The sequence below is a fragment of the Chenopodium quinoa genome, unplaced genomic scaffold, assembly GCF_001683475.1.
Source record: "Chenopodium quinoa cultivar QQ74 unplaced genomic scaffold, ASM168347v1, whole genome shotgun sequence".
NCBI classification, from domain to species: Eukaryota; Viridiplantae; Streptophyta; class Magnoliopsida; order Caryophyllales; family Amaranthaceae; genus Chenopodium; species Chenopodium quinoa.
Window position 1 is genome coordinate 2,430,999 of NW_018743593.1, and position 72,089 is coordinate 2,503,087.

At 34.0% G+C, this 72,089-nt stretch overlaps 2 protein-coding genes across 5 annotated transcripts; both read left to right on the forward strand.

Annotated features, from left to right (window-relative positions):
* The first annotated feature begins 17,722 nt into the window (after positions 1 to 17,722).
* Positions 17,723 to 19,507, forward strand: LOC110682847 (ATP-dependent DNA helicase PIF1-like). The gene has a single exon (XM_021859192.1). It carries the CDS (start codon positions 17,723 to 17,725, stop codon positions 19,505 to 19,507), a length of 1,785 nt encoding a protein of 594 aa, XP_021714884.1.
* Positions 19,508 to 24,788: 5,281 nt separating this feature from the next.
* Positions 24,789 to 43,308, forward strand: LOC110682785 (phospholipase SGR2-like). 4 transcript variants are annotated; one of them, XM_021859125.1, is made up of 21 exons: positions 24,790 to 25,346; positions 26,047 to 26,147; positions 26,716 to 26,892; positions 27,981 to 28,136; positions 29,539 to 29,610; positions 29,686 to 29,838; positions 30,338 to 30,388; positions 31,308 to 31,478; positions 33,396 to 33,545; positions 34,256 to 34,321; positions 34,432 to 35,019; positions 35,124 to 35,199; positions 35,320 to 35,441; positions 35,547 to 35,619; positions 36,553 to 36,655; positions 38,301 to 38,394; positions 38,494 to 38,556; positions 41,741 to 41,786; positions 42,086 to 42,186; positions 42,554 to 42,600; positions 42,703 to 43,308. In XM_021859125.1, the coding sequence occupies exons 1-21, from the start codon at positions 25,127 to 25,129 to the stop codon at positions 42,929 to 42,931; spliced, it is 2,859 nt and encodes a 952-aa protein (XP_021714817.1). In that variant the 5' UTR covers positions 24,790 to 25,126; the 3' UTR covers positions 42,932 to 43,308. The 4 variants fall into 4 exon arrangements, 3 of the variants coding, with proteins under 3 accessions (XP_021714819.1, XP_021714817.1, XP_021714818.1); XM_021859126.1 differs by having other exon boundaries at positions 25,264 to 25,346; positions 26,036 to 26,147; XM_021859127.1 differs by lacking the exons at positions 42,554 to 42,600; positions 42,703 to 43,308 and having other exon boundaries at positions 24,789 to 25,346; positions 41,741 to 41,865.
* The last annotated feature ends 28,781 nt before the right edge of the window (positions 43,309 to 72,089 follow it).

Here is a 72,089-nt window from a genome sequence, read left to right on the forward strand (position 1 = left end):
AAAGGAAGAATTTAAGTCTTATATGCATGACGAGGTTAAGTTTGTGGGGTGTCTTATGCACTCGAGGTGTTTATACACCGAGGTAGTTAAGGGATTTAATAATAAATGTTGCTTGTCACTAATAAATCAATAATTGAAATTTGAAAGTTTTCTTTACTTGATTGAATTGATAATGGATTGATTGTGTTGTTTGCAAATGAGTCATCACCAAGTCTAAACTTGTAAATCACGTAAAGTGCAAGATGGATGAGCAATAAAACTCTAGATTTGTGCACATCTAGAGTAATGACAATCAGGGGTTGAGGTACACGGGGTATTAGCCGTGCATTTTTCTCGAGGTCGTCTGATCTACGAGTCTCTTATTTCAAATACTTTTCAAATCTAGGAGTTAGATGAGATCTCATACTAGCTACGGCTACGGAGTCGCACCCGTGGTCGTTGGATGTTTTATTGATGTTTCCGAAATGAGGCATGAGGTTTTTCTTTTATTGATATTCCAAATGGAGCATGGGTTGGACAACCTTTTCTATTGCTTAATCCAATGAATAAAAATGATGAGTTAACTACTTTTAGCTAGTGGAGTCTTAGTAAATTGATAATTGATTATTAGTAGCATGCTAGGGATTTCCTATTATGTTTCGCAGCTTGTATGTACTCAGCTTTGCTGATTGCGTTCTTTGTGTGTGTCTTTCTTGGTCATGGCCTTCGCCTTTCAATGACCCTATGACGATCCAATTTTTACACTTGTAATATTGGGGAGCAGATTAACCACGGGTTCTTACACATGCAGCATCCGCATCTAGGTGGTGGGATCTTGAGTGGAATGTTGGCTGCTTTTCTTATTTTTATTGTTACTAGTTGTGCCATCTCTCGCGATGCGCGCGATAACCCAATAAACTAATATTAAGTATCGGTAATATGGTAGCGTAAGTTAATGTGTAATAATACTTATTGTTTTAATTATCATCATGAGAAACGGTTGTTATTGTTTTGTTAGATTATAATATGATATTTGATGGAAAATGTAAGAATAATAAAGCATTTTGTAATTAAGTATAGCCATATTATTCATATAGTATATAAGTATATTAATATTGTATACCTTTTCAAAAAATATTAATATTGTATACAATTTCCTCACCTTGATAAAAATTACTCACCCCTAAAATATTTACTTATCCTTATAGAATTTATAACCCTAGAAATCATACAAAATTATCCACCTTTAAATAGTTTTCTCACCCCCTAAATGTCATATACAATTAACTCACTTAAAAATAAATTGCCCACCTCTAAAAATCATATACAAGTTACCTCACTCCTAAATAAATTTCTCACCCATACATTACCCTAAAATAATTTGTTCACCCCCAAAGAATTTTCTCACTCCTAAATATCATATTCAAATTACATTACCCTAAAATAGTTTGCTCACCTCAGTATAGTTTGCCCATGCCTAAATAATTTATTCACCCTTAAAAAATTGTATTCATCGTCAAAGGCTGCATCTTATACAACATATTCTTTGTGGAAATAAAAGCTACCTTTGATTAATTATAAAAAAACTATCCTCTATTACACATCACAATTCATGTTGCTTAATTGGTTTTGATTTTACAATTGAGATCGAGCGACATTCGTATGGTCGGTAGCCCATCAACCTGCAACATCAAATAAAATAAGCAAATAAACACCCCCACTTTCCTGCCAAACATATTGAAAATTTGAATTCAATGAAAACAAACTCATTACCACGTATGTATTTAGGGAGCTTGAGTATAAATTCAATGAAAATAAACTCTCACTTAATGACCTCCAACCATGACTTTGCATCAAAGAACAGTATTTAGAGACAATGGCTATGTAGCATACCTCTCTAGCAAGCTAATTTATGGGAAATATATTGTCCTAAAAAAAGGTAAAAAAAATATAACAAATTGCAATCTTGAAACTAAGTATTGCCCTTTTTAATTGTCTGATCAAGCATGTGACGAGTCAAACAATCCAAATAATTTTTCAGCATATTTTAAATAAACAACCTTTACTCAACAAAAGTAATCCTCTTATATACACAAGACTATATATAACATGCAAAATTTAAGTTATAGCATTCTTCATAGCCATGGGAAATCTTCTTATTTAAGAATTAAATATCGCTTACTAAAAAAAATCAAAATATAATTACTAAAATCTTTTAAACGTGCTCCTATGTTTTTACAATTTTATATATCTAACTACAACTTGACCCCCCTCTTCACTCATTCCCCTGTGTCTAAAGTTGATCTCCATTCCCTCTCTCTACTTCTCTACACGTCTATTTGTGATATTGCGTCATAGAAAATCGTTAACAAATTCTTTCTATCTATTTATTTTTCAATTACACTATATAAAAATAACTACATTACAGAGCATTACCAGGGGAGCATATTGCGTGCAAATGGAAGGATCTACTATATTGTAAATGGGAGGATCTACTAAGATAGAGTGCTGGACAACATTGTCCTTGTTATTTTAGATTAGAATCATCATATATTTTGTGTTTAAACCTTTGTTTCCTTCCTTTTGTTTTCAAAGTTTCTTCTACAATTATGTGATTCAAGATAATACCCTTGTCGAAGTGTTGAGTGTCCAACATGGATAAAGAAGACAAAATGAAAAGTCAAAAGTATATCTTTAGTTTACTTCAGTTTTCACTATCCATATCACCAAAGTGGGCTAAAAATGCTTTATAATAGCAACTTGGTTCTTCCCCACTGAGTCACTCTTCCCCGTCAAAATTAAAGGTCCTTTCCAACTATCCAACCACCCGAGTTTCAAATTATTAAAATCATTCAAGAGGAAAAACAAAGCTAAAAGAAATCTGCTTTAATGAAATGAAAAAAAATCAGTATAAAAAAGTATTATCCTACTAATGCTTTATAATCTCCAAAAACCGAGACTAAATCATAACAAGTTCATTGTCAGCTAATTAATTAACTCCTAGACATTACGCAAGCGTTTAGGATAACCAAAGTAAACCAGTGCATGTGCAATAAAAGGGATAAAGAAACACATTCTCAACAGGCATTTCAAAAGCAAACCTGGAAGAAGTAATGTAGGTAGAAGCTCCTTGCACAGGGAGAAATAAACAAATAATGTAGGCTAACACACTAATGTATGAGAAAAGGTCAAGAGAGTACCTCTTAAAAATTCAGCAACTGTTTCTGTAGACCAATTCAGTGAAGCCTTCTCAGGGAACCTAAAGGGAGCTTTTGGTTGGTTTAAAGATAGCCTATCCACAAAGCAATCAAGTTTAAAAGTTAAAACATATCCTGTTGGTACTCTCTACACCTTTTCAATAGGTTTAATTTCTACACCTACATTTATACCATGAGCAACAGATGGTTGTGCAACCTTAGCTTTCCTGTGCTAACCAAATCAACAAGAAGATATGTCTCAAGAGAATTCCAAAAAACACGAACAAGGATAACTACTTCTTATCAAAATATCTCCATTTACCTCATTTTCGACATATTTGTCCCTAATTAGACTAAGCCTTTCTTTTCAGGAGTTTGGCAATTTCACCAAGCATTTGGTGAGCAAGTACCTTAGCCGCCCTCGAATGTTGACCCAAACTTCTAGACTCGTGTGTGTCAAGGATGTACTCGGCTACTCTTGTACACGAAAATAACTATAGGACTCGATATTTAAATTAGAGGAACACATTTATTGGGCTCGATTCCTCTAAACAGGATCTCCGTTCCTCATTAATCAATTCCATTTCAAACTCACTCCAAGCAGTTGGATGCTTGCACTCTATCAATTTCTCATGGACATACTGAGAACAAAACCCACAATAGACAAGCAACATCAACATGGTAAAAATTCATCCACAAAAAATAAAATTAAAAAAAAAAAAAAAAAAAAGCAAAACACCCAATCAGTGTATAATTTTGTCCCAAGGAAAAGTGAGCAAATACTGAGATAACTTGTAAGAACGAACTCTTATACATCAATAAGAAGCAGAGAGTAGTAAAATGATCCTTTAAAATCTTACTCTTCTACATAATGTTCCCGAATTACACACGTTGAGATTTATCCAACAAAACAATGAAAGGATAAAGAAATTGAAGTTACATGATTTGTATACATATACTGGACTGATTTATGAATACTGCTATATATGCATCTAATAATCAAAATAGTGACTCACTTTAGCTAATCACATAATTGCAATGAGAGGAAGCCTATGGTCTCTTACAGACCAAGCACCCTCTTGTCCGTAAATATATTTCAAATCAGCGTTTGTTTGCTTTCTAGACTTAAGGTCCCAAAATGAATTCAAAAAGTCTTGGAAAGCAGGTGTTCGGAGTTCTTCGAAAGCAAGTTAGCTCATCCTCCTATTCAAACAGGAAAAATTAGGGATAGTCTATATATATACTGTTAACATACAGTTTAAAATGATCTTAAGACTTGTTCATAGTTTCAGCCAATCAGATGAGTATTTTTCATAGAAAGAAGCAGTGACTTGAGAATTTTAAATCCCTCGAAAGATACTAACTTTCAAGTTGGAAATAGCTACTCTAAAAATGTTGGACATGAAGTATAGTAAATCTATTCATGTTAACAATTACTATGCTAAGTTCACAACTTAAAAATTGTATCAATATAATATAATTTGGTTTACTGTAAATCAAGATCAAATCATTAAATAGAACAATGCTCTTTTTAGTAATGCTACAGAACATTTACATTGCTGCAGTCAATCCCATGACATGAACATCAAATAGCCACCACATTTCCTTTCTCAGCCTACCAGACATCTGCAACAACCACCTAGCAACAACAACCCTAAACTCAATCACTTCCCTCCTCTTCTCATGGTAGCCTTTTTAATCTCAATAAAGCTCCTCACATTCAAATTTCTCAAAACCAAACACATTTTCTCAATTTTAATCACAATTCAATTGAATCAAACTTCCCAATTTACCTAATCTTTTGGCTAATAAAAGCTAAATTTTCCTTTTAAACTCCCATATTTTATCCTATAATTTCTCACACCAGTCCCACAAACCAAAGTACTTAACATTAAACACCACTGCACCACTCTTCGGCTTTCCCTTCTCAGCTGCAAACATCAAGTCATCAATACATCCTATTTATGGGAGTCCTCTCCAATGTTTGACAATACCATGAGAAAAGAAGATAATACCTTTAGGGGAGGTGTAGAATATATGCAAGAAATAAAATATTCACCCAAACCAGAGTAGAAAAGTGTAGGAAATTTACGCCCTCCCTAAAGATAGAACTTATCAGTGAGAAGGATAATATGTGCTGAAATTGCAAGTTTTTCCATGTGTTCAATCCTTTGGCAATAGCAAGTCTAGCTAGAAGTGACATCCAAATTTGAGTAATGGCCTGAAAGAAATTAGAAAGTCATTAATAACAAAGGATATAATTAAGTAGTCATATGTTAGTAATCATAGTCATATGTAAATTAGGTCCCATATAAATAAAGATCATATATCAGACTTCATTAGAAAAAAAGAAAATGCCTCAAAAGCATATCCAAGATGATAAGTAGTAAAAAAAAATATAGATTTCCTATAGAAAAATTTAAGAAAAAGGCGCTAGCACAATGCGTAGCATGAAAATTTAGTGCAGAACATGGCTACGGTAAAATGGAGATAATAAATCAGAGAAAGATGAAATGACCATTTGTAAGTACACCAGATTTAACAGCTCCACAAACTACTCCCCAAATCGATAGAGGCCATGTAATAGGTTGTTGAACCTCCCATATGTTATGTAGCAATAGAACTTGATAATAGAATTGTGATAAGCATACATTAGACTAATAACAATTTTAATATTAATGCACTAATTATCCATAACATGCTTCTTATTGTCAATATAAACACTGATTGTTAATATATAATGAAATTTCACCATCCTCAATCATATGCAAATCACAATAAGCCTAACCTGAAGAGATGATAAGTCATACCATGTAATTTTGCTTAGAGTTGGTGACTGCAACTGCAAAGAGTCGATGTATTGGCCTGTCTAAATTCTAACATTTTCCACAATGACACAATGTAGGAATTGTTAAAATCATCAAAAATCCAAAAGAACTTTATATTTCACAAGCCATACATACAAATAACCAAAAAATCATTCTAACACACATCAAGTGTAAATATCATATACTCTGTAGGATCCTGCATCCTTATTTTAAAGCGAAAATTCATATCTTGACCATCCAAAGAATCTGCATGGGCCAGAACTCACGGAATAACAATGCTATACATCACAAAACAACAGGCACAACAACTCAAAGATAAATAAAAAAATAATAATAATAATAATAATAAAAATATAATAAAATTTAAGAATGATACTCTTAACAACGTAAGTTATCAAATATCAGATAAAGGCATTTAAATAAATAATAATAAACATATTGAAAAAGAACCTAGGCCACCAGTTGTCCAATTAGATATGAGTGCCGAACTCCCGATATCCGCCCACAAACTATGTGCATTCCTTCGAATTTGAATCCTTGCCGGAATTGGCTTCTCTTCGACATGAAACTATACCAAATTCTGGAAAACCATCACACTAATTGTCACCTAGGGTGCATCGAGCAAAAGGGGTGAGAAATTGAAGTAATTCTTCACAGTTTGCCAAATGTAGGAAGAATATAAAATATACTTCAATAGAGGAGAACCCTAAATTGAATATACAGTCAATTATATAGTTGTGAAATTTAACCAAACCCTAGATTGTCAAATTTATGTTCCACGATTATTAAAACAAGCTAAAGATCATACCTCAGCTTTAATGAAACACTTAGAATTCGCTTCAACGGAGAAGAAACTACCCTAATATGCTGAAAGTTTCTGTTTTTGGGTTTAGAGAATCTACAGAGACTGTAAAAATTGGAGGGAGGAGTGGTGAGCGGAGAGTGGAGAGTGAAGACCGGTTCAAAGGAGAGAGAAAGCAAATGGAATGGTGGAGCATGAAAAGGGGAAAAAGCAAGACTGAAAGACGACCAAGAACACAAAATGCTGAAATCAAACGGGGGCAATTTCAAAAATAAAAAATAGCTTGAGGGTAAAAGCGTCATTACACTATTAATTTCAAATAGTAACACGTGTTAGGGCTTTTGAAGGGTTGTAGATTTACTTTTGAAGTTATCTAAACTCAATTGTTCTTTCATACTACTTCTATTGGTTTAAGTTTTGAATAAGGGCCTTAATGGTTCCAAGTTGTAAGATTTAATTTGGTTTTGGTTATTGATTTTGAAACTTATTTATAACTGAGTTAGTTTTTCCACTGCTATTTTCTGATGAAGCCTTAACGTTTGAACACGTGGCGGTAGTACGCTAGTAATTCTCTTGAATATTGTTCAGGGTCCTCACAAGTTTAAAGAGAGAATTATTGGGGTGTTACAAGTGTTTTGTAGAGTTGACATTTATTTTGTAGGAATTTCCAAATTTGTCAGTTTTTCCTATGTTGTTCCGGCCAATACAGAATATTGGAGCTTGTTGCACATTATAACCATTGATCGTAGCCCAAGACCAATTTGTATCGGTGATTAAGGGCTTGGTTCGTGAAATTGGTCTGAGCAATGGACCAAGAAGAGGTGTTGGGCCTCGATTTTTAAAGCCCAAAATGATTTAGAAAAGGAACTCAAGGACAGCCAAGGCAAAGCCGGGCTCGATTGGGCAGCCATTGGTTCGATTGGGCGGCTACCCATAAAGCAGCATTCGAGGAAAAAGGCGAGCCCGATTGGGCGACCCTTCGCCCGATCGGGCGTGAGTAAATTTAGGCAGTTTAGGAGTTTGTTTTGGCTAATCTTTGAGCTTAGTTTTAATATACTCTTTTTGTAATCTTTCTTAGTACGCTTTTCATTATTCTCTTTTCTCGTACTCAAACTTTTAGAGAGCTTTTAGTTGGAGATTATTGTAAAACTCAAGTTCTTCCCTTTTTTAGTGTAATTCCATATTTTTCCTTCTTTCGATATTCCTTCTTCTCTCGTCCTTTATTGTTTATTTTCTTGTTTCAATCTTAATCATGTCTTTTTATATGCTTTGGTTTGTTTAGTATTATTATGTTTGAGTAGTTTAATTCTAAGGTTCTTGGGGACCATAATTAATATGAAGGGATATCTTGTTATTGTTGATTATTGATATTGCAATATAATTTCTTATTGAATTGTATAATTCTTTACAATTGGATTATGAATCGAGCAAATGTTATTTGATTGTAAAAGCATAGCAATATTAATTTGATAAATCAAGCAAATGTTAATTTGATATTAAAGGCTATTTTCAATAGAAACTTAGATCTAGTAAATTGTGAGAGCCTATTAGACCTATATTGATTAATAAATTGCGAGAGCCTGTTAATCATGTTATATGTGCAATGTTGATTGTTGATTGTCATGTTTTATCCCAGAATATTAATTATTGGTGAACATGTGACCCTAGGCTTCTTTATTATTGAATTCTCCCTACTCTTAATCTCCGTAGTTTAATTCCCCTTTCATGACAACAATTTTGGTTACTTAATAGTTTAGATTATATTAATTAATTAGGAATAAATTGACTTGTTTTCCTGTGGTTCGACCCTACTTTCCTATCTACTTAGTTAGAGGACTTAGGAATTACTTTTGATGAGATGATACGACTTAAGCCTATCACAATAGCATGTGGTTCCCAAAAATTTGAACCACATTCTTACATGAGGTGTTGCACCCAAATAGCAAGCGACTTCATACGATATCAAGAAACACACTTTCACCTGAAATACAGGTTCATAAATTCATCCCTAGCCTCCCCACCAACCCTCTCTGTTTCTAAACATGATAACAATGCTAAATCTAACAATTTTATAGCTTTGAAAAACCAACTAACCCCATATAATGCTGCAGGACAAGGAAAATCATCAAATGCACCAACACCCACGAACGACCAACACCCATGAAATAGCTACCCGCGAACCACCAACACCCACAAAATAGCCACCCATGAACCATCAACACTCACACACAAACCACAAAACCACCCACAAACAACAAAAACCAACAGATCTACCGAATAATCCACCTACAAACCACACCCCACAAACCACCAACAACCACCCACGAACCAAATGAGAGATGAGAAAGATAATCTAAAGAACAAATGAGGTCAAGGGATGAGAAATGAAGAAGGAGATGAAAGATAAAGAAGGAAGAAGATGATGATGTGAAAGGTGAGCGATGAAGATGGAAAAGAGAGATGGTATTGAGAGATGAATCGGATTCTTAGGGGGTTAAGCTTAGATAATTAAGTTACTATATTATTATATGTTAATAATTTTTAAATGAGAAAATTTTTGTCATTTTACCAGGAAAAAGTTACTATATTAGGCAAGAAATAGATTTGTTACAAGTAAGAGTTAGCACCCCTTTTTTTTAGTAAATGTTGCAAATAACTATTAACGGAGGTAGTATATATTTTTCTATCTATTAACCCTTTCTCAGATGTTCGCCTTTCTAAGTCAAGTAATAGGGACCCGCCGAAGACTTACTTTTGAACTGAGGGTCCGGTTCGGTCACCCGGTGCCCCAAAAGCGTGTAACTGGAATTGACCTTAAATTCAACATTTGGAATTTTTATAAACTGAAAAAAGCGGTGAGGGAAGCTCATTCTGGCAGGTACTCCTAGTTCTATTCGGAAGAAATCCTACAAGAACTCGATAGTGTGAAATTTCACATTTTTTGGACATAATTTACTATTAATCTGGTCGTGTGAAATATAATATAATATTTTGTTCAATTAATACGAAATAGAGTATTCTTTGTAGTATTTTGTCAATTTGTGCAAAATAGAGCATTGATATTTGCTCAAATTGTGTGAAATATAGTATAATATATTATTTTGTTCAATTGATGCGAAATAAAGTATAAGGAAAAAAAAGTAGACTTGATCAAAGTTGGTCCAACGTGAAAAAATGTCGGGTTTGGGGAGAAATTTAGCCCGGTCTATATTTTGTAAGGTTTTGGGCAGCCTGAAAGTATATTATGAGTTAAAAATTAGACCTGTTCGATTTTGCCAAAAAAATAAACACACTTTTTTTCGGCCCAAAAAAGTAGGTTAATACACAATTTCTTTTGGCACTAGCCCAAAATGAGCCATTGTGGCCAACTTGCTTGACTCGTGAATTTGTGATTTCCCAAAAAAGAGATTACATCAAATAAACTTAGGTTGCATCACCTTATCAATGTTCTAACTATTCTGTTTTTCCCTTTTTTTTAAGGGAAAGATAAAATTTCATTAATTGAAAGTCATACGATATCTACAATGAGCATTATAGAAAAGTAAAATACAATTTAAATTAATCAAGTAAAAATCCTCTTTAAAGTAACTATGATAATGAGAAACTAGATTTAACGGTGAAGCATAGTCCCCGATTGTTCGCTAAATTGTGAAGCCTACTATGACTCTGTGAGGGAGTCCATCTTCTTGACATTTAGATCACAATATCACATCCTCAATTCCAATTAACGCCAATTGTAAAATTGTATGACTAACCACCCATGAATCCAATCTTTCAGATAAAACCCTAAAAATAAATTCCAATCTTCCATAAGGGAAGAGAAGAAAGACACACACCAAACACTCACAAAAGAAGAGAAGAAACCCACAAATTGGGATGAAAACTCTCATAAAACTCTCTCAAAAGAAGTTAAGGCTCTAACTATCAATAAACCTATCAATTTTATTATTAAAACTCAAGTGCAAGGAGTTATAATCCGCCACGTGTCAGTTTTTCCCCCAAATTAAGTCAAGTCAGCGAAATTACCACATCAACTGCCACATCATCGAACCCTATCACCTTATTCACCCTATTAAAATAGTAATATTTATATTAATTCATCCTATCATTAAAATAGCAATTGATAAATCCCAAATATGTGACACATAGGGTTTAGATTATGAGTAGTTCTAGAGCTCTCAAAAAAAAAAAAAATCTATTAGAAGTACAGTATAATATTGTGAGACCAAATAAAATTCTTTTAGTTTCCTAAAAAAAAACAATTCTTTTAGAAGTATAGTATAATATTATGAGATCAAAAACAATTCTTTTAGTTTCCTCAAAAAAAGAAAAAAAAAACAATTCTTTTAGAAATACAGTATAATATTGTGAGATTAAATACAATTCTTTTAGTTTCCTAAAAAAAATAATTCTTGTAGAATAATGATACTATACGAGCTAATTTTTAAGTGAGTAAGCGTGCCACAGTTGTTAATAAATAGCAATTTCTTTCTTAAAAAATATTAAAAATAAAATAAAAATCAATGTTGTCTTCTTCCTCTATCATTCCTTTGATGGTAAATACTCATAATTTTTCACGAAACACAAAAAATCCAAATAAAGTCCCAAATCTTTAATTTTGGTATCAAAACAATATGAAATCATCATGGCTCTACCTAAAAAAGCTCCAACAAATATTAGGAACCATGGTTTCGGACAATGGTGGTCGGCATACTAAAAGACGGGAAGGTCATGTCCATCATGGTGGAGAATGGGTCGTCGGCTGCCGACGCCGTCAATGTTTTCAATTGGCGGTTTGCAACCCCTCAAAAAGAGGTAACCGATCTATGATTTTTAGAAGTATCCCGAGTGAAATTTGGGTTTTAATTGTCTAGATTGTGAAATAAAATCATTTAAATGCCTTGATTGTATAATCAATTTTATTAAATAGAATAATTTAGATGATTATAAATTAGTTGAATAAGTAATCGTTATGAAGATTGTGACTACAATATTATCAATTTTTGACTCACAAAAGTATTCAATCATTTAAAGAGTAGTAATTAGAATTGCCGAAAAAAAAGAAATTAGACTAAACTATTGAATTGCCTCATATTATAACAGTTTACAGTTAAATTTTTTCTAGCTAAATTTGTGGAATTAATGAGTGACATTAGTACTACCACCCAACCTTTCACTATAAAACTAACCATATTATGTCGCAAAGTTGTCACAACGTTCTAAAGGTTTACATACTCGTATTTCATTGAATTTTGTTTGTACTTATTGCGGTCGAGTGATCAAACAAAGGTGTTTTCCTTTGAAAGTATCCTCATTTTATTGATTTGTGGTAGTATCTATTGTCGTGGAGTGATTAAAAAACCACCTAATAGAATTTAGCACCTGAGAAGCGCCATCTTTCATAGCCACATGACCTTTCTCAGGGCATTTGATTAGTCAAGTTAGTATTGTGTTTTCAAGTGTCTAGAAATTGACTACCCGCAGCTGGTTGTTGAAGAATTGAAGTCTGCAAGTCTAATAAGAGCTATATTACTCTATTGTTATTACTCTTGATGACTTACATAATAGTCAAATTATTGATGTGATAAGTAGTTTCAAAATTATTGCATGTTAAACTTTGTATGAGGAATTTTTAGAGTTGTACTTAATGGACATAATAGTTAAATTATTGATTTGATAAGTAGTCAAATTATTGCATGTTAAACTTTGTTCTATCATTTTCATTGATTTCATTTTTTAATGTTCGAATTTGCAGGGTCGTTTGAGGCTAATTTCAGTAATCGACACTTGACACTTCATTCCAATAGCCTAAGGTACTTTCTTCTTATTATGCAAATCAATTTTTAAGAAATGTAATGCATAATTCCTTTTGGGTGTTTGTGTATTATGAACAAAGCTCTGTTTACTCTGTATAGTTGGCTAATCTCTCATAATATTGTCACTTTTGATCAAGTGAAATTCTAGCTCAATTATCACCCTTTCATGTATGTGATTACATCAATTTATTTTTATAAAATCAATTTCTGAGGACTTTATAGAAGAACTTAATAATTCTAGCTCATAAGTTACAACTACATAATTCTAGCTTAACATGCGTTGTTTATGAGGACTTTATAGAAGGACTTTCTAAAAATAATTTCATTGCCATGATGGTTGACTAACAATGAGAGGGGAAATTGATTACAACTTTTTAAAGCAAGTCAAATTCTGATTTGATGGTTTAGTTCTGTATCCTTTTTATTAAGGATGTTACATTTTGGGGGGGGCGAAGGAAAGCTATGGGCTTCAGACCCTCATGTTAGTGAATAATTTCAAAGTAATTTAACTATTTTAGCTTAGTACAGAGGCCTTAAACAATGCAGTTTTGTAATTTAGATAGTGTGTTACATTTATTTCCTTAAAAAAGGAATATTAGTCATGGTAATTAGTTGGCATGTAGTTCAGACATTGCTCATAAGTTACAACTACAGGCACCCGGAAAAAGAATACCATAAGTTAGCTACATATAGTCATGGTAATTAGTTGGCATATGTTAGCTACATATTGTTGAACTTTATAAAAAAATTTACCAACCTTTATAATTTTCAACATGTCACTGAAATTGAATATACCAGGATTTATCACTTACTGGGGGAAATTCTAATATCCTTCATGGAGAACCAAAAGAAAATCTTCAATATAAGTTTCACTGCCCTCTTATCAAACATCACCATGTATTATGGTCTCCCACAACCATTGTATAAACAATACCATAAGGACCTCCGTCAAAAGTTTGTAGTTAAAATCAATTTCACTATGAATAGAAAGGCGAGACCAATCAGTATACAGTGCACATCATCAAAGGACTTGCAAACTATAACTGAAAATGCAGCAAGAAAGGCCATTGCAAAGCTTAAAGAGCTATACATGTTTGACATAGCAGATTTCAACTTAGAGGCCATCCGCCTTGAGAGAAAGAGACGACAAATTGCAGACATTAAATGAGTTGAAAAAGAGATTGCATTAGAATCTATGAAGATCGAGTATATGGATGTTTGCAACAAAATGATAACCTTATAGAGATACTACGCAAGATCAAGAAGTTAGGCCACCCCATTAATTGGGCGAGCTTGCGGACATGGTGAAGAACCTAAACATATTTTGGCTATGACTAACATATAAAGCCTAGAAGTTACATTATCTTTTTATTATTTGCAATCCATTATATCTCTCTTTATGGTTTCCCATTTTATTTTGTTGGATTAAATATTTTACAAGAATAAGACAATTAATGAGAAATAAATTTATTTTATTGGGGATTTTCTGGGATTGCTATCATTATGTTGTACTTATTTTTAGTTGTGCACTACCTTTTTAAAAATTGTAGTTCTTTTATCATTTGCTAAAATCAATGTCAGTTAGCTAAGTTATCGTTCGTCCTATAACTATCAGAATAGATACTTTTGGGATGTTCCTTTTTTCAGCTCTATTATTATCTACTTGGCAAACAGAAGTCCAATTTGGTTAAATGGATCCCTTGAATATATATATAAGCATAGTATTATTAAACCTGCCACCCAGATGTTTATATATATATATATTTTAACAGGTTAAAAATGCTGATGCAGCGATGGTAGGCATAGAAAAGGCAAGACAAGGACGACTCTTACGCCAACACATTATTAGGCAAAGAAGGGCAAACCAAGTATGGACCAATACGAAATCAAGACAATAACATACAAACTCAACAAATAGTAAGGACCATATTGAGTGAAGGTAAACAGACGAAAAATCTCATTATTCAAAATTTTATAGCATAAGAATCACTTAATATGTTCACATTTCATGTTTTTTTGAGATAGACAAGGCAAGGCAAGCAAGACACGCACGACTGTTACGTCCATACATTTTAAGGCAAAGAGAAAACCGAGTAAGGGCCACACTAGCCAGCGACATACCATCTCAACAAAGTGTATCAAGTACATTAAGTGAAGGTATGTACACAAACTAACAATACCAAAAAAAAAATGAAACTGCACAAAGTTAATACACAATTAATGAGTTTGTATATATTGTGTTCTGACATCCAATATACCATCCTTGGTTCCAAAGGGTCCCCTCAAACTTATTGTCGAAAAAGGAGGATTGATAATGATGAATGTTCGAAATCATCACGCCAAAAACAAAGAGTGGAGTTAGAAGTAAATGAAATGCACGACCAGACCAATCAAATTGACACCCATTTAACAACAGGTATAATCATAATTGGCATAAATCATGTTGTGAAAAGATTATTAATAGGTATAAAAGAAATAAACCTTGAGTTTTAATATCATGCAGGTACAAAATCAATTGGATGTAGGAGCGAGACCAACATACATGCACACGTATCTGGAAGAAAAAAGCGACGAAGTAAGGCCATTATCTTTTAATGCTTTTACAACTATTTAGATGTACAATGTCGTATGTAACTATAATCAATATCATGACAGGGAAGTACAAAGAAACATGGAATTTTGGGCAACCAACAAAAAAATGTGTTGACTGCAGTGCAAGGGTTTGGATTGAAGAAAGAGTGAAGAGTGTTGGCTCAGTTAACAACCCTAAGCACAACATCTGTTGTCAAAAGGGGAAGATACAACTCCCAAAACTCAAGAATCCACCTTAATTCTTAAGAACCCTTTTAAATCCAGATGGAGGTACTCAAAATAAAAATTTCAAGGAGAACATCAGTCCGTATAACTCTATCTTCGCATTCACATCTATGGGAGGAAGGGTTGACTGAAGTGTTAATAGAGGTCCTGGGCCATATGTCTTCAGATTACACGGACAAAACTATCACAAGATAGGCTCATTACTCCCTCCTGTTGGTGAACAACCAAGATTCACCTAACTTTATATTTATGACACTCAAAATAAGGTAGCCAACAGAATCAAATCCCTCACAAGCAATGTCACCAGTGAGTTGGATCTCGAAATAGGTGTTGGTCTTGCAAACATGCTTAATGAAAACAACGAACTTGCTAAGGTGTTTAAAATGGCAAAGGAACGATTTGTTGTCACTGAAATGCCAAATGTTTGGGCACGCCTGATTTGTGTGCGGTCAAAAGATGGTAGGGAGTACAACCTACCAACTACAGAGGAGCTCGCAGCATTAATTGTTAGTACAGGTGATCCACAACAAAGTACTAGAGATGTCATCATAGAGGAAAGAAGCTATGGACTTTGAAGGATCTCAAAGAAGCACCCCAATTTTATGGCCTTACAATATCCATTGTTGTTTCCTTATGGAGAGGATGGTTACAAAATTGACATCCCCCATAAAGATGTTGAGACCACAACTAGAAAGGAAAAGAAAACAGTCACCATGAGAGAGTATTATGCTTATCAATTGTGCGAAGAAGCAATGACTTTCATATATTGTGGGAGGCTACGCCAACAATTCATAGTAGATGCACTGACATGCATTGAAGAAGTGAGGCTAGATTATGTATGGCTCAATCAATCCACAATAAGAAAGGAAATTTTGCGTGGGTTAACAAATGCAGTTTCTCGAGGGGATACAACACCCGCCTCAATAGGGCAACGTGTAGTATTACCTTCATCATTCACTAATAGCCCCAGATTTCGAGTCCAGAACTACCACGATGCAATGTCCACATGTAGATGGGCCGGGCCACCAGACTTATTCATCACATTCACATGTAATCCAACATGGAGTGAGATTAGAGAATTCTTAGCATTAAATCCGGGGCAGCGGCCTGAAGATCGCCCAGACATCGTGGCTCGTGTGTTTAAACTAAAGCTTGATAATCAGAGACTTAACAACAAATGAACATTTTGGGAGGGTTCTTGCAGGAATGAAGAGAAATTAACGAGTTTCAAAAACTTTGATATTAATAATAAAACCAGAAATTAATTTTGTTTTTTTTTTTTGCAGTTATATACACCATTGAGTTCCAAAAGAGAGGTTTGCCACATGCACACATACTTCTTTTTCTACATCCGGAGGATAAGATTAATAACCTTGAAGACATTGACAGCATAATCTCAGCGGAACTTCCAGACAAAGAAGTCGACCCATATGCATACGAATTAGCTGTCTAGCTAATGGTACATGGGCCTTGTAGGATTATAAATCGAAGCTCCTTGCATGCAACATGGGAAATGCTCCAAATACTATCCTAAGGATTTCAATTCCGGAACAACTGTAACTGATGAGGGTTTCCCAATATACAGACGACGTGATGATGGTCGAACATCTATAAAAAATGGCCACACAATAGATAACAGATTTATCATCCCCCACAATGTTGATTTGTTGGTCAAGTATGCAGCCCATATAAACGTAGAATGGTGTAATAGAGATAAGTCTTTAAAATACCTATTCAAATACATGAATAAAGGACCAGATATGGCTCTTGCAATGATTGAAGAAAGGTACACACCTACAATGGAGAATCAAGATAATGGGTCTAAACAAGTAGTTGATGAAATTGCTTCCTACCTAAACTGCAGGTATTATTCACAAATAGTTATTAGTAAATCAATAAACATCTTTTCCTATATATTTTAAAAATAAAATAACCACTTTAGTGGTGTTCATGAATTGTAGGTATGTCTCGGCCGCGGAAGCAAGCTGGCAAATATTTGGTTTTGAAATGCAATTCAAGGACCCCGCTGTTGAGAGGCTGACCTTCCATCTACAAGATGAACAAGAGTAGGGTTGAAAGAGTAGGGGCTCGAAAAACAAGCTTGATGGAATGGATGGAGACCAATAAGTTGTATCCAGATGCTCGAGAACTCACATATGCCGACTTCCCAACCGAGTGGGTGTGAAAAAAAGATCAAAAATATGGAAAAGGCGAGATAGGGGGTTTAAAATAGGAAGAATATATTTTGCTCATCCTAGCTCCAGTGAAAAATACTATTTGAGGATGCTACTCAACATTATCAAAGGTCCAACTTGCTTCCAAGACATCCGAACAGTCGATGGAATCATTTGTGCCACATACAAGGAAACATGTTATTTCCTAGGATTACTTGACGGGGACAATGAGTGGAATGAGGTTCTAAAAGAAGCTGCTACATGGTCAAATGCACCACAACTGCGTGAGCTATATGTAACAATTCTACTCTTCTGTGAGGTGTCAGAACCAAAAACTCTATGGGAGGAGCATTGGCAAAACCTTTCCGATGATATACAGTATAGACAACGACGTCGTCTCGGTATTGAAGGGTTGTGTCTAGCAGAAGATGAAATCCAAAATTACTCGCTCTATGAGTTTGAACAGATCTTAAAAAGAGGAAATAGAAGCCTAAAAGAGTTCCCTGGAATCCCATTTCCTGATATGACCCATCTTGAAGACATTGGAAATAGGATGATTATGGAGGAGCAAAATTATGACACATGCACATTGACTCAAGAATCAAATCACCTTCAAAGAGGTTTAAACGTTGAACAGAAACAAATTTACGACACTATAATCCAATCTGCTTATCGACAAGAAGGCGGGGTGTTCTTTGTCTATGGAAGTGGAGGCACAGGGAAAACTTATCTATGGAGAGCCTTAATATCAAAGTTAAGATCTGAAAATAGCATAGTCCTTGTGGTGGCATCATCGGGTATCGCATCATTACTTGTGCCAGGTGGACGAACAACACACTCGAGGTTTAAAATACCATTTGCACTAAATGAGTATTCCTGCTGCAACATTGACCAGGGATCTGATCTAGCCCATTTAATAAAAAAGGCAAGCCTCGTTATATGGGATGAGGCACTAATGGCACACATACATGCCTTTGAAGTAGTTGACCGTACATTCCGAGATATCATGCAACTACGTGACCCATCCTCTATGGAAAAAGTATTTGGTGGCAAGTTAGTTGTCTTAGGTGGAGATTTTAGACAGGTTCTTCCTGTTGTTAAAAAGGTTAATCAAGCAGATTTCATCGATGCGTCCATTAACAAATCCTCAGCAATATGGCCACATTGTATAGTCTTTAAATTAGAGACAAACATGAGATTATTGCAGAGTAGTAATGAAGAAGAGAAGAGACAACTAACTGAGTTCAGCAACTGGGTATTACATGTAGGAGATGGAAAATTACCAGCAATTGCAAAAGAAGGGGAGGATGAACCAATGTGGATCAACATACCTGATGACCTGTTGATAAAGGCCGGAGAAGTCTCAATTGAAGAAATGGTGGAATGTGTCTACCTAGACCTTCTTCAAGAATACACCAACCCAACATACCTACAACAACGTGCCATACTTGCATCGAAAAATGACTTGGTTGATAAGATCAATGATCAAATACTCAAAATGATACTAGGAGAGGAAAAAGTCTATAAGAGTGCAAATAGAGTATGCCCATTGACTAGGACGGGGGTGAATGTCGAAGCATTATACCCAACGGAATTCTTGAATACACTGCAGTTACCAGGAATACCAAATCATGAATTAAAACTTAAGGTGGGATGCCTTGTTATTTTGTTGCGGAACATTGACCACAGTCGTGGACTTTGCAATGGTACAAGACTAATTATTGTCACAAGATTAGAGAAACGAGTAATCCAAGCCAAAGTTATAACTGGAACACATGTGGGCAAGAAGGTACCAATCAGCAGGGTGGAAATGTCACCATCTGATACAGTGGCCATTCACCTTAAAGCGGAGGCAATTTCCTCTAAAACCATGTTTTGCAATGACAATAAATAATAGTCAAGGACAGACATTCGAGCAAGTAGGGGTATACTTACCCGAGCCCGTATTTAGTCATGGCCAACTTTATGTAGCGGTATCACGAGTGACTACCTGTAAAGGCCTCAAAATATGTATCCCCACACCTACATCAACTACAGTGGAGAGCAAGTTCACAATGAATGTAGTGTACAAGGAAATATTCTCTAATGTATAATTATCTTTGGTTCTAAATTTAATATAATAAAATCAGCCATAGTGTTAAACATAGACGTGTTAATCTCAATATTGATAAGGTTTTACAATGTCTTTGCAAATAAGCAGGTTTGTATGCACTTCAAAAATTTAATCCAAACATAGCTTAAAAATGAGTTTTTATTTTTTATTTTTTTTTAAAAGGTGAGATCTTAATGATTAGTTACCTTACTTCATAATTTTTAAAATACAAAATAAACAATTAGCTATCAATTTAATAGGAGCTCAACTGTGACATATTCATACTTTATGAAAATTAGTATATATATATAAAAAAGGTATGCAAACGTCATAGTATAGAATTTAAATGCAAACCCCTTAAGGATGAAATATATACTCCATACAACTGTTATCTATTAATTTACCAAAGATCATATATATATATGAATCTATTATACTACTAAATTATAAAATTAAAAAAGTAATAAAAAGATCCTACCCCCAAAAAAACACTAATAACTGATGTATTCATACTTTATGAAAATTAGTATATATCACTAAAGGTATGCAAACGTCATAGTATAGAATTTAGATGCAAACCCCTTCAGGATGAAATATATACTCCATACAACCGTTATCTATTAATTTACCAAAGATCATGTATATATCTATTAATCTATTATACTACTAGCTTATATGATTTTTTAAAAAAATATCCTACCCTCAAAAAAACACTAATAACTTAAATAATAAAAAGTGGAGCATCCTATTCAAATATATTGTAGGTTACTAATTACATTAAAAACACACATTCTCAATTACTAAGAGTTAAATTCTATATTGATTATATAGAGTATATTAAAATAATTTAATAATTTAGTAACCTCTGTATAAATTTAAAATTCAAAACTATTAATTACTAATTAACACACTAAGTATATTTCAAAATCGAAAACACTCCAACAACAAGAAAAATGACATTGCATTAATGTGTGAAGAAATTTGAAACATATATATGACTATATAATATTGCATCCAAAGTAATCATTCACTCTATTACAAAAAGGAAGGAGAAAAAAAACCAACCACGTACTCCAATAGTTTTTCTTTTTATAAAAAAAAAGGGTCACAAGTAGAGATGGCAATGGATCTGGACCCGACCCGGATCCGTGGTTCCAGATCCGTTTTTCACGGATCTGGGTCTTCAAATTTTGGACCCGACGGATCCGGGTCGGATCTGGGTCCTGCTGACAAAAACAGATCTGGATCTGGGTCTGGGCCCTAGACCCGAATCCAGATCCGTGGACCCGTTTTTTTATTTTTCCTATTAAAAAAAACTAAAATTGTTGGTTTCTTTATTAAAAATGTTGATAATGTTAGTAATGATAAAGATTAACCCTTTCAAGAGATGAATTTTGGATGATCATATTATATACATCATCGTTGTTTTTTCACTAACTCATTTGTAACATCGTATTTTTTTGTTGTTTTTAATTTTAATTCAAAATATGAGTGTATAAGTTGGTTAATTTGGGGTTGAACTTAATAACCAACAACGTAAGTTTGAAATAAATTTTTTGACTCGAAAATTACATTTTTTGCAAAAAATTAGGCAAAATATATTGGACCCATTTTAGACCCGAATCCAAACCCGGATCCGTTGGACCCGACAGATCCGGATCTGGGTCTTCATTTTTTAGACCCGACGGATCCGGGTCGGATCTGGATCCTACATACAAAAACGGATCTGAATCTGGGTCCATCCGGAGCCGGTCCAGATCCGACCCGTTGCCATCCCTAGTCACAAGTTTCTTTTGAAGTACCAACAAAGGAGTTCCAATTTAAGAGTCAACATCTGAAATATATAGGTAAGTACCTCTCACAAAAAGATATATACAATTATCAACTACACAAAGTAATTGACTCCATCAACACAACTAACATCTTTATTCATATTGCAGGGCAAAAAAAAATGCTGATATTCGACTTGAAGCAAATAAAAAGCGGCAGCCATCTAATAGTTCGAGTATCAAGAATATGGAATGTGATCTATAACACAAGTGCGGAACCAACATCGTTGGATATGATCTTCATAGACAAACAGGTTTGACATTTAATACAAACAATAGTAATGTATGAATGAAAAAATTACAAAGACTAATAATATTTTTCCTTTTAAAAAAAATAGGGAACCTCCATCCAAGCAATAATACGAAAGGCATTGATAAAGGATTTTAAAGACGATATCATAGAAGGAAAACTGTACACAATCAACAATTACGAAGTTGGTAAACATGACAAGCATTATCGTGCTGTTCGTAGTGATCTCATTATTAGATTCACACCCTTGACAACAATAGTTGAAGAATGAGAGAGCGTTGCCGATATTCCAATGCAAAAATTTAACTTGCTAGCCTTACATCGATTGGAAGAAAGAAACAACAAAAAGGACTACCGCATAGGTAACTTTTTCCCTTTTTTTTGGAAGGAATACTGCATAGGTAACTTAATTAAACAAAAAACATTTTTTAGAAAAAAAAGAAAACAAAACAAGTAAGATTAATATTGTTTCCTAAATTTGTATAAACAGATGTCATTACTTTTAAAAAGGGCGTGGAAGATAAAGGCATTGTCAAGGTCAAGGGAGAAGACACACCAATAAGTAGACTACACATTGAAGACCTACAGTAAGAAACCTAACTAATGAATAACATTAGCTTTTGAAATCATATTAAGTGTAAAGAAAGCAATGGCATTAACAAATTATCATCAGGTTTAATAAGATCGTGGTGACACTATGGGGATTGGCCACAGACCTCATCACTACATATATTACCAACGACGAAATGAATTCAAAAGTGGCAGTGATCACCTCATTAAAAGTCACACAATACAGAGGTAAGTACTAAACAAAACCAACTAAACCTACACAATATATGCATTATAGTTCGATACAAAATAATAAAAAGGCCCAAATCTTATTAAATAGATAAGTATCAATGGGGATCGTCAAGTGCTACAAAGATATACTTGAACCCGGAAATTCTAGAAGCAAAAGACTTCTATCATAGGTAACAACAGTTCACCCTATACACTAATAAATAACTTTCAAAATGATAGATGAATAATTAAAAAAATATATGCAGGTCAAAAGAAGAAACTACACCTGTATGATACTTGGAGGCAAGGAAACAACAACCAATTGAGGAACAAATGTTCACAAATAGGGAAAAAGTACAGAACATCTTGGAAATGGATCCAACTGGGGAGGTAATGTACTAAACATAAAAAAACACCATACATTATACAAGTTCAAACAAAACACAAGAAGCACCATTATTGTACATTTTCAGATCAATCTAATCAATTAATAACTACACACCCAAAAAAGGGAATGTTCACTTGCAGGGGAATAATAATGGATCTTCGCACTGACGGACAATGGAAATATTTATCATGTGACACATGCAAGTGAAAAATAAATGACGATCGGTTTTGTAGGGTTTGTCAACTATGAGTGAAAAGGTAAGAAATTAATTTTTTTAAAAAATAACACTTAAAACAATTTACAAATACAACCCATAAACAGGTACTTACTGAAGGTGGAATTAGACGATGGGAGTAGAAGCTGCCAAATGACATTATTTGATAAAGAAGTTGAGAAGATTGTCGGAATTGAATTAGAAGAAATGGTTGACCTCTACAATAAGGTAAACACAAAACTCACAAAAAAATAAACCAAAAGAAAAAAAATTGGCAAGACAAAAGAAATTGAAAATCAATTTATATATTCTACTGCATTCATTTAATACTATTATTCAAATAATATGCACAAATTGCAGGCTAACGGGGAGGACAAAGTTATGAGTCGCCTAAAAGAATGCATCGGAAAACAATTTGTATTCCGTGTGAAAGTAAACACAAGAAGTGACACAGTGGAGTTGAATTGTCACAAGACATTTAACATAAACTATAACTTAGAAACAAAATATTTGCTGCAAAAGATTCATGGCATGATGAAAACATAAAAAAAGAACAACAACCAAGGTACACAAGAAGATCCGCATATGTTGCACAACACAAGTTCCCCAAATGCAAGTGACACAACATCAACTAAATAAGAGGAGAATGAACTAAAAAGAAAAAGAACCACACAGTAAGCATATATTGATACCCCTACCCCCAACCCTCCTTTTCCCAACAAAAAATAACCCAAAGCACTGATATCATCATATGACTTTGTACAGGGAAACTGAACAAACGAAGCTTCTCAACTCTGGAAAGCACCTTATGCAAGGAGAAGATGTAGAAGAAAAACATCTCCGTGCAAATAACCAAGATGCATCACAAAATGAAAAAAATGAGACAGAGATAGAGTCGATAAATGATTTACTTAATAAATAATATATCCTACTAAATGTAAAAACAAGCAATCAAGTACGATATTGTTAATTACTCTAACTATTACTTATGCATTTACGGGATTTTATTATTTCTATTTAATTTTCAAAATATATCCTATTTTAAAATGAACAAATTTCAAATTATAGGTACAAAATTCTAGCAAGACAACATAGTGCGTGGAATTAAATAAAATAGTCACACACAACAATTGATTAACTAACTTTGTGGAATATGGAGTAATATTTTAACAAAACTATAAGCTTGAAATATCACAATATCTACAAACAATAAAGAAACAAAAAATCCGAGGCATCGCCCGAGTCGCTAACTAGTTCTAAAGGGGAATCTTAAACGACACTTGTTATCGTGAGATTTAAAAACTAAAAAAACTTGCCAAAAATAAAAGTTTATCTTAGAGATTAACTTTCCATGTTAGGCCATGTTCACTTCACATTATAAAAATAATATTTAGCAAAAATATAATTACAGTTTAGTAAAATTAATTTTAGTTCAGTAAAAATAATTTAATTTCAGTAAAATTCATTAAACTTAAAGAAGAAATATAATAGAAAATCAGTAAAAATAATTTCAAGTTAGCAAAAATAATTTCAGTTCAGTAAAAATACTTTAATTTCAATAAATATAATTTAAATTAGGTAAAAATAATTTCAATTTAACAAAAATAAAGTGGAGTAAACAGGGCTTCGAAAACCAAAACCAGTTAAACCAAAAACTGAAAAACTTTCCAAAAAAAAAAAAAAAAAAATTTAGTTTCCCTTTGCCGAAAATAAAATCGACGCACCGCTAGAACCACCTAGCGATTTGGTTTCTGGCACTGAATATTCCTTCCCGGAATTCCACGCTGCTCAATCTCATTCATCTTTTCCCACTTTCTCTCTCCTCTTCACTCCTTTCTTTCTCTTACTTCTACCCTTCTCCCTTATCAATCTTGGGTTTTTCTCCAAATTACTCAATTTCAACTGGGTACTTTTAGTTTCTTCGGAATTCATTCGTCGTATTCATTTTGGAGGCAATTGGATGATGGGTGATGACGAGTCAATATCAGATGCTAGTGTTGTTGAAGAAGAAGCTGAGACTGATCCTGCTTTGCTCAAGAATACGCCCTCGAATATTCGAAGATTAGCTGATGAAATCGAGCAATTTGAAGGTCGAAGGAAGTATCTTGCCCAAACTAGGAGCCCTTCTGATGGGGGTGATGTTAGGTGGTACTTTTGCAAGGTTCCTTTGGGTCTCAATCGTGAGTATCTACTTTGATCATTTTTATTACAAGTTGTTATTAATCATGTTTTAAGCATTAATTGTTGTTATTATAAATATAGGATGTGTTGTAGTGTCAAATGATCATATAATTGTTTATATTATGAGAACATATGGTATATCATGTTCATAATCTATTATTCTATTAACTATATGATCAATTTTGTTGCCCAAGTAGTAAACATATTTGTTATTTTAATAATATGTGAAGTGAATGTACATAATGTTGTAATGTTTGTAACATATGGATTAATGTTGATGATTTTAAACTTTATGTTCATTAATGGTGATCCCGGGTGTAGAATATGAATTTTACATACCTAAGATCATGTTATTTTCCATTTTGGTGTAAACTTTTAGACTGGCACATTCTCCCCTGTGTCAAGTTCATGTGGGGAGCGGATGGAGAGGAGAATGTGAGAGGGTGTAATTTTTACACCAGGGTGTCGGATGGACACAATATGATGTGTATAAGATCATAATTTAGTGGTGTTATGTTGTTGTTTGGTAGTTGTGTATGTATTTATGAAATGTATTAGATTCTTAGTTATCGATCACATTATTTCTGTTAAACCTAGAACTAGTGACTTCGTGTTTAGATTCCAGTTAGCATTTGTATGCTTTTTAAATCCAAGGTTTTGCTTCGGTGACATTGCTTCTGATGGGTAGTGGTTGGACAGAGTTGGCTGCCTCGATTCCACGTGCGGAGGTTGTTGGTAAAGGAGAGTATTTTCGCTTTGGTATGAGAGATTCACTAGCGATAGAGGCTGCTTTCTTGCAGGTAAGGTGCCTGTTAACTTGAGTAGATGATCAAATGCCTTCAAATTATTATCTGATGTCAAATATCAACCTTTTATGTTTGTCAATTGTATTTGATATCATGCATCCCAGGAGCCTTAACTTCTTTTGGGACTCAGGTGAGAAATCCTTTGTGTTAGCAATAATTGTACTTATGACAGAATGTCAATGAAGGTAGGAAGGCCCATGTGTTGTTAGTTTGTTGTATGGAGTATCGACTGTGATTAGTTGATTACTCCCATCAGTGTTAACTATGAAGATTAGGAGGCATGAATTCACATTTCAGAGTCTTACGCCAAATAGTCTATAAATTCAAGGAAAAGAAAAGACTATCTCATTATATTTCATGTGGCTCCAATTGCACAGCAACCTTTGAGAGTGAATTTTCTTTCCTGATGTCACAAATCTTTTCATTCAAACTTCTGCTGGGTTACAATGCTGTTCGCATTGCCATACCCTGATGCCATGGTTGCCTTTTCTCTTTTGGCTCTTAACTTTTGCATACAAACTGCTTTTCTAGAATATATCCTTTTTTGTTTTTTTGGCAACAGAGAGAAGAAGAGTTGCTGTCTTATTGGTGGAGGGAATATGCAGAATGCAGTGAAGGCCCGAAAGGACAGACTGGTTCAACTACTGTAGCAGATCTACATAAAAACCCTCTAACATCGGAATTATATGTTGTGGAGGAAGAGAGAGTTGGAGTCCCTGTGAAAGGTGGTCTTTATGAGGTATTAGCTTCTTCGGTTCTATGTGCATAAATGAATCAACTGCAAAGTATACTGTCTGCTATGTAGCTGGTTCTGTGATTTAGGTATTTGATAAGAGTATAATATCTTGAGTTATAAGTCTTATAACCTAAGTATGTTTCATTCTGTTTCCCCATCCAGTGTGTTCTCTACAGCATAGAGGAATTAATTAGTAGTGGCTAATTCTCATAACAAAAAGGTGGAGAAACAGACCTACATGAATTGTTATTAAAGTCTTGCTTGTGGTCGACTTTGTTTGTCACTTTTTCATTATCGACACTAGTTCACCTGGTACAGTGCTTATTTGTTTACTGGTGTATTTCATTGATTACACTTCTTGTGTTCCCTTGAGATTCTTTATTCTTTATGTTCCCTTGAGATTTTCTATTTCTTATGTCCTTGAGATTCTCTATCTCTATCTACATCCACATTACTTGTTACCTTGGCATGTCATCTACTAGTAGTTAAGTGTTCATATTCCTGATGAGCTTTTGTAGTTGAACCAAGCAGCTGAGATGGTTTTGGGGTCACATGTGGAGATGGTAATGATCTCTGATATGAATGAAGTGTTACAAATTCTATGGAGCTTTGGAGTTTGGATTGTTTTTTGGGAAGTATCAAGCTGGTCACCTATTATTGACTACCTAATTTGTGTAACAAAGATGCCATAAGGAGATTTTATAGCTTATGAGTGATGGATACAAGAATTATCTAGCTAATTAGTTGTCCTTGAAGTACAATTCAAAATTTAAGGGGAGGAGAGATTGGGACAGTATTGACGATATTAGATTAATTTTGTTATAAGCCTGTGCCTTGTGGGTTTAAGTTTTTCGAGGGGGCAGTCCACTGGATTTTATCTTTCCGAAAAAAGACCATATATATACACACGTAGTGAGGTGTGTGTCTGTGTTTTTCTGATATTAACAGGATTAAGGAGTTTTTCATGAAATCTTATCAAATTCCTGTCAGTTTTTGATGAATATTGAGGGATTTCTTTGTGATTGCACACTTTGATTCTTTGGTTATTAAATTTGATTCTTGGTCACCCTTGGATGTGCTAATTACCTCAGGTAGATCTGGTGAAACGGCATAGCTTTCCAGTGTACTGGAATGGTGAGAATCGGCGTGTTCTAAGAGGTCATTGGTTTGCACAAAGTGGAGGACTTGATTGGCTTCCTCTTCGGGAAGATGTTGCTGAACAGTTGGAATTTGCATATCGTAGACAGGTAATCTGCCTGTTCTGTTTATTTTATTATCTTCTTAAAAGGTTTCTGATTCTTTGACATCCTCTGTTTGCTGTCTTCTAGCTTTGGTAGTAATTTGGAATATAATTTCCTGTCCAGTGATAGATTATTTATCTGAGCAAATTCTGCAATTGGTTGCCAGTTGAAAGTGCATGAAACTTTAAATATTTGGGGAGGACATACATAATATCTAAGTAATATTCATTGCTTACTTGGGTATTTAGATTTATGTCGTACATCAATGCTTACCCTTGTGCTTTATTCTATTTGATGAATGAATTGAATATTTGACACATCCTCCTGCTTTTAGAAAAGTGTTAGGCTGGAGCTGTTTCTTGGAAGTATTTCTGTAGATAATAACACATAAAATATATTTAAATAGCTATCAGGGCAGTTTAGCATGTCTCATGACCAGTTTCTTGTTTAAAGCTCATAGCTTATTGGTTTATTAAGGCAGATTGCTGATCCTACCAGTATGGAGAAGTCACAAGTTACCAATATAATTTCTGTTTTACAAATTGGCACATTAGGATATGAGTGCATTTTGTTTTTAGATAGTGTATTAATTGTTTTTTTTTTTTTTTTTTTTTTTTTTTTTTTTTTTTTTTGTTGTTGTTGTTGTTGTTGTTGTTGTTTTTGGTTGGAGATTTAACACTATTCACACCTACTCCTTTGACCGTCTTTTGTGTTGTATACGTTAGGAATTACATAGTCAAGTGGAGTATTGTTAGATTCGTCTTGATTTATTCTTTCAAAAGATTAACTTTTTTTTATAATTTTTTCAAAAGTATAGTTACAGATATTAAAGGTATAAATTGTGTATCACCAAGTGTGAAAACCCCAACGTTGCAATAAAAAATGAACTGAGGAAGTATACATATTTTTTGTTTCTTTGAAGATTTACTCTTCAATATGTTTATGTCAATAGCTATATTGCTATAAGCATCATGCAAAAGAATAGGTCCACCTGAACCAATCTTCATTAAACAATATAAGCTAGTCAAATCATAACTCAGGGCTAAAGCTATTTTTTTTTCTCTTCTTCTTTATCTACTCTTTTTTCTTTGGACACTGCCCTCTCTTTATATAGGTAGGTAGCTTAGTTTTGTTATAAATTTTATTACTGAAATGAGTTGCTTTCTTTCTGAGCTATTGAGGAAATTTCTAGTGATTTCTATTTCTGTGGATATAAAAGGGTGGTATCAAAACCTTTTCTTTTTCTTTTTATTTTATTTTCTTTTATTTTTTATTTTTACATCATCATTCTTTAATACATTTTCAAAAATTCTCTTCAAGATTGGAGTGATTGATTGAATTTGTTGTCCTAGTGTTTGGTTAAGTATAGTGATTTGACAATTTTTATATGGTTGATTTTCCTATCTAGGTTTGGCATCGGAGAACATTTCAACCATCTGGACTTTTTGCAGCTCGTGTTGAATTACAAGGCTATACCCCAGTATGATATTGTCATGAGTGGAGAATTGTTTCAAACATCTGAACTCAATTGTAATTATTTCTTGTTGATATGCAGGGACTGCATGCCCTCTTTACTGGAGAGGATGACACTTGGGAGGCGTGGCTGAATGTCGATGCTTCAGGCTTTTCCACTATCATCAATTTTGGAGGAAATGGTGTGAAGCTAAGACGAGGATATGCTGCATCTCCATCTCCAAAACCAACACAGGTTCCATTTTATAGACCCCCACCCCCCCACCGCGTGTTTTATCGTTTAATTTTAGAAAAACCTTATGCTTAGAGTTATCAAAACTCCCTTAACCTAATTATCAATTCACTAGAATCTGGTATGGAGTAATGTAGACAATTGCTGACTTGCATATTGATTTTTGAAACTGTCTTAATCAAATTGCTGAAAATAATGATTATGTAGTCAGGCTTATAACCTAATGTTGGTGATGGAGTGATAACAAATGATTGATGTGTGTATATCAGCTTTGTAAAGGTTTTTTGATCTTACTGTGACTGTTATACTAGGCTACGAGCTGCAAGTCATCTGCATTGCCTGCCAAAGTGGTTTTGATTTTAACTGCTCATTACTGCAATTATGATCACACCCAAGATATTAAAACCCTAGTTTTGTTTTATGTGTTATTGGGAAGTTGAGTTCAGCTCTCTGTATATGGTTATATCAACCTCTTGTTTTTTAAGATTTCATTTTTTTGTAGGATGAGCTGCGTCAGCAAAAAGAGGAAGAGATGGACGACTATTGTTCTGAGGTACATGCCTTTTTGCTTCTGTTACCCCCCCCCCCCAACCATGAAACAAAAGACAATGTAGAAAGGAGGTCTAACTTGTACTCTATCTTAGAGATGGTACTCTATTAATGGATGCCTTAAAGGAGTGTGATGTTTATAATACTATAGCAAGGTAGCAAATGAAGGCTTTATTTGGGGGTGCTCTACAAAAGGCCTGATTGCTTAAGTTTTTCTCTGACTTACAATGTACAAGTTGTTAGATAATTAGATCTTGTAAGGAAATCATTAATGAGTATACAAATTTCTGACACCATCAAAATTCCCCTGCCATTGGGTTACTTTATCTTCTGAATGTAGACTGCCAAGTGGATAGTGCCTCTATCCTCAAACAATGCACTTCTGCTGTCATTTTCTTTTGTGTCTTATGTAACCTAGGAACAGTTGCTGCCATGTTCTGCTCTGTGCCTTTAAAATTAAGCTTATAGGCCATCGTGACTATATTCTGGAATTTTTTTTTAGAGTAGCTTGTTCTCTTGACCTGGGAAAGCAAGTTTATGCTCTTGCATGTCCAGTAGCCAAGTACTTCTGTTATAGCAGCTATGGAATCAGAAGAAAAAAGGGGTGTAGAGAGGTGAGAGATTGATGTCTTGATCAAGGGTGAAAATTTGTAAGTTGTTTGTGAAAATGAAATTAGAGGGATATGCATGGCCGCGCTACATGATTCATACACGCCATTCATCTTTATTGGGAATACTTATTTATTCATCTGAACATTGTTTCACTACAGTAATTATTTTGAACAGTTTTCCACTCGGTTCTTGATCATTTTTTACTTCCTCCTCCCTCTTTTCTCGCAGCTTGGTGACATGTGATTTTGGGTATATGGATTTATTTATTTATTTTATTATTATTATTATTAATGTCATTTTTGTATTTTTAGGTTCCGGTTCGCCATCTAGTTTTTATGGTTCATGGCATTGGCCAAAGACTGGAGAAATCTAATCTGGTTGACGATGTGGCAACTTATCGCCATATCACCTCAAGTTTAGCTGAAAAACACCTGACGTCATATCAGCGTGACATTCAGAGAGTCCTTTTTATTCCATGCCAAGTAAGTTTAATCAGCAGGTGTTTGTATGTTCTTATTATGTCTTTCTCATTGTACTTCTCTCTGTTAATCTTTAGTTTTGATTTTTTTGTTATGGACTTGGGGTGGGGAGGATGGCAAGTGATTGAATTATACTTTCTGGAATCGATCTAGGAATTTTCTGGGATGACCTTGTATTTTAGCACTTTAGAAAAAGCCAAGTTATTGTAAGTTTTGCAAGATAATTATTGAGACGGTATCATATATATGTATATATATAGGATGGCAAGTGATTGAATTATACTTTCTGGAATCGATCTAGGAATTTTCTGGGATGTGCTTGTATTTTAGCACTTTAGAAAAAGCCAAGTTATTGTAAGTTTTGCAAGATAATTATTGAGACGGTATCATATATATATATATATATATATATATATAATGTCATATGTCACATTAAACAACTCAACTGCCCTTGTAGTTGCCTCTATCTTTCTCGGCCTCTCCCCTCCTCTTTCTATCTTACTCATGTGTATATATATATATATATATATATATATATATATATATATATATATATATATATATATATATATAATGTCATATGTCACATTAAACAACTCAACTGCCCTTGTAGTTGCCTCTATCTTTCTCGGCCTCGCCCCTCCTCTTTCTATCTTACTCATGGCTGTAGGTCTGAGTCATTCCTCCCCATTCAGGTGGCCTTCCCTTGAATTAGGGCAGAATTGGATCTACAGTGTTTTGCTGATGATCTGCATGTGCATACCCTAAATATTGTTTTTTCCATACCCTAATTTTTCTTTTTTGTAAGTGTTTTTTTCCTAAATGCAGTTAGAAACTATGCAAATGGCTTTAGCTTCTTAGCAAATGGCTTGTGTTTTGCGTTCAGGTTTTTGTGAACGTATATATCCTTTATTTGTTTGGCTTTTTTCCTCTTGACATCATTTTTTTTATCATTTATCTTCCCTTTATTGTTTCATTTTCCATCTTCTGCAACTACTCTCTGTCCTTGCTGTCGCAGCACTCATCTGCCCCTATTGCTTCTGGTGCTCCTGCTGGTGTTGCATTTTATGCTGTCGTCACCTGCTGCTCGTTGTTTCTTGCTGTTGTGATGTGGCAGTGACCGCTTGTATTTCCAATTTCTATCTGCTTCTCTTGTCTCTCTCTCCTGTTGTTTGGAACCCAATCAAATAAGTTTTGTGAAGTTTTTTCCGTGAGATTTTCAAAAGCAGTGGCAAGAAGGGAGGCTCAATTAATTACTCCTCCTTTTAAGCAAAACAGTAAGATCTATATATAAAATTTTATAATATTATATAAAAGTTAGTAGGTCAAAAGTACCCCTTAAAAGTTAATCATACCCTTTTACATTTTTTAGTGCACCATGGTTGTCACAAGCTTTGATGGTTCATGAGTTTGTATCTATAACTCTCATTAACAACTTACCACTGTTTTTGCGTCTAACTCCCCATAAGCTTCAATCCTCTTGTCAAATTTTGACATAAGTTATTTTTGGCCCTAGCTTTTCTCATTTCTCTTCAGTGTCGCAACACAGAAGTGTCAAAATATTGTTTCAACTAGACTAGGAATACATGTAAAAAGAGTATACTTGCAGCTTTGGTTTTTTGGGGATGGAATCAAATTGCTTCTCTTTGTTCAAATAATATCTTGTAGGAAGACCATGGGATGGAATAGCCAAATTACTTCTCTCTTATTATTTGTGATGCAAGCAGCTGTGGTTTCTAATGGGATTTCCTTGTGAGACTTGTGACAAAAACAGCTTAAGCTTTTTAGCTGTGCTCTGTAGTTGCATTGTTTGTTACTTGCATGTTAGTTAGAATACTTTTCTTGCCTGCACAGATTATAATTTTGATAAGTGAATCTTAGCTAAATGAAATTTGCATACTTGGCTTTTGTCTATTTCAGTGGAGAAAGGGTTTGAAGCTCAGCGGAGAATCTGCTGTGGAGAAAATTACATTAGATGGTGTACGAGGCTTGCGCACTACACTAAGTGCGACTGTTCATGATGTGTTGTACTACATGAGCCCCATCTATTGCCAGGAGATTATTGACTCGGTATTATAGCATTATTCTTTGAGCTCTTTATTGATTCTGTGCTTCTTTGGCCAGGGTAATATGATTCACAAGTCAATAAATAAATGTTTGCTCTTGTAAGGAAGAGTATACATTTAGCATGCGGTTTTCATGTCACAAATGCACTGCCTCCATTTCTTTTGGGATTGTGATAATACATATCCATATTTCAAGTACTTGGTCATGTTGTAAACAAATTTTTAGATACCAATCCAAGTGTTTAGTACTCCATTTCTTGATGTCTCTCTTGTTAATCAGCTACCTCCCAGAAAATAGCAGAGAGGTTAGAGAACTATAGCTATTGTCAAATGTATGTCCTTGTTTTATAAAGGTAATTGAATGATGAGATTGGTAACCAAATGTTATTTTTTAAATTTATTTTTATTTTCCATATTTGAAGTTTGGAGTTGTGCTGCTTTGTAAAATCTGTCTATTATAGCTGACATTATTTTTGTTTTCATGATGGTCTATTCTATAATAATTAGATTTGAATTCCTTGTTGCTGGCTAGTGTATGCTTATAAGTTATACATATTTACAATGCTGCATTGAACTTGCTTTTTGTTTTTTCCTCCTGGAATCAATGTCTCTGTGACCTTATTCCTAACTGTGGGTCTAACTTAGATTAAAGTGGAGTCAGTTTGATGGATTATATAGATGATCTCATAAAGATGGTCCATTGTCCTTTCACAGGTTTCAAACCAACTGAATCGTTTATATCTGAAGTTTCTGAAGAGGAATCCAGGGTACGACGGAAAGGTAGAATTCTGTGAACTTTACTTTCTTTCTCTGGCCTGACTTTGCACTACTTTCCAAAATCAACTTGTTTTGCAAAACGTTTTGCTAAAAATTCATGATATATTTTGTAGGTTTCCTTGTATGGTCATTCCTTGGGAAGTGTTCTCTCATATGATATTCTCTGCCACCAAGAGAATTTGTCTTCCCCATTTCCAATGGAATTTATGTATACAAAGCCTGATAAAGAAGACGAGACATCGGAAAATATTTCTAAATCACCCACTGAAGTCAACTCAATGGATGATGGTACTAGAACTTTTCAGGAAACTTCAAATGAAGACAAGTCAGGAGGACATCATGTTTCATCTTTGCCTGAAAATGTTAACTCTGAAGACCATCTAGTTGAGGATATTAGTCCAACTTCCTTTTCTATTAGCGATGAAAGTTCTACACTGGAAGTGAGTGAAATGCAAGCTGGCAATAAATCTTCAGCAGAAGATGGTCAGGATCACCTTTGCAGTCCTAGCGATGTGTGTCCTGAAGAAATTGGAACCTCGAGTGAAGCCTGTGATATCAATTGTGACGCCACTGAAAATTTGGAGGAAAATATCAATTTGAATAGTCTTGTGAACCCTGATGCTTCAGAAAATGCAGCCGAACCTCTGCAAACGTCAGATACTAGTGATGAACACAAAAATATTCAAGATCTCAAGTCAGAGGTGTGAGGGAATCTATCTTCTGCCTGAACTTTTCATAATTCATCTTCCATTGTTTATTTTATTTTATTTTAAATTTTTTTAACCTTTTCTCTCTATCACTACAGGTTGAGTTTCTAAAAGCACGTGTTGCACAATTGGAAGCTCAACTTGGTTGTAATACCAGTAGCAGGTCTTTTGAAGGTGATCAGTGATCTTTCTTCATTTCCACCTTATTCAGTCCTCTTCTTATTATACTTCCTCTGCATTGATGTGTCCTAGACTGTTTATTTTATATTATGTTATGCATTATCTCTTTTGCAGGGAGTCACGAAGTTCATTCAGGCATTTCAAATCAAGATGAATCCGAAAAGATTTTGGCTAGTCAAAATGATTTATCCACAAGTTATAAACCTTTTATCAAGTACACCAAGCTTGAATTCAAGGTAATTAAAACTGTTAATACTATTGGTCTATTATATTTTCGTATTCCCATCCGTAAGATCTTTAGTGCAGTCCTTATAAATTAAAATCTGTTTGCTATGCAACAGGTACATACATTCTTTGCAGCTGGATCCCCTCTTGGTGTCTTTCTTTCCATTCGAAATGTCCGCATTGGAATTGGTAAGTCCTAAAAGTCTTTGGATTATTCAGATTTTGTCCTTGTAAACTTATGCTGATGGTGTTTTTTTTTCCATTCATCAGAGAATAGTATTTCCTTTGTTGTTTATCTAGTAGTTGATGTTGTATAGAGTTTGTTGATCTTCTCCCTTATTGTCAACCTTTTCTTTTACTTCTTCATTTTACTATTACAAACTTTTAAAAGTAGGTAATGGGTGCGAATCCTGTCTGATACAGCAATGATTATAGAAATTCCTCTTCGACCAAAAGATTCTTTTAGCTGATTCATGAACACTAAAGACCTATATATTTTGAAAAACAAAGCAATTTTCTATATATTTTGGGTTGCTGTTTAGTTAATGCTATGTTGCACTCCTGTATTTGATTTTCGGTGTGACTTTTTTAGCTAATGTTAATTTAGGACCATTGAGATTGTCTCATGCTATTGTTTTAGAAATTTCTAAGTCAGAATTCTGTACTGTGCAAGTTAAGAATTGTAAAGGCCTTATCGTTCATGTAAGATGAGATAAGGGCTAACAAATAAGTTTAGATAAGATTTAATAAGCTCAAATAAGATAAGGATTGATAACATAAGATATGGGTCAATCATTCCAATAAGGTCTAACAAGACTTAATAATAAGGTCAAATGATAATAAGGTCCTGTAAGATACAGGCTGATTTGTTATGATGGTAAGATAAATGAAGTGATTACTAACCTAACTACACAAAATTTCAACTATCATATCTTTTTATCCAGTGCTTATTTTGGGTTATTTTATGCTTGACTTTGGGGAGCATCAGCGTTTGTTGTATAGGATAGGGTTGCATACATTTTTATCCTCCTTGGACCTGCAATTGCTTTGAATTACTCTTTCTGTTTTCATTGCATTTGTAGGGTTTCACAGTTTTATGTATGGTGATTTCTGCTCTTGTAGGTGAAGGGAAAGAATACTGGGGGGAAGAGAATATAAATGAAGAGATGCCTGCTTGTCAGCAGATGCTCAACATCTTTCACCCTTTTGATCCTGTGGCATATAGGTAATCTCTACCTTCTTATTATACTTTTAAAATTAGACTGCTACTCAGATATGGTGAAATTCATTGTTTACTGGTTTTGACAAAACACTAATTCGCAGCAAAATCTATTTCAATTCTGGATGCTGCATGATTACCCACTGTAAAAAGGGTTATGGCTTGAATGTGAAAAGGGGGGCAAAGGGACGGGAGAGACAAAAAGAAGGCATAGAGGGGTTGGACTATTGTTTGGATAGGATGTTTATTGTAAGTTATTTGTAACCATCGTATGATCTGGTTAGAAATCTGTTGATGTCCATATGTGGCTTTAGGCTGAAAATTCTGTATAGTTCAGTTGTTCATTTTGTGGATGATTCAATTCAGGAAAACTTCTTTGCTTTGTGTCTTATTACATGCCCATCTAAATGGTTCTACTGAAATATAATCTGATCTTTTTAAAGATAACCCTTGTGAAATCGTACATGTACGCCGCACAAATCTCTAATTTTGAGGTCATACTCGTATTTGCCACCTGACATTGAGCTGGTAAGAGTGAGTAAAACTGTTCATGGAAGTGTCTCAGAAAAGCTCATTTTCTTTGAGAGAAAGGAGGGACAAGGCTGATTGTTGTTTACTTATATTTTAATATTGTTAGATTCTAGGAAGAGCCAATATATCTACTAGTAATAGTAGTCAGAATTTCCTTGCCAGCTGATCAAAATTTTATTTTGAGATTATAGATCTGAATCAGGATTTGACCATGAGGTAGGATCAGAATTGAGGTTATTCGCTAGAAAGTGGATGTGGCAGGCATTGCAGACAAACTAAGGGAAGCGCCTGCGTTGGTTCGGGCATGTAAGACGGAGACCTGAAGGTGCACCGGTACGAAGAGTGGAAGAGTAGAACCATGGAGTGGTTAAAAGAGGGAGAGGGAGGCTGAAAATGACTTGGTTGGAAGGAGTTAGGAAGGATATGAAACATATGGATTAGCATGAGAATGAAGCATTTGATCGTAACTCGTAAGGGATGGAGGAGGAAGATATTTGTGGATGACTATGCGGAATAATCACTTTTGGTTCATGTAGCCGACCCCACTTATAGGATTAAGGCTTTGATTGATTGATTGATAGATTTGAAACAGGATTGAGATCAAATTAAGCAACTTTATGTTTGACAGCTTAACTTCACCTCTATGTGTAAAATAGTCTAGATCCACAATTCTAATGGTATTCCATTCACTGCCATGGATAATTCTCATTTTTATTTTCTTTGTATGCTGGAACCTTCCACCCCACAAAAGGCAGAGAACCAGAAGATGCTCACTTGATTTAGCTCATTGGTTATGTTTTAAGAACCACTATCTATCTTTTCATGGTAAGCGAAAATAGGTGATAAGAGAGTCAAAGAGGTTTCCTCTTATTTCTTTGGAGAAAAGGACCAATGGTCAGAGTGCCAGACTGACTTGAGTGCTATAGCTTGTACTTTGACCATTGCTTTCTTGCTTATTGACCAGAATAATCTCTGACCAATTTGTGGCTTTGTAAAAGCTGCTTTAAAAATTATTAGTTATTTAGTTAATACTTGCATTTATTCTGCATGTAATGCTTGTAATGCTCATTTGTTTATATGATGTATAAACTATTTTTTTTTTTGGTTGGTCTTATCTCAGAATAGAACCTCTAGTATGTAAAGAATATATCAGCAAACGCCCTGTCATAATTCCCTATCACAAAGGAGGCAAGCGATTGCATATTGGACTTCAGGTGTGACTTTCAGAAAGCATCATTACCTGTTCAATTGCCATTCCTTTTCCCAGTTCTCTCACTCATTGTTCTATTTCTGGATTATGCTATGAATTGCAGGAATTTGCTGAAGATTTTGCCGCAAGATCTGAGTCATTTGTGAAACATCTAAATTCTGTCAAGGTGAGTTCTACTGTAGCATTGCCTTGTGCTCTTATCTTTGTGTTACCACCTATTCTAGTTTCTATGATCACTAGATGAATGGTAATTGGTAAATTACATGCTGACTGAGATCAAATTCAAGATGAATGCTCTATCCTGTTGTATTGCACTAATGCTCTGCTATGAAATTCTCACATTTTAGAGGTGCGCACTTATCGATGCTTTTGCTCATAATTTTGATATTTATTTTCTATAAGCACCCCTCCAATTTTGCAACCTGATAAAAGAAAGGAAGATTAAGGTCCATTGCTAATGTACAGAAGTACAGAGCTGATGGAAAATTACCCGAGGGAAACCTGAACTGAATTCGCACATAGTCTGTTTTCCCCCTTGTCTAAATCCCTTTGAAAATAGCTTTGGGTTTGTGTCAAGGTTGAGATTTTTTCTTTTGAATAGAGGTTGAGATTGGTTGATCAGTACATCAGTTGGACAATAATAATAAATTAAAGAATGGAATTTCAAGGAAGACAATTTAAAAAGGAGAAATTCCTCAAATGAAATTGATATCCACATATATGTATAAATCAATGACATGCTTATAAAATAGTAGGAACTTTCAGTTTCAGTTTTTTTACAGCATTGGCGTCAAAAGTTAAACATTTGTTTATAAACATTGGTTTCAAAAATGCTAAATCTACTCTTAAATGTTCAACCATTTTTTTACCAGCTTTCTCTGGGACTAGTGGTAAGAGTGTGAACATCTAAACTATAGGTCCAGGGATCAAGCATTGGTACCATCCTCTCTTTTTCTATTCTCAAAAAAAATGTTCAACCATTTCTTTGCTCTTAATGAATTTCCCAATATGGCCTTACAAAGAGAAGATATTGCGTCAGTCCGGACTGACGAAATGCAGATTTTTATATCCTCAATTAGCTTGATGATATCCTCTATTAGTTGATTGATATTCTCTAATGGCTGGATGATATCCTCTATTAGTAGAATGATATCCATCCTCTATTAGTTGGATGATATCATGTACTGGCTATATGATATATATAGCCAATAGAGGATATCATCCTTCCAATAAAGGATATCATCCAGCCAGTAAGGATATCATTCAGCCAATAGAGGATATCATTCAGTCATGATATCATATGGCCAATAAAGAATATCATCCAGTCATGATATCATATAGCCAATAGAGGATATCATCCGGCCAATAGAGGATATCATCCGGCCAATAAAAGATATCATAGATACAATAATAAATGATAGTATCATATAGCCAATAGAGGATACCATATATCCATAATATCATATATCCAATAGAGGATATCATTTAAACAATAGATGATATCATCCATCTTATAGATGATATCAACTAGGCAATAAAAAAAGTAACACAAATACATCTACCAATTCATCTTATATCCTTGTTTATCACGTCGTATCATCTTTATTTCTCCTCCCTCCAACCTACTATTTGCTCCAAAAGAGAAACCTGAATTCTCCATTTTCTCAAATCTCTGCAACAAAAAAAAATCACAATTGGTCAATTATTATCACCAATGAAATTCACACCAATTTTTTTACTTAATTTTCAAAGTTCTAGCAAACTATCTTTTAGAGATCTAAGAAAATGTTGTTACGAGACTCTTGAGTTTGCTTCGAACCGCGATGCCATGGAAGGTGGCTTCCGACTAATCGCCATCGCCATTACTGAATGACCAAAGCTTTAGAGATTTAAGAGAAGGAGAAGGTATCGTCGTCGTCGTCGTCATATCGCAATACCTTTGCTGCCGGGTACGGCTTGCCGTACCCAATACTTTGTGTTGTCAAAATACCGCATTATATACGTTTATTTGTATATAATTGATATGTACCTGGATGCCCTCTTTTAAAAGAACTGTAAATGGTTTAGAGCCCTCCTGATTGCTAAATCATGCGCAATTAGCAAGATGTTGCTTCAGAAGCGCCACAACCACAACTGCAATTAGATTTCTCGTGATCTTTTTCCTCTCGATCTCTCCAGTCAGAGACCTTCAGTATTTTTGTCTATTCAGAAGCATAAGAATTTTTCTCCATTTCCCAGCAGCAAATTTACACTGAAAGAATAGGTCCTCCAATTATCATGTTTTATTTTTTTGGGAGGAAAAGAGAGGTTCTAAATTCTGAGTATTTATTTAGTGACTAAACTATGAGTTTGATGATTTGGTATTTGTGAACATTATTATAGCAATACAAATTGGATTTAATAATGGATTATATCTATAAAAGATATTGTGGTATGCTTTGAAACACATGTGACAAATTGAATTTTGCGGAAAGTTAGTAGAAAATCAATCAAAGCCTTAATTCCACAAGTGGGTCAGCTACATGAACTAACACGCTAGTAGAAAATATTTATCATAAATGTTACAGGAAGGCTTTGAGTTAACTCGTGATGATGTTCCCTTTACCTAAGCTGTCTTTTAGAAATAGAGAAAAGGGGAAGTCATTCTGCTAGCAATCCCTAGTAATTCTGGTATTTAATCGTATTTTTTGTATTTTTGTTTAAGCTAAGATGAACACTGAATATAGGCAGGCGATAGTTCGTATTAGCTAATCAGTGTAATTTACAAACTTTCCATATTCAAGAGGTGGACATTGCTCCCAATGAGTTTCTCTTACAACAAAATTCTGTCTCCCTTTCTTACTACCTTTCTCTTTTTATGATTACAAAGAGGCTAACAAAAAGCATTACTACATAACACACTGCATAATAAATAAATCTCCTGAAATTCAGCAAACTTCCTTTTTTTTTTTTTTTTTTTTTTTTGCATAAGCTGATAATTGCCTCTTCATTAGTAATTATCAGTGATGCCCTTCTACTTCCTTCTATAATAATTCATCAAATCAGGATCATTGAGTTGATCCTTGCATATTTCCTGTTTATGAATAGCCCCAGTTCTCATATTAATTTTGTTAATGTTGCTGAGCCCCAATTTCAGTTGAAAAGGCGATCAGTTTAGTCCTTGCAATCTTTCTGTCTGCTGAATATTTTATTGCAATATCCAAATCGCTTGTTTTCTGGAGGAATTCACTTACCCTTCATTTGTTAAACCGTTTTATGTGATCGAGTTATTTGATTATATGCATCCTTGTATCCGAGTGCTGTTCTGGATGAGAAGTATGGGTTTTACAGAAGTATCATTGTTTTGGCAGGTTCAGGTGCTTACGGTTTGTCAGTCAAAGAAGGACAGACTTGAAGGTAACTGCAGATTTTCTATATTCTTAATATAGGCCTTCCTTGCCGGTTGGACGAGGATATACATCGTACAACCAGTAAGGTACCACCAAGTATTTTTTTTTTTTCCACATTAGTTTACAATGTGCACCACATGGTCAAAGATTTAGCCTTGGTTGAGTTGGTTCTACCATGCACATTGTACTAGCAGTTGCACATGTAAATTGCCCTGGTTGGACTATTAAACAAAGGACCCTCATAATTTATTTTAATTGTTCCTCCAATTGCTACTTTTCTTTCTGTAATTATTGGATATATTGCAGAAGAGGAGGAGGATGTCAATGAAGAAGTTCGATCTTATGGTTCTTATATGATGGAGAGATTAACTGGGAGTGAAGATGGACGAATCGATCATGTTCTTCAGGTCTGCGTACTGAATTTTTTAGCTCCCCCCCACCCTCCTCTCCCAAAAAAAAAAAAAAAAAAAAAAGATGTGTTCTCCGTAGTTTTAGTAAACTTAAGTATTAACGTAGTTTTATGGATGATATAACTGAAATTTCAGGGAGGTATTTTTCATTTGGGAATTTTTTTTTTACTAGTATTCCCAAGTAGTGAATAGTAGTATAAGTGATTATTTTGCACATGTTGGTTATAGTTGGGAACCTTGGGATTGTTTTTAACCAAACTTCCTTCTTGGTCATAAATATTGTTTTTCTTTACTGTAATTAACCCCTTTGGACTGCTTCTTGCATTTCTTACTTTTGATATGGATTTTCTTATGAATCTTGCAGGATAAAACTTTTCAGCATTCATATATATCAGCTATTGGAGCACACACGTATGTTTCCAATCACTAGTATTAAATGCAGCATGTTTTGAGATTTGTGCATGTTATGTTTATCACTTTAAATGCCTTACATGTATTCTGTTATATGTGCAGAAACTATTGGCGTGACCATGATACTGCACTCTTTGTGTTGAATCATTTATACCGAGACATTCCTAAATACCCTGATCAACCAAAACATCAGAAAAGCAAAACAAAAAATGACAGTGTCTCTAATAGATTGCCAGATACAAAAGACATTGCTGAAGAAGAATTGCCATTAACATTCTCTAGCAGCAATCTGATAAAAAAATCGCCCAAGAAAACCAAGACATCGCGGTAGAGTTAGCTATGTAGAACTGAATACTCTGACCAAGTTTCCATTAGGAGTATGGATACTGCCTCTGTGTGATAACTATAGGGTTTGAACGCTATAACTGGACATAGAAGGAAGGCACAAACTACTTGGGAGTATTCTAGTGTTGTTCCTGTTGGTCAATGCTGTGTGCTCGAGTATCCATTGTACATAAAACAAGTTTTTGTAGCCGATAGATGTATTATGTCCAGAATTTCAGAACGATAAATTAACACATCTTGTATATTCCATGTACAGCCACATAAATACATAATTATGCTTGTATTCTATGTATGGTCTATGTATGGCTGAAAATTTTCTGATCAATGAACATAATCAACAGCTGATACATTTGTGTTGTGATTCTCTACATTGATCACCACTCTCCCTCATCCACCAAATGGTTCCTTTTTTTTATTTTTTAATATCATCGTCTTCAAGTCACATTGAAGTCTGCAATTCTACCGCGGTAATTTGCATTGAAGTTTTCTTACCAGCAATGAATAAGCTTACCTTCCCTAAAAGTTCTATGTGAAATTAAATTTTGTAAAAACTCTTCAAATGCTTTAAAACTTGTTCTTGGTTTTTTTTTTTCCCTTGGAATCTGATTATTCATTGTTTTGGGATAAAAAATATTATACTATATTAAAAATTTTACTAATTCATTACTATAACTTTTTTTTATTTTTTATTTTTTATTTTTTTTTGAAAAAGACTGTAACATCTAATGTTCTCTAAATAGAAAAAAAAAGAAGCAGGCATCATATATATATATATATATATATATATATATACATACATACATATATATATATATATATATATATATTATTTTTATTTTTATTTTTATTTTTATTTTTTTTTGAAGAAATTGAGTTCTGGATTTTGAATTTTCAATATTTTAACGAACAATAACTTTGGATCTGAATTTCAACATTTCAATTCTCACTTTTGAAATCAATTAAAAATCAAACAATAATGTGAACTTATGTATACAACTTTACTATGATTATTGTATAGAAATTCATACAAATTTCCACCAGTTATTATGGCCTATAGAACGAGCCAATGTATGTGCAACAAGTCCCTTCTCAAGACTCAAAAGAAGGATGTGTTCCATCTAGCCACTGCAATAGCCAGAGCAACCCTGAGGGAGTAAACCTGAAAATTTTCATCCCACATGAAATCAAAATATAATGATATGAATCCTCCCAAATGCTCTGTCTAACCACCCGTGTTTGTTGATGCAAGAACTGGTGCACACAAATTTTATAGGATTTCCTATTGACATAGAAACCATTCCTGCTTTCTTAAATTACAATAAGATTCTTTGTCAGAGACAATTGCTCGATTACGAGAAAATTTATCAAGATGTCACAGAACTTATTGTACTCAACTAGTTTCCTACCATCAGTGGCATCGGCTGCTGACCTACGTATCTTTATTCTCAGCCCCACCAACTTTCATGGATGACAAGCTGACAATATCACTATTCTTGATCTGATCAAGTTGTTTTTTACCACGTCGAAGCAAGTATTCTATGTAAACAAAATTCTTGCGATCAATTTGCTTGGAATTGCGACGAAACTCTTCAGATACAATCAATTCAACCTGACGACGACCTTCAGGTGGTTTGGTACGGGCTGCTCGCAGAAAACCTCTGTAAAGATTTAGGACATGCTTCTGCAACCCTGAAAGCTTTTGTCCACCAGTGCTTCCCATAGCATAAACCAAGACTCGATGTTAAATCGCTTAAGTCCACTCAAAAAAATGCTGCTTCAGAGAAAAAGATGGCATTAGTCCTTTATATTAATTTTGACCTCACGCCAATATCAGGTATAGCATCATAAAGACTATTCTTGCCCCACAGACTTCAGGTTCAAAGTATCCACCAATCACAAAAACAGGAAAAATGAACAGCAGCTAAAATTCAATCAAAATTAATTAATGTCTCAACAAAGAATGAATCCCAACAAAGTAATCAAAGATAGTTGTTTTTCTTGACAAATACCTAGAAGAACTCAGTTATTTCTATCATTGAAGGCCCGTGCTTTGGCCATTTTGGCACTGAATGGCCAAGCTTCTAGAAAACAACTTTTGTTTCCAAGTAGTTTTCTTAATACAGTTTTCTAGGAGTTTTCAGATTCAGTTTTTGAAAAAACACTTTTAAGAAACAAGAGTATTTGGCTTCAAAATTTTTGAGCTTCTGAAAATATAAACAGTTTTACACTATTTGGTTGGCACTAATATTACAGCTTCACTCCCATTGCATAATCTGAAATTTAACCCATCATTTACTATTTAAATATCAAATAATCAAAATCCTTATACTAAGATCATATAATGCTCACCAATAAATCAATACCACTTGATACATGACATAATTAAAATTTTAAGTCTAAGAGACTCTTTGTCAATACACTATAACTTCTTCATTCTATTTTTTACAGTATGAGGACAAATTCCCTAATATAAAAAGCAGGGATCTTCCTCTGGTTATACGCTTTCATAATGTAGCAAACAAAGGTGATTTTCCAAAAAAAAAAAAAAAAAAAGATTTTGATTGCTTAAGAAATTTTGGACAATATTATCAGACCAAAGTATGTCCCATAAGTATCCGACGTATAATTAACCAACAGATAGTAGTCAGTTGAAATAGTCAAGTCATTCATACACAATTATCAGAAAGCATGGGCAACAGGCTTTATTTTCTCATATGATGCTTCTATGCCTTCTCCTAGGAATGTGACTTCCTTTAAAAGGATGTATAAGATTAGTTTCAGAATTTGTGGAAACTTTGTCCTTATTATCAAGCTCAGCCTCAGCCTCTTCAGAAAAGAGTAGATTATAGTAATGAGCTTACAACTTATCTTAGGGCTATAGTTCTCGAGGATAAAACTTCTAGGCTACTAGACTCCCCATACTTGCATTGCATGAAGCTGATTGAAGAGACAATCGGCACTCTTTGAACATTGTCAATGACCTAGAGTCCATGAAGCAATTCCATACAAAATTACAGAAAAAGTGTATCTTTTTGAGCTGTATGTTAAGAAAAGGGCTTTTATTGATTCAAAGGGAACCTATAATTAGCGAATAAAGTTAATTAATTAGACAGAAAGAGGGAGGGTGAAGAAAAAAGCTCCCCCTCCAAAATGCCGGAATCAGAATAAACCAAAACAAAGCAACTCTATACAACTCATAGAAACTTGTTTCATAACTCAAATTGACTATCCATCCAATGATGAGGTCTCTTCAAAAATGAGTAACAACAGCCCATGACTTCATATATCAAATATCAATTCTAGGAGGATTACAAAGTCAAGCAACACTGAATAACATATTCTGAGTAATGTTCGTAGAAAATTTCTTCCTGCTCTCTTCCAAGTTCCAACAAATCGAATTCCCTTCTTTGCTCTCTCTAAGCCCTTTGAAAAGGTAAAGGGGCATATAGTTTCCCTCCTAACTTTCGGTTTTATAACATTTACAAGTGAAAGTTTCGTCACTACATTGAATTCTCTCCAACTTTTTAGCACTCAAGTGAGAGGATCAAAAGTCGCGTAAACTAATTAGAATGTCCAAAAAAAATTGTCACACATCCAACTAAGAAACTAAAAAAATTGTTACATTTCCAAACATATCCCCACTTACATACTACAAAAGCGAAATCTTGACAACTTATTTACTATCATTTACTGATACAATGTGAAAATTAGCACTGATAATTGAATTGATCCACAAAATTTCTAGAATTAATAGCATATTTTGGGACTTGGGAACCTCACCCTCATAATCATATAACAATGAAAAACCAATTACATTACAATTATTTTCATTCTCATGCTTTATATTATCACTAGCCATAATCAAATGAGTATAAAATCAATCAAATTAAACCACCAAAAAAAGGGTTAATTAGGTTGCAATAGTAAAACAAATCAATTTCAATATTCAACAAAAAAACTGAATGAAAAAGTTAAAATGTAATTCATAATCAGTATACAATTTCCATAATAATTGATCAATTAAAATCAAACAAGATAATAATTGCTTAAAATTGAAAAAATCATTCATAAAACAACAAATTGTAGAAAAAGAGAGATTGGAGAAGTAGGGAAAGAAATGCTTACAAAAGTGGCCATAACAAAATTGAAGTTGAGCAGATTTGTGAAAGAATGGCAATACAAAGAATTCGGAGTCAGAAAGTTTGTTGGAAGTAAGTATTAATGGCCACTCAATTAAACGGGTATTATTAAGCCAAGCTAACTCCAAAAGAACGAGACGAGTCGACGATGGAGAAAAAAAATTCAACTTCGATTTAACTCAACTTCTAAAATATACGAAAAATTATTAGATTAGAGAGCCACATCAACGGGTGATTAAAAAGCCACATCAACGTATGATAAAAATTGATCACAAGATTTCTTGAAATCGGGAGGAGTGCTCTAACGACTTAAACTTTACCTCACTTTAAAAAAAAATGTTTATTTCTTCAAAAAAAAAAAAAATGTTTATGGATAGTCGAGAAAAATTATTACGAAGTACTGGTTTTTATGTCCTAATTTATTTTATTTTATTTTATTTATTTATATATTTTTTTAAAGGAAAATTTGTTAAAAAATAAAAAAATATTATAAAATAAGGGGAAAGGAAGAATATTAGAGAGAGAGATATATAGATGGTAATTGTGTTGTATCTTCTTTGATTTGCCTATATATATATATATATATATATATATATATATATATATATATATATATATACAAAGCTAAACTTTTAACTACACGACGAAACAGCGACACTTGGCGTTCCAACTTTTTGCCAAGTGTCGTGCCACGTAGGATGGAGTTATATAGAATTCAATTTGTAGGATAAAAAAGTTAGTTTAGAATTTTATTTCGATCAAATTTGGATAGAATTTTAGGATAAAATTGTTAATTTTGAGTTTTATTTTCGATAAAGTACCAATATTTACAAATTGAATTATAATTTTATTCAAAAAATAATTATATTATAACTCTCATAAATTATCATATAATTTTATTTTTTGTATCATAATATTTTTTTGGAGCGAAGAAATTAGTTCAAAATGTACCACATCTATTATTTATAAAATATTCTAATCAATTAAAATAATAATACTTCAAAATCTAATATACTACCTCCGTTAACGGTTATTTGCAACATATACTATAAATGGATGCTAAGTATTATGTGCAACAAATGTTTTTTTTTCCTTTTTAGGTAATCATTTCTCTCTATCTCTCTCCTCATCATATCACATGCACCGAACTTTTTCTCTCTCCATTTTACTCTCACAAACAAATTTTGCCTAGGAGTCCGCAAACACCCCCTTTGTTGCAAATAATAGTTAACGGAGGAAGTAATTTTATTAATGTGTGTAAACCTACCTCTCAAACGAGTCGGATTACGAGTCATTTCGGATGGGGTCATTATTTCAGGTTACGGGTCAAGAAATATTTTCACCAATATTATTATTATTAATCATTACATGCCTACTACATAGTTTAAATTGTCACGACAAAATTAAAACACATTATTTCCTAACTAAATTTGTATCAATGATATGTTTTAAAATTTGACATATAGATTAAAAATTAATCTTAAAATTCAATAAATAACCCGGGCATCGCACGGGCACAAAAGTGTATATATATATATATATATATATATATATATATATATATATATATATATATATATATATATATATATAATGTAAGTATGTAACTTTCATGGAAATTAAGATTCCATTTAAGTAGGGGTTACAATGGGTGGCATAATACTAAAATACTAGGGAGCTAAAAATGATAATGAACATCCACATTGAATATGTTTTATAACACTCCCCCTTGGATGGGCATTATCTAAAACAGATTTAATGCGCATATATGCTGCCTCATTAAAACATTTCCAGGAAAAACCCTGTGGGAAAAAACCATGGATAAGGGGAAAAAAACCTCATTATTATATCACTGAGATCTTTGAGACGACACAATCCAATATGATAAACTAAATTTATTAAAATGTTGCGGTCGAAAGAGCCTTAGTGAATAAGTATGCTAAATTCTCACTTGAACAAATCTGCAATACATTTATATCTCCATTCTTCTAAAGATCATGAGTGAAGAAAAATTTGGGTAAGATTTGCTTTGTTCCGTCACCTTTGATGTATCCTTCCTTAAGTTGAGTAATACACGGTGCATTATCCTCATATAGAGTTGTCGGTGCCTCTTGCTCAGATGATAAACCACAAACTTCTTTTATATGTTGAATTACCGACCTTAACCATACACATTCACGACTAGCCTCGTGAATTGCTAAAATATCAGAATGATTGGAAGAAGTAGCTGCAATGGTTTATTTCATGGAACATTAAGAAATGGCAGTACCACCATATGTGAACACATATTTAGTTAGTGATCGACCATTATGAGGATTAGATAAATAACCTGCATCTGCAATACCAATCAAATTTTCTTTGGACAACTTTGGGAAAAATAAACCCATATCCTTCGTACTTTGAAGATAACAAAGTAAATGTTTAATCTCATCCCAATGCCTTCGGGTTGGACATGCACAAAACCTTGCTAATAAATTAACCGAAAATGATATGTCGGGTCGTGTATGACTTGCAAGGTACATTAGTGCTCCAATTGCACTAAGATATGGTACTTCAGGACCAAGAACTTCTTCATCATTTTCCCGAGGCCGGAACAAATCTTTCTCTACATCAAGTGATCTTACAACCATAGGGTTGCTCAATGGATGTGTTGTATCCATAGAAAATCTTTTAAGAATTTTTCCTATGTATGTTGATTGATGCACAAGGATTCCATTCTCTAGGTTCTCTAATTGTAACCCCAAGCAAAATTTTGTCTTTCCAATATCTTTCATTTCGAACTCTTTCTGTAAATAATTGACAATCACTGAAATCTCTTCAGGAGTTCCAATGATATTCAAATCATCAACATACACCGCAATTGTAACAAATCTTGATCTAAATTTCTGTATAAAAATACATGGGCTGATAGGATCATTCTTATAACCTTCTTTTAACAAATACTCACTTAGATGGTTATACCACATAGGCCCAGATTGTTTCAATCCATAAAGAGATTTGTTCAAATTATTACAGAAATGTTCTCGAGAACTAGATTTTGTTGCTTTTGGCAACTTGAATCCTTCTAGGAGCTTCATGTAAATGTCATTATCTAGTGGCCCATATAAATAAGCTGTGAGCCTGTGACTACATCCATCAAACGTAAGTCAAGTCCTTCTCTTATTGCCAGACTAATAAAAAAATCTAAAAGCAGCTGCATCCACCACAGGAGAGTATGTCTCCTCATAATCAATACCAGGTCTTTGTGAGAATCCTTGTGCAACTAATCGTGCCTTATATATTACAAGTTCACCCTTTTCATTTCTCTTTCGCATAAAGACCCATTTATATCCCACTGGCTTTACACCTTCAGGTGTACAAACTACATGTTCGAATACTTCTCTTTTTTCAAGAGATTTTAATTTTGCTTCAATTGCTTCTTTCCATTTTGACCAATCATTTCTTTGTCTACATTCTTCTATGGATTTTGGTTCATGATCCTCATTATTATCTATAACATATAATGCTACATTGCATGCAAAAACATCATCGATTTCGATTTGATTTTGGTTCCACGTAATTCCAGACATGATATAATTTGTTGAAATTTTTTCATTATCAGGTACCTGAATTTCTTCTTGTATCATGTCTAAATTCTCTTCTGGAGATCCTTCAAAAATTGTTTCTTTAATTTGACCATCATCAATCAATGCTCCTTTTCTTTTTCGAGGATTCTTATCTTTGGAACCTATTGGTCTTCCACGTTTCTAGCGTGATTTAGACTCATTAGCAAATTTATTTTGTCCTTCTTGGACATCTATTTTAAATGGAGCATTTATAGCTGGAATATGTGACTTGGTCACTCTTTTTGGGTCAGCAAACGAGTCTGGCAATTGATTCGCTAAACTTTGTAAATAAATCAAAATCACCTTCACCATCTTCACATCCTGTATGAACATGTGCTACAGGATGTTCAACATTTATCCCAATGGACATGCCATAATCATTGAAAGCTTGAGATGTAAATTTACCAGCATTATCAAGCCGAATAGTCTTAATAGAAGTATCTGGAAAATGTGTCCGTAACTTAATCAATTGGGCAAGTAATCTCGCAAACGCCAGGTTACAAGTTGATAACAAGCCACATGTGAACCATCTAGTTGATGCATTAATTAAAATTATAAAATATCTAAATGGTCCACATGGAGGGTGTATGGGCCCACAAACGTCTCCTTGCATGTGTTCTAGAAAACTAATTGATTCAAAATTAATTTTAGCTGGTGATGGACAAATTATTAACTTGCCTTCTGAGCAAGCAGCACATGAAAAATTATTATGAAGAATCTGCTGGCTCTTCAAAGAATGTCCATATGAATTCGTAATTATTTTTCGCATCATTATTGAACCGGGATGGCCTAACCGGTCATGCCAAACAACAAAATTATCAGTTGACTTCTGGTTTACTATAGCATGAGTTTCAATAGTATTGATTTTTGTGTAGTACAAACCACCGGAGAATGTAGGGAGTTTCTCCAAAACATGTTTTGTGCCTTGAGTTATATTCGTGATTTGAAGGAATTTGTTATTTTCTTCATTGATTGTCTCAATATGATAACCATTGTTGCGAATATCCTTAAAACTTAATAAATTTCTCTGAGACAATGGGGAGTATAAAACACCAATTATTTTAATTTTAGTTCCCCAAGGCAATTTTATAGTGACTCTTCCGGAGCCCTCAATGATATTTGTACTACCTGATATGGTACTCACATTAATCCTTTTCATCATCAAATGAGAGAAATACTTTTATTTTTAAGTATTGTATGAGTAGTTGCACTATCAAGACATAATTCTTCACCATTCATAGCAAATTGTACTTGAGTTGTATCCATGTTCTTCATGAAATAAAATACATGTCAAAATATTAAGCATAAAAATAAAGATGATAAATAAATAAATCAATATAAAAAACTAAAATTCATAAAGAAAAAGTCCTTATTACAACAATCGAAATCAACTTAAGTAAATCACTAGAATAAGTAAACATAAGTCTAATACTTAAAACTGACACAAAATAATATAATTTTAATTATTTCTTTCTGGGGCAGTGAAGAAATCAGCAACTTCTAGGTGAGTTGTACTACCAAAATCAAAATTATTCCCTTCTGGAGAAGTAAGGAAATCAGCAACATCGAATTGATTTGCATTGCCAAAATCAAAATCACCTTCACCATCTTCAAAACAAGGTTTGCCTCAACTTTCTTTCTTTTCTTCAATGATTCTTGGTAAAGTTTAAAAAGATGCTTTGGAGTTCTACAAACCCGAGACCAATGGCATTTTCCTCCACAATGGTAACATATATTGGTCTCACTTTTCTCTTTATCATCTCTATGTTCCCACTTCAGGTGAGAATGTGAGTTTGTGAAATGACCTCCACGACCTCTACCATATCCACTAAAACTATAACACCCTAGAAATTCCTTTATTTTAAAATACATGTTTTGCCATGTACAAAACTTTAAATAGGAATATCTAAGACATTACCGCCACCGTGGAAACGGTTAAGGAAAACATCAAAGATACACAGCAGAAGACTTATTTTTAAAACTTCTCCAAAACAAACCAACTTGAAAGGTTAATCAAACGAAGGTATAGTTAAAACCAAAATAAACGAAGTAAAATGAAAATCAACCTACAACTTGGAACCATTAAGGCCCTTATTAAAACCAAACCAAATCCAACCTTGATGTTAGCTCCACATATAAATAATAGCATAAATAATTAAAGCAGAAACACAATGTAAATTAATAGAAACTAGCATGATTCACTCTTCACTCATGCCGCGTCATGAATATGCTTCAATACCTGAAAAGCTTATCTCTACTTGTCTCTATTACTCTCCATTAAAAATGGGTCATCATAGGGCCAAGATAAAGACATGACCAAAACACACAAACACACACAATCAGCAAAGCTGAGTACATAAGCGTAAATAAACACACTAACATGCTTTCACCTATCACCACACACTTACCTCAATGCACCTGTTAACAAGCACACACAACATTCCAAAAGACTTTTCAACTAGACCACTAAATAATTAATTTAGTGTTGATCACGCATCGAACGAGTTTCCAACTCTACCTTCCCCAAATAAATTGAGGTTAACTGACACGGGAGCTAACAATGCCAGCACAAAACCACACATAGGTGGCGGAATTCCAGTGTATAATTATAAATAAAAAGGAATGTGCAGCGTCCTGTACTCCATTAGAAGTTATGGTTAAATATAAAACCCCATAACTCCCCCCATATGTTCATACTCAAGGTATATACGTTACAAGAGTTTTGGTGCGTAATCTCTTTCACTTTACGTTAATTACATATTATTAGACTTGGTGATGACTCTCAAATCATAATAATTCAATCAACAATAATTTTCAATCCAACAACATACCAATTTAATTCTTGAATAATTAGTGACCACTAATATTTAATGTTGAACCATTTTTAATTCTACCTCAGTGTCAAAGACACCTTAAATGCATAAAGCGCCAAAAATCCTATCCCTCGGTGTTAAAAACACCTTAAGTGCACTAAGACACCAACATACAATTTATTCCTCATGTACATAGACACTTATATAACTCCTTTCCCATGCTTTAAGCATCAGTAAAAATTATATATATGAACCAAAATAAAATTCCTTTTCAATATTCCAAGCCAAATTAAACATGTAGTTTAATTAAACGTGCATTCTAACATGCCATAAATAAAAGTATAGTCCATATAATCATGCCAAATATAATTTTCCAATCCATAAACCCTCACAAATAAAATCATGCTTCACAATTCAATCACCAACACCAATAATTCACAATTCCAAACATAAACCTTAGTATGACACTACTTGTAATTGATTTAAATAAAACCTAACATGATACTACAACACCAAAATATGCTAAGTACGCGAACGTACCTTGAGTACGATCTAAAAATCGCCACGACTAATAAAAATCGCTTACTTGAAAGTCTCCTACACATTAAAATCATAGTAGAGTATTAAAATTCATTCTAAACAAATTTCCAGCAATATATACTATTATAAAACCCCTCAGAACTTAATTAAAATAGGCTGAAATTATGTTAAAACATCATACTTAAGTCCCAATTAATGGGTAATTGAAATTTCTTAAAAAACTTAATTTTAAATACTCTACTAAAAGTTTCAGCACTTTATTTTAATTAAAACTTGCTATAATTAAGCCTTAAAACACTTTAATCAAAGATCTAAACCATAATACATCATAATCCTTCAATTATTCATAAATCAAGAACCTATGGTTTCAAAAATTAGGGCTTTTTAATAAAAAACATAATCTGAAAATTATTCAACATATTACTTATACCCAAACATCAAAATCAAGTCTCAAAACTCATAATTTGCAATTAGATTTAAACATAGTTTGAATTAGAGCAATAAAGATTATTTTTTTTTGAAACAAGGGGTTGCCGACAGTAGGGGGCGCCACTGCCGGCTGCTGCCAGCGCTGGTGGTCGCCGCTGCTGCCGGCTGGGTGGCTGGTGGTCGGCGGCCCACCGGCTGGTGGTGGTCCGAAAATAAAAGTGGAAGGGGAAGAAGAAAGGAAAAAAAAAAGAAGAAAAATAAGGAGAAAAGGGAGAGAAGTTTACCTTGGGTTTTCTCCACTTTGGGCAAAGTTGATTTGCCTCATAAGAGGGATATTTATACCCCTTCTCTACAAACCCTTTTTCCCAAACTTTCCTTTTCTAACTTAACCTAATCTCTTCCCTAATAAAATTTCTAAAATCATACTTTCCTAAAATAAACTCCAACTTTTATAAAATACTTTAATAAAATAAACTTTCCTTTTATAAAATATTTCCAAACTTACATAGAATAAATAATTAAAATATCATAATTAATATTAAAATTATTTAAATACCTTTATAGAATACATATTTTAAATAAAATATGTATAAAAATACGGTGTACTACAAAAACCACGCCCACGACCGCGACCACGCCATTGGCCACGACCGCGACCGTGAACTCTACCTCGACCACTACTTCTGGAGTGGTCTCTGTTTTTAGTTTCTTTCCCGTTATGGGTTGTCACATTCGCTTCAGGGAATGGAGTAGAGCCAGTAGGACGTGATTCATAATTTTTCATTAACAACTCGTTATTTTGCTCAGCCACAAGAAAACAAGATATTAATTCAGAATATTTTTGGAAGCCTTTTTCTCTATATTTGTTTGAATGTGTTTGACTTTCATTTGAAAAATATTTTTAAATCTGTAGACACCCATTTGTGTCTCCCCAAAACCAAATCCAGTGATGAGTACCTTTCACGTCGAATCATAATCGAATGAAGTGAAGGTGTGGAAAGTCTAGTGTTGCTGATAATTTTAATTTCTTTTCTCTTCTCTCTGTTTTTGAAAACTTATTTTAAGAAAACAGCCAATCCAATTTGGTTGGTCCATGATATGGGTCCAATAGTAGTGTAGTTGGATGGGGCTTGACAAGAGCTTTCCAACGATATATTATAAGCCCAATTCCGATGAATATTGAGGAAATTATGGCCAATTTACCAAACTGGGCCCGGTTTAATGATCTAGGGGAGGGCCTAATATGATTTATCATTCCTAATGCAATTAGGAATGGTTTTAGTCTTCTAGATTCTTCTAGAAGGTTCTTTTCATTCCTAATTCAATTAGCATTGATAAATTGACTTTTGTTGACTTTTCAGAGTTTTAATGAAAATCAAATAGCATTTTTGAGGAAATTATATGATTCTATCCTCCAGTATGGCAAACTTATCTGATTTTCAAAAACGCGTTAAAAACAGGCTTGGCGCCTGACTCCTGGCATTGGCGCTTGGAACCAGGCCTGGCGCCTGGCGCTAGTGTTGGTGCCTGGCGCTAGTTAGCCAGGGTTGGCGCCAGCTCTGTTTTTTGTGCGTTAGACTCTATTTTGTTTATTTTATTTTTTTGGCTAATTTTCTCTATAAAAAACGTGTTAAAAACTCCGTTTTCATTCACCAATTCTCATCAACAATCAATTTTAATTAATATTCACCTACAATCAGTTTTCACTGAATTAATTCTCTCATTCTTTCTTTAATCATTCACCATCAATTCTTTCTTTTTCTTTTCTAAATTGCTTTTTACATGCAAAATTCCGCATTCACAAGATCTAGAAACACCAAGCCATATTCGAAGTTGCCTTCGCCCTAGACGTGAAAGGTTTAATTTATGAGGGTTTGGTCCCAAATCTCTCTTTCAATTATTTAATTTAATTGTTTGTTTTATTATTTTCCTTGAAGTTACTAACGTGTGTATTTTGTTATTAGAAAGAGGTACGAGGCATCAAAGTAAGTGCTTTAATGGTTTTAATTGATATTATGATGTAGAAATCATGTTTTGATTGTTATTATGATATTCCTAATATCATGTCTAGGTTAACTTTAATAATAAATATGATTGTTACGATGCTTCCTATGTTCTTCCTAATATTTATGATTGTTAGTATCATGTTAGGGTAAAGATTTGATTTTTATTGCTTAGTGACATGCTAGGGTTTGTTATTAATCTTGTTAGTATCATGCCTAGGATCTTGCTATTTCTATTATGCTTTAACATGATTTATGATTATTTTATAATTGTTTTGATTATGATCATAATTTTATTATTGCTATAATTATTATGATTAATATGATTATTATTATGATTATGATTATGATTATTGATTGTTATTATCATGATTATTTCAATTATAATTGATTATTTATTGTGTTGCTTGATATTTATTTTTTATTGCTTGATCACACCTTTTATGCATGTTTAAAGGGAATTTTGTACTTGTAATCACGCTTAATAAGATAATTAATAATCTTGTTTAGGGTTAATGTGATTATAATTTCAAGTGATCTCCAATAATAGTTTTATTTGTGCATTAATATTCAACCAACATAGATAAACAATTTTAGGGTTAATCCTATTGATTGCATGTTAGTCAGAAAGCGCAATGAATATGATCAGAATAAAGTAGAGGCCTATTATTAGGGCAGGTTCAATCTCTTTTAGGTTGGATTTGTACCATCATCCCCGAACCCTTATTTGGTTCTAGACCTTATGGAGTTGACGATCTCTTGGATCGTTAAGGGGTGTAACCTTCACCTCGTGAACGGTTTACAAGTTCCTAAGACTTGTTGGCGACTCTTTTGCTCTATCTTCTTCCCTTTTGGACGCCACCGTAGTGTATGATCACAGTGGGGTTCAAGCTAGGGGGTTAACGCTTGAAATTTATTCCCTACAAAATCATATTTTCATTTGACTTTATTTGTTTATAAAAATTTATTTGAATGAAAAAGTGAAAAATGCAAAAATATTTTTATGTGAGTATTCTTCCTTTTTGAGCATTGAGGACAATGCTCCATTTAAGCTTGGGGGGAAGCGTTCTCACGATTTTTGTGTATATGTTTGTGATCTTAGCTTTGAATAGGCTTGGGGGTGTTGGTAGTTTTGTTTGGTGATTACTTGGTTAAATTATGGTGTAAAGAAATGCACAATCTTTGCTTCACAATTTAGGTTAACCACCAAATTTTAAATTTAGCCTACTTTAACCCTTTTTGCCTTACGTTACAACCTTTGGAGGACCTTTTGACCTAGGGGTTGAGTCATTCATCGGTGGAGGGAATCATGGGTTATAGCCTAAGGAAAGGGGATGCGTAGTCAAGACGTCGAGTAGCCATAAATTTGATCTTTTTTCCGGTTCCTTCGTGGAACTTATGAGATGCTCACTAAGGGGAGATATGAGATTAGTATGGGGAACGCGGTAAGACCGTTTGGAATGAAAGTGGAGTGTGATAACTAGTTCCTATGCTTAGCATATTTATGTTTTACTCAACCTTAGGTATCTTTGAGAGTGCACTCCCTTACTTGCTTAGAAACATTTGCATTCGCTTGTGCTTGTACATTTGCAATAGTCCTTTCATGAACATTTGTTTGCTTTTCTTGTATTTTGGTTTCTTTTTCATGCTTTTCCTTGTTTGTATTAATATGAGAGTTATAAGTTAATCTCTTAGGAAACCTTTACGAGAGCATCACTCGTCCTCTAGGGCGATCTAATGGTTTAAATGGCTTGTCTTTAGTTGCTAAAATTGACCGAATTCCTAAGAAAGTGAGTTAGTGTATATTCTCATCCTCTCTAGTTTCTTATTTCTATCTTTGCTTGAATAATATCATCATTTTTCCTTGGGTTGTATTTTGTTTTTCTCGAGGACGAGCAAAAGTTTAGCTTGGGGATTTGATGCGTGCCATTTTTGGCACCCTTAGGATATGTTTTCTACGTATTTTAATGTTCGCTTTTAGTCTTTTATGTCGTGTTTTTAGGGAATAATGCTTGATTTTCGTGTTTGTGTGTTAGTTTAGAGAAATGCGTGCTTTTAATGATCTTCTTATCATTTTATTCATTTCTCGGATATTTCTCTCGCTTCTCCATTTCTTTGTCTTGTTTTGTAGGTACGTCGAGTTCCCGCGGATTTAATAATCAAGGAGAGAGCTCAAGTGCATTCAAGGAATTTAACGGAGCCAAGTTAGGGAAGCCAAGCACGTAAGTCAAGCCAATCCAAGAAACAAAGGAAAATGAAGGCTTGCAAAGTATCAAAAAGGACCTTTGTGCATGGTTTCGGCCATATCTCGAGTTCTATAGATTGAATTGAGGTTATTCAAGTTGGGTTGGAAACTAGACTTGAAGTGCTTTCCGATGATAGGTCGCACGCCTTCATAAGATTCTTAGAATGTGAGTTACAGCCTTCCAAAGTTGGCCCTGCAAATCTGTCGCGGGCTGTCCGCGGGCGCAGGCTACAGTACCCGCGGGCGCGGGCTACAGTATCCGCGGGCGCGGTGCTGCCGCAACCTATTTCTGCCAATTTTGGGCATTAAGTCTCCGAGGGCTGTCCGCGGGCGCGGCTTGCGGGGTGTCCGTTCCCCTCCGCGGGGGCGGCCGATTTCTCCGAGGGCGCGGGCTTCCGGGTCTTTTATGATTTTAAGCTTCTTTTCTCCTTTTGTTTTTAGATTGTTTTTATGGGTTTTTAGGATGATTCATTCATGTAATTTCTTAGTTTTAGAATAGTTTCTCTCTTAGGTTGAGAGCTTCTCTCTCTAGATTAGGCTAGATTAGGAGTAGTTTTAAAGAGAGAAAGTGAAGGAGTTTAATGGTGATTGAGAGATTGAAGATACAAGGGTGACAATTGTGTTTAAGATCTTCTCTATTGTCAATGAGAATTCTTAACTCTATCTCACCTTATTGTTTTATTCAATTTCATGTTTGTTTGAATTGATTTTGATGTTTAATGCTTGTTTAGTGTAATTGTTCTTGATATTTTGTGAATTCCTGATTTCTTTAGTTGATTGTTGATTAGATGATGATGTTAGAGTAGTTGTTGGCTAGGAACTGGGTGAAACTTGTATGATTGATTAATTGTGATTAATTTAGGAATTGTGTTGATTGATTGTTGAGATTAAAGTGATTAATGTAGGTTTGCATGTGTGTAATTCGATTAGGCCTCAAGAATTATGCTAGATTGCATTGTAATTGCTAATGATACGAACAATTGATTTAGTAATTGCAATTATGATTGCTTTTGATTGTAATTCTCTTAGTTTGTTATTCATAGTGAACCCTAGCTTAACAATTAGGAGATAGCTCTTTGATAACAATTGATTGCTCTTATCATTAGTTTTCACAACCTTTGATTGGCATGCTCTTCTCAAGTTGTTGCAATTGACATGATTACTTGTTGATCACCGTTCCTAGTGTTTAATTTGTTTGGTTACTTGTTTCGTTAGTTGTTATTGTTACATCTTACCTTCGATTTCGACCTAGCTTAGGCGCATAATTGAAAGTGCTTGAAGATTACCGTTCCTTTGGTTCGACCCTTGAATTGCCTCTATACTCGTATTTAGGTTTGTTAACTATTTATAAATTTAGTTTGACCGAGGGAAGATTAGATAACGACCTAGTTTTCCACTTGTCAGCTATTAGGATTGATTATAGTCTTCTAGAATACTCTAGAAAGTTCTTTTAAATCCTAATTGAATAAAACTACTCCTTTTAAAAATCCTTGTTTTGTACGAAGTAGAATATATTCAGATTTTATTTTTGTGCCTCATAATCTTTATCCAAATCTTATATGGTTGGAAAGATCTTGAAATTATCTTTCCAATGATATATTATAATATTAAATCCAAGCTATAACGAAAAAGATATGAATGGAATATGAAACTCTATCCAAAACTGACACCCTTCCACTATTTCGGCCATATCTTTTTATATACAAAAGATTTTAATCGATTCCAATTGGGTTGGAAAGTAGACTTCAAGATCTTTCCAATGACATATTATATGCCTTATTTGGACTTTTGTATCAAAAGATATGATAAAAAACAAAATCCGCAAAAACTGTCTTGCAGCGCCGGACGACAGGGTTTGTCGCCTAGCGACAGACCCTGTCGCTTGGCGAAAGCTGGCGACAGGTCATGTTGTTGGCGATAGAGGCGTGTTTTATTCCTTTTCAAACTCTGATTCTTTTCTATCGATTCCATACTATTTTATTATAAATAGGGTCCTTAGACCTCCGTTTTCAAATCATCAACTCTCATCAAGAATTTCTTGATTCTCTCTCTCTTTCTAAACTAGCCTTTTACAAAATCACTAGACACACCTAGCCAAGTTTGAAGTTGCCTTCGCCCTAGACGTGAAAGGTTTGGTATTTCTCAGGATTTGGTCCCAAATTTCTATTTCAATTATTTTATTTAATTGTCTTGATTTATTATTTTCCTTGAAATTACTAACGTGTGTATTTTGTTATTAGAAAGAGGTACGAGGCATTCAAGTAAGTGATTTAATTGTTTTATTGATATTATGATATAGAAATCATGCTTAGATTATTATTTTGTTTCCTAGTATCATGTTAGGATATTTTATTGCTTCCTACTCTCATTTTTAGGGTAACAACTAAAAATTCCTAATATCAAGTATGATTAAAAGAATGCTTCCTAGTATCATGTCTAGGGTAAGGAATAAGTTTCTTAATTATATCAATTATGATTTCTATGATGCTTCCTATTTTTTTTCCTAATATTCATGTTAGTATCATGTTAGGGCTAAATATTAGGAAAGGAAATTCCTAATATCAATTATGATTTTTGTTGTTTAGTGACATGCTAGGGTTTGTTATTAATCTTGTTAGTATCATGCCTAGGATCTTTCTATTAATATTATGCTTTATTTTTAACATGAACATGATTATAATAATTTTGATTATTTTTATAATTTATTATCATTATGTTGCTTGATTATATTATTGTTATTGCTTGATCACACCTTTTATTCATTATTAAAGGGAATTTGTACTTGTAATCACGCTTAATAAGATAATTAATAATCTTGTTTAGGGTTAATATGATTATAATTCAAGTGATCGCCAATAATAGATTTGTTTGTGCATTAATATTCAACCAACATAGATTAAACAGGTTTAGGGTAAACCTATTGATTGTATGTTAGTCAGAAAGCGCACGTGAGTACGAGAATAATAAAGTAGAGGTCTATTATTAGGGCAGGTTCAATCTCTTTTAAGTTGGATTTGTACCTTCATCCCCGAACTTCCAATCTTGGTTCCAGACCTATTGGAGTTAACGATCTCTTGGATCGTTAAGGAGTGTAACCTTCACCCTATGAACGGTTTACAAGTTTCTAAACTTGTCGGCGACTCTTTTGCTCTAGCTTCCTTCCCTTTAGATGCCACCGTACTTTAGTGTATGATCACAGTGGGTTTCAAGTCTGGGGTAATGCTAGAAATATTCCCTACATTTTTTGGCGACTTTACTAGGGAGGATTTCTATTTTTATTCCTGAAATTTATTTCGGCAATGATTTAGAATGAGTGGATGAGACTCAAAAAGTTCTAAGTATTTCATGTGCGTAATTTTGATTAACATTATTGTCATACTCATAAAAAAGATCTCATTGGAAAGACCATCCGTAATGAGCTAAAAACATAGGATTTTTTACACGTAGGAAATTTGAGGAATATCTTTCACAACTAGGATCGAAATAATGTTGCTAAAACTAAAAAATTTTATCGAACACAGAAAGCTGCTGAGGCATGTAGGAACTGGCGTCTAGAAAACAAAGCCTGTCGCCGATATTATGGCTCTGTTGCTAGGCAACACTTCTATCGCCAGGTGATAGGGCTATATTGCGACGACGGTCTCTGTTGGCTGGCGCTGCGTTCTTCCAATACCGAGCCAGAAATATGAGTTCTAATTTTGACCAGTTTTAGCAGTGTTGGCTCGATTCTACTTCCTGATTGAGTTTTTCTCACTTTTCTGAAACCCATATGTTTTCTACATATGGACATAACCCTATGGGAATTCATTACCTGATTGAACGCTTTGTGCAACAAAGGGTACATCCGAGAATGTTGAATTCACCAAACCACGGAAGCGAGTTTCTAACTCGCGGGGTCCCATCCACTCGCGCCAACCCTTCCAAAGGTAAGGCTTTCGCGCGGTGCATCCAGACTCATAACCATGGACCCTCTTTGAATAACCCATATCCCGAACTTTAGAGAACTAGAGCCATGGTTAGGTTGCAAATTCATTGCATCATATTGTGACTATTTGACTACTTTTGCATTATTTGCTTTTGCATACTTATTATGTGACTAAACTAACTGTTTGGTTTGACTTGTGTTTGTAAATAAGTCTAAATAAACTAATTAATGACTAAAGGACTTTTCTTAATTAATTAATTAATTAATTAATTTGAGCTAAAAAATATACCTTAAATCGAGTCATAGTTCCTTTAAGTCAACCCGGATTTTTATTCCAGTGTACTGCAAGCGTCAACTTGTTTTGGTTATATCCGGAGTTGTAGAAAGAGTTACGAGTTGTACAGCCTATGAATCTGTAGCCTCGAGTTTTATATTTAATTTAGAGTTGGTTTCATCTCAATCTGAGTCAGATCAGAAGTTACGACTAAAATACCACAACCTGTCTAGTTTAATGCATATACATGAGGTCTTAATTTAGTCTTTGTTAGAGTCTAGTCACATAGTCTAGTCACATGGTCATGACACGAGTCTTAACATGTCACCTACACTCACTAGTTCACACTTTGTACATACTCTTTTCACACCATGACCATGTCTTAGGTTCATGCATGAGTCGGATTTTTCTGTCATTCGAGTTGGGGGTACATTCTATTCCTAATTTTTTCATATCTCTCCATCTACATCATCTTTCCATTCTCTACATGCTTTTTCCACATCACAATATTCATTCTTCCTACCTTCTTCCATCCATGCATGTTGAATCGAGTTTGAGTCATGTGATTGACAAAAAAAAAAAAAAATGAGGGTAATGATGAAACAAATGCACAAGGCAAGCTTCTCACCAAGATTTCATGCTTTCTTCTTCTTTTTTTCAAACCATTTCCCCAATAAGTCTAGCATAGGCACCCTTCATCCTCCTTGAGTTTATTTCTTAGATTTTTATTTTTACCCTTTACTTTTTAAATAAAATGAGCATTTATTTCCTTACATATGATCATTGCATTGCAAAAAAAAAAAAAAAAAAAAGCCATGTTGAATTAAGCACAAGGTATACCAATGATTTGAGGCGCTCTTTGTAGCCACATCATATCACCTTTCACCCTTCAAATATACAATCTTTTCTTGATAAACCACTTTGAGCCTCGTCTAACGATAGACCTTTCTTTCTCCAACCTACATCTACCTAACTTTGGTATGGTGTGGTGTGCAAATTATGAAAAGCTCGAGTGATTTCAAAGGATAAAAAAATAAATAAATAAAAGTGTACAAAAGGGCAAGTGTTCCAATGTCTTTGACATGAACATTTCTTTGATATGAACACGTCTCAGATTGCGTCTCTTATTGAGTGCTTGGTACCGTGCCTGAGAAACATGAATGCCAAGTGAGTGATAGACCGCATGATGGGGATTTCCCACAGTTATAAAAATAAAATAAATGCAAAAGCAAAAAAAGAGAGCAAAAATAATAAAAAAAGAAAGAGCTCAAAAGCGAGAAAACTCAAGAATACATAGATTCAAAAGCAAGGTTGTACACCTTGGGGGCTTATCTAGGGTCTTGAGCCTTTATCCCCTTCTTCTTCAAACCTTTAGCCTAACCACGTTACAACCCTTAAAAAGACCTTTTTTGAGGTATACACACACTTGTGCGAGGTTCGGCTAGAGCTATGTTCGGCCTGATTCCTAACGGATACGTAGGCAACCTCACATCGAGGTGCGGCGGTAATAAAAATGCATTCATATTCACATTCACACACTTACATCATGATCATATCAGGGATGTCCTATGCTCATCCCTATCTACTTAGAGCTAGACTCGGGGGATTGATCCCTACATTATTAACCTAACCAGCCTAAGAGTCACCACCATTTGACTCTTTTCAATATATTTTTCCACACACTTACCCCTTGCGACCTAACTTTAGTGTCACTATCACACACATCACAGATACATGACCAAATATACTTCCCCTTAGGAACCCTTTGTCATGAAATCTTAACACAACGCTGAAGCATGCTTTAACATATCAACATCAATCATCATTGCATCACAAAGTATGAAGTACAGCCTCCGCGCCTAAGTCACCTAAATACTTTCATTATTGAGTCAACTAGGATAGTCTAAGATGATACAATCCTTATACTATGAGAGACAACGGTAACGGATTAAGCTCATTCAACATGCACCTTAAAAAACTTCGCTTGTTTCTTTCTTCGCGTCTTTCTTTTTCGGGAGAAAGTCGGTACCCTCCATAAAAATGACGAAATTTTTTGCTTTTTCACATTTTGAGTCAAGCACATCACAATACAATGCACACATGGGTCATGATTCACACGTGTCATTTCACCTTGGGTCAACCTCAAGTCAGTCAGTCATATTGAGTCAACCTCAAGTCAGTCAATCACCTTAGGTCAACCATAAGAAAAAAAATCAAGCCTTAGGTTAACCCTAAGAAAAGCACCAGCAAAGTCTTTTGGCAGTCTTTTGATTTTTACAGGATACAACCATTCAGCAAAGCTCCTGTTCGTAGCCAACCGAACGATCGCAACAAACATTCAAGTATCAAAGCTCTATTGTTTAGAGACGCGTGGACAATCCTTTCAAAGCTCTTTTGTTCAGAGTCGCGTGGACATATCATCAAAGCTCTTTTGTTCAGAGACGCGTAGACATATCATCAAATCTCTTTTGTTCAGAGAAGCGTTGACACATTATCAAAGCTCTTTTGTTTAGAGACGCGTGGACATATCATCAAAGCTCTTTTGCTTAGAGACGCGTGGGCATATCATTCAAAGCTCTTTGTTTAGAGACGCGTGGACATGTATTTCAAGCTCTCCTGCTCAGAGACGCGTGGGCATCCTATTAAAGCTCTTTTGTTAACAGACGAGTGAACAATCCTAAAAAAGAAGCTCTTTTGTTCAGAGACGAGCGAACATTAACAGCGGCAAAGCACGATGACAACATCAAAACAGAAAGATGGCGTTCCCTAGCTTGTGGAAGGTTGTCACAACAGAAAAATGCAACACAAATTGGTTACTTCAGAGTCGTGTGCTGGACGGTACAAGATACGCGTTTCTTAACTCTCTTATCTGTTTTAAAATAACGCTAATTTGCAGGTATCGACGTTACAAGGATGATTTGGGATCGCAGAACGTTCTAAATCATTCTCCGTCCATATAATTACTTTGACTTTCGTTTTCGAAACTTGTGTTTCTCCAAACTCAGTCAAAGTGGGGGCTTCTGTAGACACCCAAATGTGTCTCTCCAAAACCAAACCCAGTGGTGAATACCTTTCATGTCATTTGATTATCGAATAAAGCGAAAGTGTGAAAAATCTAGTGATGAGGATATTTTTATAAAATATCTTTTCTTTATGTTTTTGAAAATATTTCTTTTCTTACCCTATTTATGAAAAAATGTGCATTCCAATTTAATTTGGTCCATGATAAGGGTCCAATAATTATGTAGTTGGATGGGGCTTGAAAATATCTTTCCAACGATATGTTGTAAGCCCAATTCCGATGAATAATGAGGAAGTTATGGCCAAAATACTAAACTGGGCCCGATTTGGTTCTTACATACGGCCCAATGATCTAGAGGAGGGCCTATTATTAATTTTCATTCCTAAAGCTATTAGGATTGATTATAGTCTTCTAGAATACTCTAGAAAGTTCTTTTAAATTCTAATGGAGTTAGGATTTATAATTATGTTTCAAAGAGTTTGAAATTGAATAACACTACTCCTTTTAAGAATCCTTGTTTTGTACGAAGTGGAATATATTCAGAAATTATTCCACAATTAATCAGATGTTCATCAAATTCTTGGGTCAACTATTCAGCACCACGATCGGATCCTAGTGCTTTAATTGTCTTCCCAAGCTGGTTTTGTACCTCATTCTAGAATTCCTTGAACTTTTCATAGGATTCCGATTTATGCTTCATTAAATAGATATATCCATACCTACTTCAATTATCAATAAAAGTAATGAAGTAGTTAAAACCACCTCTATCTTTTGAACTCATTGGTCCACACAAATCTGTATGTATAAGGTTCAAAAGGTCACTAGCTCTTTCACCCTTTTCCAGTAAAAGGTGACTTGGTCATTTTACCTAACAAGCATGACTCATAATTCTCAAATGATTCAAAATCAAATGAATTTAGGAGTCCATCCTTTTGTAATTTCTGGATGCGTGATTGGTTTATATGACCTAACCTACAATGCCATAAATAGATTTAGTTTGATTCTTCCGTTTTGCGCTTTTTTTTTTTTTTTTTTTTTTTTTTTTTTTTTTTTTTTTATCAATGTTGTAAACATGAGTTGTATAATCTAAGACATACAAACCATTAATCAATTTTGCGTTAGCATATAACATATTTTCTTTGGAAATAAAACAAGTCTTGTCTCTTATTTCAAAATAAAAACCTTCGGTATCTAAAACAGGAACTGAAATAATGTTCTTGGTAATAGTAAGGACATAATAACAGTTATTAAGCACTAAAATAAGACCAGAAGGAAGTCTCAAATAATAGTTTCCAATAGAAAGCGCAACAACTTTTGCTCCATTTCCTACTCGAAGTGTGACTTCCCCTTTAGCTAACTTCCTACTCTCTCTTAAGCCCTGCATGTTATTAACAATGTGAGTACCACAACTGGTATATACCCAATTGCTAAAAGAGGTAAGATTAATTTCAACAACAAAAACATTAGGTAACTCCTTACCTTTTGTCTTCACTGGTGTGTTGTAGGGACAATTTGGTAACTGGTAAGACCACCTACCGCAATAGAATCACTGGCTTCCCTCCTTCTTCAAGTACTCCTCTGTGTGGTTGATCAATAGGTTGACTAGTGCCACTGTTAAGCCTTCATCATTATGAATAAGCTTAATTGACGAGATCAAATCTATCATGGAGTGAGAACAGAATAGTATCATGTGCAGAGCCATCATCGAACGGCCTCCCTAAGATGTCCATCTGATTGAGTAATCCAATCAGTTCCTGAATATGGGTCTTAACTGACTGACCAGGGATGAGTTTCTCAGTTATTATCTTACAATGAATATTGTAAATTTCAAAACTTATGCTGTCAGTCCAAGAGTAGTAAACTTGAGGGATCGAATTAACGACCTCTCTAACATTTTGGTTGTTGATGCCTCCACTTCCTAATGCCTCAATGCCACCTCAACAGATGGCACGAAGACATTCATGTAGTTTGGTCAACTCATAGTCCTTGAACCTTCTTTTCCAACAAGGTGGAATAGATGCCAATATGAGCTCCTTGATTTTCTCTGCATCCGAAACATCTTTCGAATGCCTATCAGGAGTGAGACCCACTGTAGACCTGCTCTCAACGGGTGTGTATAATCGAGCTTCGAGCTTGTGGCTCTTGAGAACATTTCTTAGCTCATTTTCCCATTCCCTGAAGTTTATGAGATTAAGCCTTAATTTCAGTTTGGTTGGCAAAATAGTGTTGTCGTTAAAGTTATTCATCTACAAAATCAAAACGAGGCAAAGCTTAATAATTATGTTTAATAGAGTTTAAGCACCTTAAGCGTATTAATATCGGTAACTTTAAAACATTTTATTCAATATTAATTGATCCCAATTGAATTAAAATAATTCCAAGACCCTTTATTTGTGCAATAATTGACCGGACTTTGGCCCTACCATCAACCTTTACATTTTCAAGGTGAGTAAACTCTTTACTGATTACAACTCTTGTAACTCTTGGTTGAATAATTAATCATAACATGTTTAATTATTACCCTTTGCTTCCAGGTTCTAAACTCTTTCGGTAACCTTGTTGAGTATAACCAATTAAAATTGTAAAACTTGATTTACTCCAACTCTCCTAAGATATAAAATGACACTCAGCTTTGGCATGACATATCATAAATATCAAAGGTTTATTGGGTTTTTAATTGGAAAAGAAACCTCAATATTACTGAGACCTAGATTTATTATGTTTTGATTATTTAGTGAACTCTAGCGCATCATCACAAGCATTAATAAAATCTAACATGCATAATCTACTAATGCATAAAAAAAACATGATATAATATGGCCCCTTAATCCTAATAAGAAAACTAATAAAGCAAAAAATCTCACTTGAACTTTTATGGATCTCATCCATCATGCTCCATTGGGCCTTCAGTCCGTTTGCTTCTTGGATCAACTACAACCTGTAATACTATTCTATTCTATCTACTACTTAAATAAAATAAAATAAATTACAAAAATACTTAACGGTAGGCAGACCGTATTTAGCTTACAAAAATATGTCACGATGCGCAGATCGTATTTAGCTATGGGCCATACTAGTCTATATATAACAATAAATAACATCATATATTATAAATGTCATATAATAATTCACTCATCATGCTTTCCTAAACTACAACATCAAATGTTCATAATTAAGGAAACGTGTCTCCTAAATATCTCATATTTTAATTAAATGACTATAATTAGATAATATCATACATTATTTATTACCAATCATAAAATATCATATATTGTATTTTAGGTATGAGATAGAATCAAATCTTATTTTAATTATGGAAGATAAATCATATTTATTTTCCATGATTATCCTAACTAATTTAGGAGATTTTGTCCTAATTGGCTAGCCAATCACAAAATTTTAAATCACTTATTATCCTAAAATAATTATGGGATAATTAAATTATTTAATTAATTATTATCCATATAGAATCTTTTGCTCAATAATTAGGATTTTTTGACTTTTACAACAAAAAAAAATCACGAAATTGTTTTTTACTACCAAAAATTTTGAAAATTGTATTTTACCACCAAAAAAATTTCTAAAAGTTGTTTTTTACCACCTACCGTTAAGAAAACCGTTAAATTTAACGGTTTAAAAGTATTTTCGATTTTTGTGCGTAAAACATGTTTTTCATAGGTTTAGGGGGCATTTTGGTCCTATGAATCCAATTTGAAGTCGAAATTGACAAAAAATGATAAAAAATGTCTCATTTTGCGTGTTTCACGCAAACGAGGTATTTTTAAACAAAGAAAAAAAAGCATTTCCAATCATTTTTTCTCGATTCTGACCTCAAATTGGTCCCAGAGGGCCAAAATGCCCCCAAAAACCCCTAAATATGATGTGGTTGGCAAAAAAAACCAAAAAATTTAAAATATCTTGTTAGGTTTTTGACGGCATGTGGTAAAAAATAATTTTTAATTTTTTTTGGTGGTAAAATAAAACTTTGAAAATATTTGGTAGTAAAAAACTATTTCGTGATTTTTTTTTGGTGGTAAAAGTAAAAAAATCCCAATAATTATCCAAACTTAACAACTTTAATTTTGATAATAATCTTTTCAAAATCAAACTTTATCCTTTTAAATTTTAAAATAAGATTTTATTAAAATAATTTTTTTTTTTTTGAAAATAATGCGCCAGCCACCATGGTGTGGCCAGCCGAAGCTAGCCACGGTGGCCGTACACCGGCTAGTGTACGTTGCACAACAGCAACAGTACCGCACAACTGTTGCACGATACTATTGTTGCTGCACCTCCTGACCCGAGCTTCTGCCCCAACTTACCCCTCCCTCCAAAGCACCTGCAGCAGCAACCGCCATGGCTGCGACACCCAGCGAGGCTGCCGTACACAAAACCTCTTTTTTATTTTAATTTAACTTAAAAAAATTCTTTTGTTAAAAAATTAATTAATTTTAATGTGGTCCAATTAATTTCAAAATTAAATCATATTTAATATTGAAATTAGGGTTCTTCATGAAATTAATCTCAAATTCAATTTAACTCTTAAATTAAATAAATTGATCATGAAAAGTTCATAATTTACACATGAAATTAAATAGATTAATATCATAAATCACATAGGTTGTCAAATTAAAAAAAAAACACAAAAATCACAATTTAGGGTTTAGGGTTTCGAAAAATTCAAATTAGGGTTTGGGGCGTTTAGAATTTTCGAACATATTAGGGCCAAAAATCGAATCTTTTAGGCTAATTATTGAGAAAATTAAACAAATTTTAATAATTCTATATGTTAAATCACATTTAAAATTAGGCAAAATTGGCCGCAACACTATGAACTTTTAAAAAGTTGCACCCAACAGCACGAACTTTGACTAGTAGCTCAAACAGCATGAACTTTGACATGAGGTGCATGAAACATCATAAATGAGTGTTGCCATATGAGATTCTACCGAAAACAACCCATATGTAATATTTTATTATTTTTCTTCTTTTATTAATTTTTAAATGTAATTTATTATACTTAATTTATTTTTTTTGTAAAAAGTAGAAAATAAAATTACCATGTAATTAGTATCTCATCACGTACTTCCTACTTTCTCAATTACTTCACTATTCTTCCCACACCTACCCACTGACATTCATCCCAATTAGGAAAAAAAAAAACTCAAATGGATGAAGAACACCATTGATAGGCGAAGAAGAAGATCCAATCGAAGTGAAATCAGGCAAGCGTCGTCCTTGTGCTGGCAAGTTCACGAACCCAGAAAGCTCGAGCTCAACCTATTGTTCATCGTTTAGGAAGAAGGCAAACAATAACAATAATGAAACATTGGAAGCACAATTGAAGCAAATGAAGAAAAAATTGATTGTTGGGGAGGAAATTCAAGGTTTCATAGATGGGAGAAAACTTGTGGAGTTGCAAATGGAGCTAAAGTCTGTAAAAGCTTAAAATAGGACTTTGAAGCAAAACCAAAAAATTATGGGTTATAGGGAAAAGATGTATATGGAAGAATAGTAAAGTAATTGAGAAACTAAAAAGCACGTGAGATACTAATTACATGGTAATTTTATTTTCTTTTTACAAAAAAGTCTAATATAATTGCATTTAAAAATTAATTAAAAGAAGAAAATAATAAAATATTAAATATGGGTTGTTTCTGGTAGAATCTCAGGTGGCAACAGTCAGTTATGATGTTTCGTGCACCTTACGTCAAAGTTCGTGCTGTTGCGTGCAACTTCTTAAAAGTTCATGCTGTTGCGGCTAATTTTGCCTTAAAATTATAATTGACCCATAATTAAATTATTCTCCCTCCTAATTGAATTAAAAATGTGGACATTCAAAGAATTAATATTCAATATATGTACATGCATGGGCTAACTGATGCCATTGTAGGGATTTAGATACTCTAAGCGACATTTCATGAATCATATTAATAAGCATCTAATAACTAAGATCAATGTATAACACATAGAGAATAAGTAATTATACCTTTGAAGCGTGATTCCACGTATGATCGAGCAAGAACAAGGGAGACAAAGAACCTTAAGTGTGATTCCTCTACTTGGTCCACGATCACGTATTAAGCCTCCACTAATGCTAGTTAGTTGAAATTGAACCCTTCAATTGACCTTCTACAGAGAATAGAGAA

Coding starts and splice junctions, on each gene's coding strand:
- LOC110682785 (XM_021859125.1), top strand. CDS start 25,127: ATGATGGGTGATGACGAGTCAATATCAGATGCTAGTGTTGTTGAAGAA. Junction 36,656..38,300: donor TTTGATCCTGTGGCATATAG/GTAATCTCTACC, acceptor GTCTTATCTCAG/AATAGAACCTCTAGTATGTA. Junction 41,787..42,085: donor AAAGAAGGACAGACTTGAAG/GTAACTGCAGAT, acceptor GATATATTGCAG/AAGAGGAGGAGGATGTCAAT.
- LOC110682847 (XM_021859192.1), top strand. CDS start 17,723: ATGCTACTCAACATTATCAAAGGTCCAACTTGCTTCCAAGACATCCGA.